Source organism: Vigna unguiculata, chromosome 5, assembly GCF_004118075.2.
Source record: "Vigna unguiculata cultivar IT97K-499-35 chromosome 5, ASM411807v1, whole genome shotgun sequence".
In the NCBI taxonomy this organism is placed as follows: domain Eukaryota; kingdom Viridiplantae; phylum Streptophyta; class Magnoliopsida; order Fabales; family Fabaceae; genus Vigna; species Vigna unguiculata.
The window spans coordinates 35339224-35406139 of NC_040283.1; the positions used below are offsets into that span (position 1 = coordinate 35339224).

The 66916-nt window shown below is 33.4% G+C and overlaps 2 protein-coding genes and 1 non-coding gene across 3 annotated transcripts; 1 reads left to right on the forward strand and 2 right to left on the reverse strand.

Moving 5' to 3' along the window:
• Positions 1-30731: 30731 nt before the first annotated feature.
• On the forward strand, positions 30732-34351 carry LOC114185344 (ras-related protein RABA1b). Its single transcript, XM_028073012.1, has 2 exons — positions 30732-31066; positions 33625-34351. Exons 1-2 carry the CDS (start codon positions 30846-30848, stop codon positions 34055-34057), a joined length of 654 nt encoding a protein of 217 aa, XP_027928813.1. The 5' UTR covers positions 30732-30845; the 3' UTR covers positions 34058-34351.
• Positions 34352-35744: 1393 nt separating this feature from the next.
• TRNAE-CUC lies at positions 35745-35817 on the reverse strand. Its single transcript has one exon. It is a non-coding gene; the product is annotated as a tRNA-Glu (tRNA).
• Positions 35818-37058: 1241 nt separating this feature from the next.
• Positions 37059-39222, reverse strand: LOC114183844 (pathogen-related protein). Its single transcript, XM_028070998.1, has 4 exons — positions 39025-39222; positions 38806-38938; positions 38207-38505; positions 37059-37405 (listed from the first exon to the last, which is right to left on the reverse strand). The coding sequence occupies exons 1-4, from the start codon at positions 39142-39144 to the stop codon at positions 37253-37255; spliced, it is 705 nt and encodes a 234-aa protein (XP_027926799.1). The 5' UTR covers positions 39145-39222; the 3' UTR covers positions 37059-37252.
• Positions 39223-66916: the final 27694 nt, after the last annotated feature.

A 66916-nucleotide genomic window follows, 5' to 3' on the forward strand; every position in this document is an offset into this window, starting at 1 on the left:
TAAGGTGAGATATTTGGGCGAAACTTGAAGTGTCATAGCAGGATAGAAACAAAATGAACATAATTCACTTATAAGTGTAAAAAACTGTTCGACTCAAAAACTAAAATGGTTTAAAAAATACGATTATATATATATATATATATATATATATATAAAGAAAGAAAATATAGAAAATCAAACCCAATGTTTATTATTTCTATTATTTATTTTATATGTTATTAAGTGCAAGATAATAATTAATATTATATTAATATAATTTATTTCGATCTAATATTTTAGATATATATTATTAAATTGATTATATATATATTTGACTAAAATTATACTAATTAATTGGAATATTAGTTTATTGAATTATTTTGTCTTCTTGTTAAAAGTCATAGGCTAGTTTATTTTGCTTTCGGCCATACATATTTTTTTAAATGTTTTAATTTTATGAAACATCTTCACTTTTTAACTCGATTGTTAGTAACCTAAACCTGAGTTTGAACCAAAAAAATTTGAACAATATATGTTTTTGAATTGCAAACACACGTCATATCATAGTAATCTCATTTTTTTTCATCCACAGAGCATTCTTTTTACTAAGACAAACTTTAACCAAATCACATATACTTATGAATTTGTTTCGATGTGTTCATGCTACCATCAGACAACATAAAAACAGATATGTGACCTTTAATAAAGACGGATTCTTAAGCCTGCTACAGAAAAAGGATACCTTGATTGAGATGCAGAGAAGACGAAGCTTTCTGCATAATATTAACCATGCACTATGTAACAATATTAATGAGAACACTGTTATATTATTTTCATTACACAGGAAAATGCAAGATATATGGAGAAGAAGAGCAACACGATAAGACTTTTTTCTTTTATGGACTATTTGATCCGGTTAAGGAGTAGACTTTAAATTTAATTCAACCTTATGATAAGAATTACATCCACTTATATATTATAATTTTTTTTTGTCTCTATTAGACATTTTGTCTTATCTCTACTCGACGGAGATATGGATGCAGGATCCAGTATTGGAGTTGCATAGTGATGGGGTATGAACAAGACTAAGATATCATGAATTCAGTTGATGATCGAGTTAGTGTCCTTCACCAGGGCTGGGATTAGAAACCACTTCTTCATTGGAAAAATGATGAAGTACCTTTGTTGCAGCACTCTTAACATAACTAGTGGCCTTAGTTGAAGGAGGGGTACCCTTGAAAGAGAGAAGTTGTGGTGTGTGAATTTTGAGAATGTTTCGCGCATCTAAGAGTGGTGAATGAGATAGCAAAAGTAGAAGAGTGATGAGTATAAGAGGGTTGAAGCGAGCCATTTGGAGCACTGATATGATATGATATGTAAGGAAATGTTTATACCAAAGTGTTTGTGACTTTGTGGCTTTGTGTTTTGTTGTTGAAAGAATGGCATGTGCATGCTATTTATATGGTTTGGATCTTCCTACTATCATCTTTTGTGCATGCCAGAAGGGAAAGACACGAAAACAACTTTGACAATTGTAGTCATGTGTGTGTGGTTTCATTCAACTTTGTTTTTGTTAAATTATCCTTTGACATATCACATCAATAAGTTGATTTTTAAGAGAAATATATTTATTAAAAAGATGAAAGTTTGTACTTGTACAGGAAATAAAAGATGAATATAAACTATGTGGAACTTCACCCAAAATTTATTCAAAGGAATGTTTCTATATTTCCTTAACCTGAAAAGCAACATGATGAGAGGAAAAAAGCTTGATGTGACACTAATTAATTCTTATTTTGTGGTTTAAATATTTGAAAAGGAGAATGAGTGAGACGTGAGGGGTACGCCAGGAGTTGAGAATGACATGAGTGTGGAACATTTTGTTGATTTCTAAAATATACAAAAATAATGTGTGGAAATAATGTATTGCAAAAAAAAAAATGGATTGAATTTATTTATTTATTCATTTGGAAAATGGGTGGATCAGCTTATTGTTTGGTTTGTTCAAATCGCACAATCCGTTTAAAGTTAATTAAGTCCAGAAATATAATTTCGATTTTTTAAAAATATAAAATGATAATGTAAAGCATTTGTTTTCTCTTTTTTATTCTAAATTTAAGCATGTCATAATTAAGAAAAAAAAAATTATTGTCAAAAATAAGATATAATTGATTTGATTTTTATGCTTTATCCTTAGTACCTAATATTGTTTGATTATAATACTATACTATTTCTAATGGTATTCAATGCATTATTCAATTAATACGGATTTAACTACTCAACCTTATATTAATATTTTTTATTGTCCTAATGACTTCAAAAATTTATACAATATAGTCAAAGAAAAGTACATTTTAGTACTTTATATACGACATATTATGAGTTAAAATTGATTGAAGACTAAAGTGTCTTAAAACTTGTTCATTAGATGAATAGTGAGATCCATAAATTATTAACATTTTCGACAAATTTAAGGTTTAATGTGATATATTAATTTCTGTATGACTAAATAAATAAATAGTAGTTAAATGATAGTAAATATTAATGGGACACGTGATAATGGTAGAAAAGAATGATAAACGTTGTAAAGTTTCCTTGTAGAAGAATGATATTGAGACATCCATTTTTGTTGCTTGTTTGCTCCAAACACATTGGTGAGTTGCTTGTGAAGTTCAAATATCTTCTTCTCCACAAGGCATTGTGATTTTGATCCAAAATAAATAAGAGTGCACTCTTTCACACTTCATTGGCTAAAACCTCATATTATGGCAGCCACTTTGACATTCCATTGTGCTCTTATTCTCAAGCACCCATCAATAACATTAATTCCGTGCATGAATTATGTGTGTCAACGTTTTTTGACTCGAAACAATGGATATGGCTAAATTAGTAGTTCCACCATATATAAATACTGTGCAAACTGGTAGAAATTATTGTCACCCTTTTACTATAAATGTTCTTCTGCTTCATTCTCGTCAAATGCTCAATAATAAGTTCACAAGACTAGGTTTACCAAACATTTTCAAGATTTTGGACAATGTTTATCTACTTCCAAAGCTTCTGTAACCATACATAATTGTATTAGGCTTAATTATTAATTTGTTCTCTATATTTCAGTTTTTAAAAAAGAAAATCAATTGAGTCTTTGTTTTTGTAAAAAAGACCTAATGTGTAACCATTTCCATTAAATTTGCATTAACGATGTTTGGAAGTGTCATGTGTTAAAATCTAGATTTGTTACATGTTAAAATTTGGATTATCTTCTATTTGAAAGTGTCACATGTTAAAATAAATGGAGTTTCAAGATAGAAGATGATTCAGATTTTGATACATTATAAGATCTAGATTTTGACACGTGACACTTTTAAATAATATTAACTCCAACTTAATAGAAAGAGTCACATTGAATCTTTTTACAAATATAAAGGTTCAAATGAGTTGAAAACAAATATATAACGAAACAAATCAAAAACCTAAATGTAGATACCAAATTACTAATTAAGTCTTATCTTAATTTATAAGTATTAGGATTTTAAGTGTGAGTTTGACCCCACATTAAGTGTAAATTAGTCTGAAGAACAATATATAACAAAGAAAATTCACATCAATATTGTTTTAAAGTTTTAGATCGGAGATAATATCTTAACTCTTTTATATATAAATAATGTTTGTATAGTTCATTAATGTCTAATTTATCAAATATTTTTCTCAAATGAAAAACCTAAGATTGTGAGTATGTATTCTTACAAGGTAGGGGTCAGAACACATTAAAAATGGGGAAGTGGCTAAAGTCAGCGACAGTTGTGAAGTGGGAATGAAACATTATTGGTGAGTTGTGTGATGAAATTCCTTGTTGAATGATTGTGAAGGAGAAGACGAGAAAAAAAAAAAAAGTTAAGACTTTTGTAACATGATGCATTGTGGAAGTTGTGGAAGTTTACTTGCATCTGAGAAAAGTGAATGAAGAAAAAGAAAAGTACATGACAGTGAGACATATATCTTGTTGTTAATGGGGTACATGTACCTAACCTATCAAAACACACAAAAATGGTAATGTGACTTGTGACAATTGAGATTTAGTTCATTAAGTAACCAAATAGAAAGCCTCACGTTTTTAGCCCCTACCTGCTCGTCAACATGAGCTTTTCGATATTTAATATTTTATCAATTAAACACCTTTTTCTTTCAACAAAATCAATACATAAATTAATTAAATGCCCCACCTGGTGGACAACCCTTACCTTAAAATTCTGACTAGAAATTCAAAAAATAACACCAACCCATATTCCTGAATGTATAACAATTGCTAACCACTAAAAAGGTTGTGTATAATATAAACATTAAAATTTTATATGTATTCAATATATTTTTTTTATAACTTTTAATATTTTATGTATCGGTTTATGTGATTTAATTATTAAAAAATATACTATGACTCTATTTGTTGATTTTCATCATTTATTTTCTGACGTGATTTAATGTGGATTATTAATTAATGTACTACTATTTTTTTTTTTAAAGAATTAATGACACATACTAAATCACACCAAGTAAAAGATGAGAGGAAAAAAAAAAAGCGAGTCAATGTTATTTTTTCTTTAATTATTAACCTAGTAGTTTAACCAGTGATTCAAAAATGTAATATCTTCAAATTTAATAACCGATTGGACTTTTAAAATTATTGACTTTCTTGTTTAGAAAATGATTCAACAAATCCTTACAATTTCAATAACCTATTCGGTTTTTGAAAATCTGATAAATAAAAGTGAGTGAAATTTTCAAAATTTGATTATGTTGTTCCAACTGATTTCTCTTAATTTGGAGCTACTCAATCTTTAATGGCTGCGTATGGATGTTTCTTTCTCTTTCCACATTTGTCAACCAGATCTTGTGGAATTGGATTATCCACTATATTTTGCATAACGTAGTAGCAGAGTTGTTTTCAAAATATATCACAAATGGAGGATCATGTCCTTTTATAAATATGTAATACATTTCTATCGCTGCAAAAAGAATGAGTTAAGAAGTCTATTAAAAAACTGGGAAATATCAATTCAAATTAATTTTGTGATACGTAATCAATTCTTATTGGTATTTTTATAAAAAAGAAGTTCGGATTCATATTATGTAAACATGAGTTAATATCATAGACAAAATGTGTTCTTGAACCATCAAATAAGTTCCTTAAAAGAGTATTGCTATCATTTCTTTTAATCACATATATTATGTCTCTTAACTTATTATTATTTAGTGTATTGTGTTTGAGGTATAGTTGTCAAAATGAGTTGGAACCTGCGAGTTAACCCGGTTCACCACGGGTTTGGGTCAGGTTGGTTTGAAAATTTTTCATAAATTTCAATACGGGTTGATTTTTTACCCGGCTCGGCTCACCCTGGTTGAACCCGTGGTGAGCCGGATTGACTCACCAACCCGCAAATAAAGGGTCACACAAATATTTTTTGTTAAGTTGGGCTTTGTATTTGGGCCAACGCATAGATAATTTGTATTTTTTGTGATTTTAGTTTGTATTTGGATTATATTGAAGTTTATTAAGATTTTAATTAAAATTATAATTTAGTTCTGATTGAAAAAAAACTAAGAAACTTGTATTTTTTTTTTTAATTAAACGAGCCCGTGAGCCAACCCGTTTAACCCACCAACCCATGTTGGACCGGGCCGGGTTCGAATTTTTTTGGCTCGTTAATAAGTGAGCCGGGTTGAGTTAATTCACTAAGTAATCAACCTGTGGTGGGTCAAGTCGGGTCGGACTGGGATGACCCGTTTTGACAACTCTAGTATGAGGTTTGAATGTTCAACAATGGATTGTCTTAATTAAAGGTAAATATATTTAATCTTCATGATTATATTTCTTCACAAATTTTATTTTGTCCATCAATGGGATCTTAAAAAAAGATTTTGATGTAGTGAAAATAGATATATAAAAATTTTGAAAATATAAAATATAAAAGATCTTTTAAACTTAAAAATATTAATTTATATATATTATTTATATAATTGAACAAGTCCAAATTCTCCTAAGAACTAAAAAAGTTATACCACTACTCCTCACATGTCCAAATAAAGTAAATATCATGGTTTTGTATTTAATTCGTTTTGGTCCTATAATTGTTTCTTTATTGAACTGAGTCTCTAATTTTTTTTTAAAAGAATTCAATTAAGTACTTATTTTTATATACATATAACAAAAGAGTCAATATAACTATATTATTAAATTGGCCTTAGTATTAAATAGAAGTGTCATATATCAAAATTTGGATTTGTCACGTGTCAAAATTTAGATCATATTTTACTTTGAAAATGTCACGTGTCAAGGTTAGAGACGCTAAGATGGCTTGGATTTTGACCCATAGTAAATTTAAATTTTGACACGTAATAGACTTAGATTTTAACATGTGACACTTTCAAATAGTGTTAACGTCAATTTAACGAAAAATACCATATTGAGTCCTTTTATAAAAACTAGAACTCAATTGAATGCAAAATAAGTATAAAAACCAAAAGAAATCAAATGTCTAAATATATGAATCAAATTACTAATTAAACCTAAATATCATAGAGATGCTTTTAAGTCAAACACTAACTCAAAACTTATTAGACCCAAAACTCACTACCTTCACCTCAATTTTATTTTCCTTTTTCTTATATAAAAATAATTAAATTATAATATATATATATATATATATATAAATAAGTAAATGCAAATTTTACCTTATAAATATTTTTGAAAAATTCAATCAAATTTAAAATATATCTTCAAAGATGATATATATTAAAATTTATGCTAATAAAATTTATTAACCTATCATTTCACATTTTATCATATCCCTTTCAATTTTGCATATTTAAGTTCGATCTAAATATAAAAAAGTATGCTAGGAATCCGGTTATGAATTATCAAATTATTACCATAAATCATTGTTGACAAAAAAAATATAAATAAAATTATTTTATATTCTTATATTTTTTTGTAAAAAAATTCTTTTCTAGACAAGACTCTCATAAAAAATGTAAAAGTTAGACTAATTTTTATATGGCTAAATTACTGTTTTAGTCCTCTAATTTGTTAGCTATTTTCAAAAATGGTCCTTCAATTATTTAGTGTCTCAATTTAATCCTCAAGTTTTCAAAAGTTACTCAATTTAGTCATCAAAGTTAACAGCGTTAAAATCAGTAACGAAACAGTGACATGGCTCTTTAACTCTGTCTCACTTGGAATTACGTGGCACATAACAATGCACTTATGTGGAAGATGAATTGGTTGAAATCGAATTAGGGTTATTGAGGGTGGAATTGGGATCAGGTGCAAAAACAATTCTCGAGGCATTGCGTTCGTTGGTGTGATTAATTGGGAGCAGCACGCATTTCATTCGTGTGGTTGTCGTCTGTAATCGAACTCGTTAAGCATTCCAGGTGAGTTTTGCTTCGAATTTTATAGCTTTGCGTTTTAGGGTTTTATGGATGTTATGTTTAATTACTGAAATTGGGGGGTTTTGGGTATAGGGTTTTGATTCGAACGCTTGAGCGTCGTTTTCAGTTTAATATTTGTTTAGTTTTTTCGATGCTTATGTGTTGTCCCACCATTTTCACATTCGTGTGTAGTTTGTGGTCCCCCTTTAATGGGGTTAGTGTATCTTGTCGGTTTGTCGGTGATATTGGTTGTAATAAAAGTATATTGTTGTGGGTATGTGGTCATTTCATAGGTTTACAACCAGTACTCACCATATTTGATGGAAGATAACAAGTTTGAAGTGGTTATTCACCATGGAAGACATTTCGTGAATGAGGGGGAATTAAGTATGTTGATGGCCAAAGAAGTTAGTTGTCGTGTGATCAAGACAAATGGTCTTACTTCGAGGTGCTATCTATATTGAGAGAAATGGGTTATATTAATGTGAATGACCTTTGCTATTCAGTAGGATGTTGTCTAGTGTTGGAGGAAAGGTTGCAGCATTTCGTTGATGATGTTGGTGCACTGCATATGGTCCAAATTGCGAAGCAACATGGTGAAGTCAATATGTATGTCATTCACTCAATTTGTGTAGTAGAGGAGGTATATATGTTGGAATATTATCAAGCTGAGGATAATGGTGAAGAAAATACTAGTGTAGAGAATGAAACTGAGGTTGAAGTTGAAGAGGAGTTAGGAAATGAGGTTGAGGTGGAGAGTGAGGCAAATGTGTGAAGAAATGAGGTTAAGGTGCAGGGTGAGGCAGAAGAGTTAGAACAGGTGCAGTATAATGGTGCAGAACAGGTCCTGCTCGAAAGTGGTTAGGTTGAGGTGCATTGTGAGACAAAAGAGTTAGAACAGGTGCAGTGTAATGTTGCAGAACAGGTCTAGCCCGAAAGTGGTGAGGTTGAGGTGCAGTGTGAGGCAGAACAGTTAGTAAATGAGGCTCATGTGCACTATGAGGCAGAAGTGTTAGAACAGGTGCAGTTTAATGGTGCAGAACAGGTCCAGCCTGAAACTGTTGAGGTTAAGGTTGAGGTTGAGGTTCAGAATGTGGGTGAATCACAAGTACAGCCTGATGCATAGAATAAGGTGGGTAAAGACCAAAATGTTGAAGAGGTTCAGATTGAGGATGGTTACTCCATTGATTCCATAATGAAGAAAGTGGTGGTTTATTTGATGTGGATATAGATTGTGACCCTGGGATGGGTGGGTCAGGTTGGACTTCCTCTGGAAAGAGGAAAAAATTAATGAGACTGAGAATAATGTACAAATCAACAAACATGCCAAGGGAATTTCTGATTATGAATGGGAATATGATGAATTGTTGAGTTTGGTAGGCATTGATTCTAATAGTGATGAGGAAGACACATGTGGAAAGTTTCCCACATTTTCTATGCCCAAAAGTATGGCTGACTATGAATGGGAAGTTGGGACATATTTCGTAAGTAAAGAAGAATTTATAGAAGCCATTAGAACATAAGGGTTGCAAAACGAGAGGAACTTGAAAATTGTTAAGAATGACAAAAAAAGAGTAAAGGTGGCATGTTTGGGTTCAAAAGGAAAATGTGGTTGGATTGCATATTGTGCATATGTACCTATTATGCAAACTTGGCAATTAAAAAAGATAGTTGATAAACATTCCTGCTGTAGAGAGTTTAACAATAGGCTAATGAATGCAAAGTGGTTAAGTGGAAGAATAGAAAACATAGTGAGAGAAAATCTTACTGTGAAAGTCATGCACATTCGTGAAAAAGGCTTAAGAAAGTGGAACATTTCTATATCTCGCGCAATGTCTTTTCGAGCAAGATCAATGGCTACAAACAAGATTGATGGCTCCTTTACAGAGCAATGCAAACGTATATATAATTATGCTCATGAGCTACGTAGATCAAACCCGAGTTCAACAATAAAAATAAAGTTTGAAGATCATGATGGTGCAAAGATATTCCAAAGATTTTATGTTTTTTTAAAAGCATGCAAGGACAGCTTTGTATCATGTAGGTCTATGATAGGATTAGATGGATGTTTCTTAAAGGGGAGGTTTGGTGGTGAGTTATTGACAGTTGTGGCACGAGATGCAAATGATCAGATGTTGCCATTAGCATACGCAGTTGTGGAGGTAGAAAATAAGGACACGTGGTCTTGGTTCTTAGACCTTTTAACTGATGATCTTGGTGGGGTTGAATGTTATGCCTCATGCACCTTTGTATCAGACTAGCAAAAGGTAAACTTTTTTATTAGGTTCTTTGAAATGTGTGTAATTTAGTTAACTTTTTACAACAACATTTAATATAATTTTTTTGTTAGTGTCTCCTATCAGCTTTGAATGAACTCATTCCAAAAGTTGATCAAAGGTTTTGTATGCACCACCTGTATGAGAATTTCAAGAAGAAATTTTCAGGGAAAATTTGGAAACGCTTAATGTGGAGGGCTGCTTACTGAACATATCCACGAGCATGGGAAAAGGTTATGTTAGAGATTAAAGAAGTTAACGAGGATGCATTCAAACATTTAATAGTTATTCCTCCAAGGCAAGTTCCTCCACTTATTCCTTAGCTTTTTATATATTGTAATAGCTATTAATATCAATATGCTTATATGCTGCAAAGTGAATAGGTATTGGTCAAGATCAAGGTTCAATACCAATGTCAAGTGTGATACACTAGTTAACAACATGTCAGAGGCCTTCAACAGCGTGTTTGTGGATGCAAGGAGTAAGCCAATAATTACCATGCTTGAAGACATAAGGTTATACATGATGAATAGATCAAGTAATATGTTGAAGGTAAGTTCCTTTGAAGGTTCAATATGCCCTAGGATTCGTGACAGACTAGATAAAGAGTTGCAGTTAACAAAATATTGGGTTCCTAGGTACTGCTCACCCTTCATTGTATTGTTTTATATATTCAATTTGTGACTGGTTTAATAATTTGTGTCCTTTTTTAATGAATATAGTTGGTCAGCGGGCAAGCTTTTTGAGGTCAGACATGTATCTACTATTGGTGAAAAGTTTGTGATGAATGTGGATAGCATGGAATGCACCTACAGGAAATGGGGTATTACTGGCATCCCATGCTCGCACTCCATGGCTACAATGAAATTCTTAAATATGAATGTAGATCAATATGTAGCACACTGGTTTACCAAGTCCTCATATGAAGAAATATATTTCTCAATAATATATCATGTAAACGGCCAACATGTGTGGGAGATCACTCCCTTCCCTGATGTGCTGCCTCCACTAAAGCGTATATTGTCTGGAAGACCTAAAAAGAAAAGAAGACTACAAGCATCTGAGATGAAGAAAGATGACACCCAGGTTAAAAGATGGGGGATAAGGAAGAAATGTGCAATATGTAAGCAACTTGGACACAATAGAACCACTTGCCCACAAGCTCCACCATCTCCACAATCATCAGCTACTTCTGATCAAGCCCAAAATCAGCCACATGAACAACTTGTGCCTCCAACCCAGGCACCAACTTTTGATGAAGGGCAAAATCTGTCAACTCAACAATTTGTACCTCCAACCCATCCGTCAACTTCTAATTAATCTGTGTCTCCAACCCAACAATCCAATTCTGATGTAGGTTCAAATGTGCCAACAATCTTGATTTGTGCACAAGCTTCAACTTCAACTGAACCAAGGACTACCCAAGAGTCAATTCCACTAGTGCTAGCACATCCCACTACAACACCAATTCCACCATTACGTCCCCCATCACATGGCAGACCCAATATAAGGCCAAAACTTCAACATAGGTGGGGTCGTGTTTGGAAACCATGAAAATTTGATTTTTTTGTATTTTGTTAGTGGACAAGAGATAATCTGAATCTGAAAATTCTGATGTATTTGGTTTATATAGAACTTATTGTGGTTGTATTTTTGGATTGATGTAGTATTTTAGAGCAAAACTTATTGTGGTATTCTGATGTTCTATTTTGTAGTATTTTGGGAGCAAAACTTATTATGGTTGATATAAATATATATCACAAGTTTCCTTGTTTAGTTACAATCCTTTTCTGTGTGATTCATGTGCATTATGTAATAGCCAAAATCATATAAATGAACTAGCTTATATAAAAAAAAGCAAATACATAGTTCACTAATTTTGGAACTTTATATATCATATGAAAACCAAATACAACTTTGGTGCAGTATACCAGATCACACCGTACTAGAATAGAACATACTACAAACAACCCCTTCACAACAATTTAGGGGCTTTTGATCACTACTGAAACTAAGAATACTTTGACTACAACAAGAACACAAACAATTTCTATTAACCTCTTTACCCATTTCTCATACAACTTTTTACTTTTCTCTAAACTAACAATCTTCCTCCTCTTTCTGATGATAACACCATCTATGTCATCAAACAATACTTTAATTATTTATTAACAATTTTTTACTTTTCAATCTTTTATTAATGACCTTCAATGATGATTCAGTTTGGAGTGACTTTTAAAAATTTGGATTATTTAAACAAACTTCATACTCTATCTAAAAGAAAAAAAAAACTCTTTCACACTTAAGCATCATTCTCCTTCCCTTAGTGTTTTTAAAGTACAAATCAAGAAGATTTGGAAAATATATATTTAGATTTAGCACTCTTTTTCTAGTACTCAATATGATTTTGTTGGTTTTATAAAGATCACCCTTCCTCTTAACTCCATTAAAGTGTAATATTAGACACTCATTGAGTATGTTTAGCCAAACTATTGTAAGCCCATGTATACTTCACTCTCCACAAAGTTGTTGATATAATGCACTCGTTGAGGTTTGGTGATAATCTTTCGGTCCCAATTTGGTTTATTCAATTTTGGCTCTCCTTTATCGCTTAGAAGAAGATTTGACCTTCAAATAAGAAAATTTTCTCCTACCTTCTTTGACGTGCAACACTTCACTACTACCCTTAAGAGTCAAACCACTCAAGCTTTTTTTTAAAGAAAACTATTTGAAAATTATGGATTATAAACCGATGAGTCTATTGAGAGACATAATTTATTGGAGAGACATAACAATAATGAGTTATTAAGCTCGGACATGCCACATAAATGGTGTGTCTCCATGTTTGACACGTACCCGACATTGACATACGTATCACACTCGTACAACACGTATCAATGAAGTGTTCAATTAGAAAGACATTTTTTTGTCTCTGACATGGCTCCAACACAATTTTAATAAAGCTAAGTATAATGATTTTCTAAAAATCCATAAATTTCTGTTATGATTATAGAAATAAAGAACAAATTTTAATATCACTTCATTTTACCTTTTGGATAACAGATAGATGGATTAGATTCATTTTTATATTGGATGATAATATGTTTAGATTATTATATTTGTATGACCTTGTTTATGGATGATTTTGAGTATATAAATATTGGTTGGCAAATTAAATAATTCATAATTATGTAATATATAGACTCGTGTCCATGTGTCCTACATTTTGAAGACTACATGTGTCGAAGTGTTCATGTATGTGCCGTGTCTAATGTCCGTGTCAATATTAGTGCTACATAGTTGATTAGACTTGAATTCAATCCACATAAATTATTGACACCACTTCCAACATATAACCTTAAGGAAATAGGTTTATGGGTTTTGTACGAGAGGCTAAGGATGAATAGACTTCAACCTAAGTATAGGACACAACGAGATGACCTCAATCGTCCATGTTGGCAATAATTTCCTAACAAATATAATAATGGATAACTAATAGAGGATTAAGAAGACTAATCATAGATAAGGAAACCCTAAGACAAGAAACACTTGTGAATTATATGCCCATAAAATACAAAAGTCCATCTAGTTATTATAATACCCATTATTCACGGCTATGACATCTATTTAATTATTACAACATTTATTGTTTGGGACGTATTGCTAACTTCAGCATCAAGATCATAACTTGTAGAAGTACTTAGACACACACATATGAAGACACCTTGGTCTAAAAGGAGGTGAACGTACAAGGCAGTGGACACGTAAAGAGTACAAGTATATCTTGGTCCTATGTGAACAAGTTTTGATTCTTATATTATGCTCAACTTTCTTATTTCTACCTAATATGAGACTTAATCTCACACTTAAATTCTCAACATAAAGATTCCATGAAGACTTAACTCTATTCTCAAACCCTACCATTTAAGATATAACATGATTTAACATTTGTTTGTAGATTACTTCTCATTTGTTTATGTATATTTTAGAAATTAAATCATGAGAAAATACTTTAATTATTAAAATAGTTGAATTACAGGAAAAGTTTTTCACGTTTTTGTATTATTATGGGAATAATAGTGTAACTGTAGGGAGCTCAGGTTTGAGTGAACTAGTATAAAAATCTTGTGCTCCAATCTTTCCTCTAACTCTTTTCTCTTGGATTATCAATTAAAATTTAAAGAATTTTGATTTAAACCATCTTTTCATATTCTTGAGTGTTTTGGTGGCATCTGCAGCATTGAGCATGTTTGTATAATCAATTAGAACCTATCTTGATTGATCTTTTTCATTGTTCTTGCTCTAAATCGCAAATCTGCATTGTTGTATTTTTCCTAGTATTTTAGTCGACTGTTTTTCTAATTCAATCGATTGGTTATACCAGTACAATATCTATCTAGTAAAATCAATCGACTAACTTTGTTTTTGATCGGTTGAAAGTATATTGTCCATAGGTTTTTGCATCCAAACTTGGTGATCAAATTGATTCAATTTAAAACAGTTTTAAACCTTCAGAAGACATCCTATTTTTAACTAGCCAATTCAACCCCCCCCCCCGTCTTAGCATTTCAACCATTTGAAAACTTACAATATTCTATGAAACTACTCATGAAGTTTGAGAAGATCTTCAAAATCGTTTCTCTCAAAGTCATGCACCATGGATTTTTCAGATTGAGAGAGACATTGCTTGCTTGACTTAAGATCAAATGACAGTCACAACCTATTACATGAAGTTAAAGAAATTATGGGATGAGTTAGGCTCCTATAGTAATACAACCTATAGTTGTGGAGCAGACAATAAAAGGCGCAAATTCATGCAGTTTCTTATAGGGTTCAATGACTCTTATAGTGTTATTCGTGGTCAGCTTCTCTTAATGAATTCATTGTCTGATGTTACATAGGCTAATTCTCCCATCATTCAAGAAGAAAAACAACGACATTTGGACACCACACGTGACACAATAGAAGCTTCAACCATGGTTGTTCAAAAGAATGAACCAAAAGCCCTTGCTGTTCGCCACAAACAAGATCCTCCTTCTCATTTTAATTCATCTAATCAAAATTCGTTGCATTATTCTCATTGTGATAGAGATCACCATACAAAAGAAACATGTTGGAAGCTACACGGTTATCCTCCTAAACACCCAAGGCATGGAGTCACCCAGAATGCTTTTTCTGAGCCCAATGGGAATTGTCAATTTTCATCAAATAATGTCACCTCGAATCTAGTGATGCAACAGTTGCAGTCCACAATGAATGGATTAACTAAACTACAACTTTAATAAATGTTGTCTATTATGCAGGGTAATGCATCATCTTCGTAAGCTAATCCTAAGGTCAATAACACCAATGTTCCTTCAGGTTTGTCACCACCCAAACTTATAATTGATAGTGAGGTCACTGATCACATTATTTCTTCACCAACCTTGCTTGTCAATAGTAAAGAAAACAATTATTTACCACCAGCTGTTATGTCAAATGGTAATCAGGCCCTTATTATCTTTATTGGAACTTTACCTTTAAGTCTAATTGTTTCTTTAACAAATGTGCTTGGGGTACCATCTTGCAAAGTAGTTTTCATGTTAGTAAGTTGGGTCACAAGAGATTTAAATTGTTTAGTAACTTTTTTTTCCTTTTGGGTGTATTTTACAAGAATTGATGACAAGGATGACAATTGGTTTGGGTAAACAACAAGGTAGACTCTATTACTTGGTTGCAATGACATCAAATAAGTCAAACACTCCCATTCCATCACTCGCAGCCCATGTCACCAACTCGTCTCCTCCTTCAAACACTTCTACTACTTTGTGGCATCGACGACTAGGACATCCATCTCCATACGGATTATATTTCATGGCTAAAACTTTTTTAAACTTCTCTTTAAAGTCAAATAAAATTTGTGATGTTTGTTCTCTTGCAAAACAGACACACCTTCCTTTTCCAAATAGCTCAATTTCTTCCATTAAACCTTTTGAATTACTTCATTGTGATATTTGGGGACCAAATAAAGTTCCTTCTCTTTCAGGTGCATGGTATTCTTTTACTGTTGTGGATGATTTTTCTCACTTCACTTAGATTTTTTTCATGCATCATAAAAGTGAAACCCAACATCTCCTTACTAATTTCTTCTCTTTTTGTCAAAATCCATTTTAATACCAATATAGCCAATATTGGGATTAACAATGGGAAGGAATTTTTTTTATGCAAGATTTTTTTACACAACAAGGAACAATTTACCAACATTCTTGCACTTACACACCATAACAAAATGGAGTTGTCGAGTGTAAGCATAGAATACCCTTGAGTCAGGACGCACTCTTCATTTTCAAGCTCATCTTCCCTTAAACTTTTGGGCAGAATGTGTTTCAACTACTGTTCATATTATTAACAGGTTGCCTATGTCTCTTCTATCATGTCAAACACCTTTTGAGTGCCTATATGGTAAACTCCCTTCTTATTCACACATTCGAGTTTTTGGATGTCTTGCTTATGCTACTAATGTTCATGTTTCTCATAAGTTTGCTCCTCGTGACCAAAAATGTGCTTTTCTTGGTTATCCTCTTCGTCAAAAGGCTTACAAGTTATATGATCTTGAAACTCATCAAGTCTTCACTAGTTGTGATGTTGTCTTCCATGAGGATATTTTTCTGTATGAATCCATTGACACTTATTTCACCACCGTAGACCATGTCATACCTAATGTTGCTCCAGATAATTCTCCGTCTACGGCTCTTTCATACACTCCACCACCTACAGAAAATACAATTGTGCCTTCCATTAATTCCCCACCTATGGTTCCCTTGCGTCGTTCTCAACGATCTCATGGTCCTCTCGCAACTTTACCAGATTATATTTGAAATCAGATAGTGTCCCCTGGCCTTTGTCATCCTTCTCATCTTTTCTAAATAAAGGTACACGATATCCTCTCTACAATTTTATCTCTTATGATCGTTATACCCCTCAACATCGGTCCTTTATTGCTACTATTACTAATGATGTTGAACCTACATGTTATGAACAAGTTGTTTCTCACACTCATTGTCAAGAGGCAATGCAATTTGAATTGGCTACTTTGGAAGCCAATAATACTTGGTTTATTACAACTCTTCCTCCTGGAAAGAAGGCTATTGGTTGTTATTGGGTCCATAAAATCAAGCACAAATCTGATGGTTCTTTTGAATAGTATAAGGCATGTCTTGTTGCAAAGGGATATACACAACTAGAAGGTATTGATTATCATGAAACTTTTTCACCTACTGCTAAAATGGTCATAGTCCGTTGTTTATTAGCTTTGGTTGCTGCTCAACATTGGTCTCTTAATCAACTTGATGTCCATAATTCTTTTCTTCATGGTGATCTTTCCGAAGAAATCTATATGTCCCTTCCTCCAAGTTTTCAGCGACAGGGGGAGAATTTTGTGTGTCGCCTCAACAAGTTGTTGTATCGATTAAAACAAGTTTCTCGTCAATGGTTTGCCAAATTTTCTCCAGCTATTTAGGTTGTTGGTTTTATTCAATCTAAAGCAGATTACTCATTGTTTACATGTACAAAAGGCAAGTCATTTACAATTTTGTTGATTTATGTCGATGATATTCTCATAATTGGTAATGACACTATTGCAATATCTAGTCTTAAACAATTCGTACACAATCATTTTCTGATAAAAAAGATTTGGGTGATCTTAAGTTTTTCCTGGGTATTGTGGTCTCTCTTTCTAAAACGTTATTTTCATATCACAAAGAAAATACACTTTGAAAATTATCAAAGATGGTAGGTATCTTGGAGTTAAGCTTTTGGATTTTTCCATGGAACAAAATACAAAACTTTCCGATGAAGGGAAATTATTAAAGGACCCGTCAATGTATAGGCGAGTTATTGGTCGCTTAATTTATTTGACAATTACTCGTCCTGATATCACCTATGCAATACACATACTAAGCATATTGATGCACGCTCCATGCAAGCCTCATATCAAAGTTGCAATGTGTGTGCTACGATGTTTAAAGAATAATTCAGGTCAAGGTCTATTTTTTCCTTCATAAAATGATTTATCTTTGCGCGCTTTTTGTGATTCAGATTAGGGAGGTTTCCCTGTGTCCCAAAAATCAACTACAGGTTAGTGTGTTTTTTTGGGATTCTCCCTCATCTCTTGGCGAACAAAGAGGCAGTAGACAGCTTCTCTATCCTAAGTAGAAGTTGAATATAAAGCATTGATGGGTACTTGTTGTGAGTTGACTTGGTTACGATCATTGTTGAAAGATTTACGGATATTGCATCATAAACCATCATTGTTGTATTGTGACAATAAAGTCGCCTTACACATTGTGGCTAACTCAGTATTTCATGAAAGAACTAGACACATAGAGATGGATTGTCACTTCATTTGTGATAAGATTCAAGATGGTTCATTTGCAATAAAATATGTACCTTTCGCTGATCAACTTGCTGATGTATTCACTAAACCACTGAAAAAAAAGTTTTCTCTACCATAAAGCGCAAGTTGAAAGTTCTTGATATTCACTCTCCAACTTGAGGGAGAGTGTTAGAATTTAAATCATGAGAAAATATTTTAATTATTAAAATAGCTGAATTAGAAGAATAGTATTGCAAGCCTTTATATTATTACAAGAATAATAGTATAACTGTAGGGATTATATATATTAATTATAAATACTCTCTTATATATTTCAGTTATTTCTTTCAATCAAATACAACACAAAATTCCTTCTTTTATTGATTTCATTTCGTTTACATGGTTAAAAGCTAAGTATAACTTAAATTTGTATGTGTTTTTTTTTCTTTAGCAATTTTTTTTTAAGTTATATTATATTATATTTTATATATATATATATATATATATATATATATATATATATAAAAGTATATATAAACGCTGAAGGAATTGCGCATAGCTTCAACAATTGATTTTATTTTTATTTCCATTAAAGATTTTAATATTTTTATATATTATTATTATTATTATTATTTTTTGAGACCATGTTTATTGATAACGTTCAATCACAACAATCATTCAACGTCTTTTTCTACCATTCCAACTTTTTATTAAAGGTAAAACCTTCTAGATATTTTTTTTCATTTATTTTATCTTTCTTCTATCATATGTTTGAAGAAATTTTGAAGGCACGGAATGAGAACTACAATATGAAAATTCCAAAATGTTGAAATACTGAAATTTCATATGCTTATTTGGGTTGGACATATATTGGTATTATATGCAAATTAAGAACTAATAGAAACCTTTTACATACGGTACACAGATGACATCCTATATAAAAAATAAGAAATATATTTAAACAAATTTTTACCATTAAAAGAAATGATGACTTGCACAACCTCCTCTTCTATGAACCAAAACTTATGACTCACAAAACTTTCCACATCATTCTCTTCTATTACTCACCCAAACTCTAAAAAACCTTCTCTTCTTTCTACCGAAACATCACAACACCTGTAGCACAATCACAAAACCTTCTCTTCTCTAAACCCAAATAGATGAGTGACAAAACTTTTTACAATCTTATCTTCTACTACTTTTCCAAACTCTCAAAACCCTTCTCTTTTGTCAATCGAAACAGATGATCACAACATATATTGCACAAGATTTCCTCTTTTTTGTTCTTATTTTTGTATTGTTCTTCTTTCATTTGTTCTTTGACATTTGGAGTTGTACACAAGTTTCAATTGTATAATTTTGTTCTAACTATTTTCCTCTATTTGCATGAACTGAATCAACTTCTTATTTTTTTTATTGTTTAACCCTTTATACATGATCATGTTGTCTGAAGAATTAATTTTTATGCAAAAAGGAACTCTTGATGTTTAATTTTTTATTTTATAAAAATAAAGTTTGGATTTTTCGGTTCATGCATTCCACTAATTAATGACGGGAGGGATAGCCAATGACGACGGAACTTATGTTGGGACATAGGCGCCATGACTCCCAAAAACTTTTTATATATAAAAATTAATATATAAATAAAATATTTTTCTTAAATTTTAATATATTTTATATATTTTTATACATTTATCATTACAAAAAGTCTCTCAACAACTAATTTTAGTGACGGAAGATCGTTAATCACAATAGTGAACAATTTAGATAGTAATTTACAAAGTAAAAAATTGTTGGTTATCAAAATAATCATTATTATAAATAAAACAGATTATAATTAGTCTCCAAAATTTAGATATCAAGGTTTTGGCTACCAAAAAAATTAGTTTATAAATTGATCACTAAATATTAGCTACCAAGGTTTTGGCTACCAATTATAATTTTTTATTCATAATAATGATTATTTTAGTAATCGATAATTTTTTATTTTGTAAATTGGTATTTAAATTGATCACTATAGTGGCTATTACTAAAATTTATTATTATTTAAGAGTTTTCTTATAGTGTATGTAAATATTTTGGCACCCCTCAAAATATTTGTTGAAGATTCGTCACTTATGATAGCTTCATCCGAAAACGATTGTAGTGATGGTTCAAAATGACTACGACGAATAAAAGAAATTACATGTCCTTAACATTTATTTTAAAACTGCAAACTGCTTAATTAAAAGGAAAAAAAAAACAAAATTCACCACATCCTCTCATCACATCCACCTAAAATACTTAAATATAGTAATCACAACCAAGATTTGGTTTTTCGCCACCTTTTACCCCACCACTGTTAGGAATCCAAGTGTGAGTCTAAGTCCCACATTGGCTAGAAATGAGAAAGTGGAGCACTATATAAAGATAAAGACCCATAAACCCATTGTCTTAAGGTTTTGGGTTGAGAGTGGTGTCAATTCTTGATGTTCTTGGGCTCAAGTCTCATTGGTGTTTGTTCTTCCTAGTGAAACCCCCTATGTAAACCTAACAAGTGGTATCAGAGCTGATGGTTAAAACCGACTCAGATGAGCACAGTACTCAAACCAATCCTTTTCAACTGCTTCACACAAGCAAAGAGAACCCTTTTTCACTACTTCACACAAGCAAAAGAGTCATCACTAGGTCTCTAGGTACGAAAAATCTCACACAACACTTAACTCCTCCAAGAGTCTTCAAGCAAGTCAAACACTCCCAACATGCAACACATCAGAGTTACAGATTATCAACACATGAAAAGGAGTGCAGCAGAGATGCAGTCAACCATGGCCTCTACGAGCTATTTTTTGTGTTATTGAATTTTTGTATACTTGTGTTCAAAATCTTTGTTAATGTTACTCTTCTTCTTCATGTTATTCGTCTTCCTCAACTTTTTTTTTTCTCTTTTATCTGGATAACCCATTATCCATCCGAATGTAACCATACTCGAATGACCCAAATCCAATTAATCTGAATCATTAAACAGTCGGATGTAGTTTTAAAATTTTCAATTCGAATTGGATCGTATTGGAATTATTGGACCCGAATCGACCCTTGCTCACCCCTGATAAATTGCACACCAAACCTTGATATGCTCTGCACATCAAAATCTTTCTATTAATACACAAATATTTTATTTTATTATAATTTTAATATATAATTACATAATTATTTTAAACTCTTCGTCCAGATCATGTTTTTATGATTTTTAAGTGAAATATCATTTCTTAAACATCGTTTAAATATATCTTTTTGAATTTTATTTAACTTTTTAGTGGTCTGATTTTTTTATAAATTATATTTGTTTTCAATATCATTTAAGTTAATTATTTTTTTTTATATTTAACATAGTTTTCTTAACTCATAAGATATTTGGACTCTATCAGGTTAAAACAGTACGAATTGCATCTCCGCAAAAAGTAATCAGTAAAATGTATACTGACTTCATACTTATTATTACCGATATTTTCTTCTTTTCAGTAAACAAATCTTGTTTTTGTTTTAGGGTAACATCTGATCTTCAATGTCATTTCTTTTATCGTTATGAAACCACAAATTATAACATTTCTAACACTTTCATAGAACCACCATGCTTTTCACTCGAGTATTTGCAGTTTTGCCAAATCGATGTTACTACGAATGTTTACTAGGTCAATTATTGTTATATTTAGAATTTATCAGGACCTAAAAAGGTAAAAATTGCAACGCTGCACAAAGAGAGTTTATGTGTATGTGTAATCATAAAAAATAATTGTTTTAGGGTTTATTTTTCACCATTACTATTTAAAAAAAAAATCAATTTCTTTCTCCATTTGTTAAAAATATGATGTTTTGGTTTCATGTGTTTTATTCACCATTACCACTTATAGCCATTTGTTGATCTTAGCTGTTATTAATTTTGTGGCTACAAAACCCCAAACACTAACCTTTCTAACACTTTCATAGCACCACCATAATGACTTTTTACCTAAGTATTTGTAGCTTTTCCTAATTGGTGTTACTACAAATGCTTAAGTGATAGGTCAACGTTTGCCATATTTAGACTTTATCAATACCCAAAAAGGTGAAAACTGCATCTCTATACAAAGAGAGTGTATATGTATGTGTAATTATACAATATATCATTTTAGGATTCATTTTCACCATTAAAGTTTTAAAAAAATCAATTTCTTTCTCCTTTTTTCTAAAACATGATGTTTTAGGTTCTAGGGTTTTATTCAGTTTTACTGTTTTTAATCATTTTTAAATTTCTTCCTAATTTTTTGTAACATCTGATTTTAATTATCATTACTTTTATAGCTACGAAACCATAAACGGTAACCTTTCTGACACTTTCATAGCACCACCATAAAATATATATATATGTGTGTGTTTGTGTGCGCGTGTGTGTCATATTTACACATGTCTTAATTTATTTATTGATTTATTATTCATTTATTTATATTTATTTCTTTACACATGTTTAATTCATTTGTTCTCTTCTTCAATTTCATATACGATTATTGTGAGTTCAATATGTCTCTTGTGTCAAATCCAAAAGAAAATCCACAACATAACCCAAGTTATTCCAGAGAGGAAGAACTAGTGTAACGTCCCATTTAATTTATAAACGCAATTAAAGGAAACGCCACACATAAGGTAGTATAACCACGCAGTCCTGGGGTTTCCAACATCACCCCTACAAAACTAGGCACACCACGATGCCAACAAAAGCAGGATAGCTGTTTAACTAAAAGTTTACAATCTAATGACCACGAGTACAGGGGCCATAGCCCTAAAGAAACATGACAGAAAAAAGTATAAGGTACAGCCCAGATGACTAGGTAGCGGAATCGCCGTTCCCTTGTTGACCATGAGAACCTCGCCCATCTGCTCCCATCAACCAAGTTGATGATCATTGCAAGGAAGAACAGCCACATACAACACAACCATGCAACAAAACGGGTAAGCTAGAGCCAACACATATTCATCATACAGTTAAAGATATTTTCATCATCTCATATCCATATAACAACCAAACATGTTATGACTCTTCATTCAATACACTACGACTCGACTCGACTCATCCGGATACGTATAACTTAGTCGGATTCAGCGGATGCTTGCACTTGTAGTGGATACCTCTGCTCGAACCTGAGCTGCTCATCCCCGAGCTATGTGTTACAAATGTTACGATGAATCAAATCTCCCTCACCACAAGGTTAGCCCTTAATGAATTTCGGGCCTCCTGCTACTCTCACCACAGGAGTCAGTCCGCTCTAAGTGAGACTAACTGGCCCCTTAGAGTGTCAGGATACAGTCCTTACCTTGAATCCTTACTTGGTTATACAGATGGGGCACCACCATGGACACCCACTAACAGGGGCCATGGGATTACGTCCCGACCACTGAAGCGTAACCCCGGAGGTCTCACCTAGAGAACCCAAGGATTTACACGCTGACACGGACCAACATTCATAAAACAGCAGTAGGAGAGCATTAAAGATCATGTTTGCAATTCCATACCCTTCCCTGAGATTTATTCCTCATACACATTACATTTCGAATCCATACCTCTGATCATCACCACCCCATGAATCTAGGGCCTCATCTCATATTAAACACGTGCCCCTTTAGTTCCAAACCACTCATTCATTTCACATGCCAATATCATACCCAACCCGTCATACGCAATTTATGAATCATGCCAAACATACCTCATATTCCATTATATACATATCACTCATCATACAATCATACTCAACCAAAACAGATCATTCAGGAACAAACAGACATCCAATCGCAGCACTGTCTCGCCCAGCACCTCGCTCAGGCTGAGGGGTCTCGCTCAAGCGAGCCACCCCCTCCGCCTAGGCGAGGGCACAAGAATAAGAGCATGAGCAACGCGGGATCTCGCTTAAGCGAGATCCCTCTCGCCTGAGCGAGTTGCTTGCTCGCTCAAAAGTCACTGCGGGTCGCCTGGGCGACCATTCGTGGAAAAAGGCTTAGGCGAGCCTCTGTTAATCTCGCCTGGGCGAGACTAGCTCGCTTGGGCGAGTTTATCAGTGCCCGCCACTGTTTTCACCTGCAACAGACGCAAAGACATACCACAAGCAACAATCCCACCGTATCATACATCCAAATCAACAGGTAAACGCAAAAGAGAATCACCAAGCACACAAAACAGCATACTCGCACTAAACGAACGGAGGATTCTAACTTCCCGTACTTGGAATAAGCTAGCAAACGACCCAACACTCCCTCGACACCGAACGCACGAGCACAACAGCTCAAGGAGCGAATGGAAGAAATGGAGTAGGAGACAACTTCGAACTAGCTCGACAACGGCAAGTGCCTAACCCTAGCAGAACGTACTTTTGGCGCACTAAGGAAGGTGACGGCTACGATTCTGAAAGAGTGAAAGTGAGTGTGGGATTAGGGCAACATAGTAGGATCTTATATGCTGGGCCAGCCCCTAGGCCCACTTACAAGGGCAGCCCACTAACTTTAGGGCAGAAATAAAAAGGGGCCTTACATTCTCCCCAACAAGAAAATTTTCGACCTCGAAAATAAAGACTCACCAAACAAACAGATGTGGATGTGATTTTCTCATATTCTCCTCTAACTCCCACGTCGAGTCACCCGTCCTCCGATCCCAGATAACTTTAACAAGGCTAACGGTCTTCCCACGCCGTTCCTCAACCTTGCTATCCTCAAGAGCTATAGGTGGTACTTCCACTGTGAGGTCCTCCTTGATCTGTATATCCTCAACCTCCAACACGTGGACCGGATCAAATACATACTTCCTCAGTTGCGAGACATGAAACATTGGATGTAGGTTTGCCAACTGCGGGGGTAAAGCTATCTCATAAGCTACTGGCCCAATCCTCCTCGTGATCTGATACGGGCCAAGGAACTTGGGCGAAAGCTTCCTTGAGCGGAGAGCCCTTCCCACGCCCGTGGTTCGGGTCACCCTCAAGAATACATGACCTCCTGCTGTAAACTCCAAAGGTCTCCTCCTACGATCAGCATAGGCCTTCTGCCTACTCTGAGAAGCCAGCATCCTATCTCTCACCATCCTCACCTTCTCGGTGGTCTGCTCTAACAACTCTGGTCCAACTAATACTGCCTCCTCATCCTGATACCAGCAGAGAGGAGTCCTACACCTCCTGCCATAAAGAGCCTCGTATGGCGCCATGCCAATGCTCACATGAAAACTGTTGTTGTAGGTGAACTCAATCAAAGGCAATACTTCATCCCAAGCTCCCAGGTGGTCCAATATGCATGTCCTCAACAAGTCTTCTAATGACTGGATCGTCCTCTCAGACTGACCATCGGTCTGAGGGTGGTAAGCTGAACTCATGGTGAGCTTGCTACCCATAGCACTCTGTAACGTCTGCCAAAACCGGGACGTGAACCGTGGGTCTTTGTCGGAAACTATGCTCGAGGGCACCCCATGAAGTCTTACTATCTCTCTAATGTACAGCTGAGCCAACTTGGCCATGGACATCCTCAAGTTCATCGCCAAGAAATGAGCACTCTTGGTCAACCGATCCACTATCACCCAGATGGTGTCATGTCCCCTGAAAGTCCGTGGAAGATGAGTCACAAAGTCCATGGAGATGCAGTCCCATTTCCACATCGGTACCTCCAACGACTGTAGAACGTCACCGGGTATCTGATGCTCCACCTTCACCTTCTGACACGTCAGACCGGCGGATACAAACTGAGCCACATCCTTCTTCATCCCCTGCCACCAGAAAGTTTCCTTGAGGTCCTGGTACATCTTAGTCATGCCAGGATGCAAGCTAAGACGACTCTTGTGTCCTTCCTCAAGGATCAACTTTCTCACCTCAGCATCATCAGGTATACATACTCTGCCTCGAAACCTCAGTATGCCATCATCACTCACGGCAAAGTCTCTAGCTTCCTCTGATCCAAGTTGTTCCCTAACTCTGTTCAGACTAGCATCCAACAATTGCCTCTCTCTGATCGAGCCCAAGAAGTCACTAGATATAGTAAGAGTACTACACCTAATGGACTCGGACCCCAACTCCACCTGTATCCTCATGTCTCTGAACTTCTCTAGTAGCTCTACCTCTTTCATCATGAGATGTGTCGTATGTATCGTCTTTCTGCTCAGAGCATCTGCCACCACATTTGCCTTCCCCGGATGATATAGAAGTTCGAAGTCATAGTCCTTCAGGAATTCCATCCACCTCTTCTGCCTCATGTTCAACTCCTTCTGATCAAACAAGTACTTTAAACTTTTGTGGTCGCTGAACACCCGAAACTGAGCACCATACAAATAGTGCCTCCAGATCTTCAAGGCAAAAACTATAGCCGCCAATTCCAAGTCATGAGTGGGATAGTTACGCTCATGTATCTTAAGCTGCCTCGAAGCATACGCCACCGCCTTCTTTTCTTGCATCAAAACACAACCAAGTCCAAGATGAGACGCGTCGTAGTAGACTTCAAACGGTTTCCCCACATCCGAAATTACCAATATAGGAGCACTCGTCAATCTCCTCTTTAACTCTTGAAAGCTCTCCTCACACTTGTCCGTCCAAATGAAGGGTTGGTCTTTCCGGGTAAGCAAAGTCAGAGGCGCCACTATCTTGTAGAATCCCTCTATGAATCTCCTATAGTAGCCCGCTAACCCCACAAAGCTCCTGATCTCTGTGGCTGATTTAGGACTTTCCCACTTTACTACTGCCTCGACCTTTGTCGGGTCCACTGCAATCCCATGGGCTGATATCACATGTCCTAAGAACTGAACTTCATCCATCCAGAACTCGCACTTGGATAACTTGGCATACAGCTGTTTCTCTCTCAAAACACCAAGCACCAACCTCAGGTGTTCTGCATGCTCTTCTTGAGTCCTGGAGTAGATAAGGATGTCGTCTATGAAGACCACTACAAACTTATCTAGGAAGGGTCGGAAGATCCTGTTCATGTAGTCCATGAACACTGTCGGGGCGTTGGTCACACCGAACGGCATAACCACATACTCATAGTGGCCATACCTCGACCTGAAGGCTGTCTTCTGTACATCATCAGCCTTTACCAAAATCTGATGATAACCCGATCGCAGATCTATCTTCGAGAACACTGATGACCCATGCAACTGATCCATCAAGTCATCAATTCTCGGGAGCGGATACTTATTCTTGATCGTCATCTTGTTCAGCTGCCTGTAGTCCACACATAGACGCAAACTCCCGTCCTTCTTCTTTACCAACAACACTGGTGCTCCCCAAGGCGAAGTACTGGGCCGTATGAACTGTTTCTCCATTAGATCTTCTATCTGTTTCTTGAGCTCTACCAACTCTGCCGGAGCCATGCGATACGGGGCCATGGACACCGGGCCCGTCCCTGGTATTAGATCTATAGAGAACTCCACTTCTCTACTGGGAGGTAATCCTGGAACCTCCTCCGGGAATACATCCCCAAAATCCTGGACGACTGGTATCACAGACATCAGCTCTCCTCTCTCCACCTCCATATGTGTGAAGATCATGTAGCACTGCGCACCGTCCTGTAGTTCCCTCATAACACCTTGGGAGGACACCAACTCATGCTCCTCTGAGTCGGGAAACAACAACTTCTTCTCCCGACAATCTATTAGAATGCGATTGGCAGAGAGCCAATCCATCCCTAAGATCACCTCCAACTCCTGTAGAGGTAGGCAGATTAAGTTCACCCTGTACCTGCGCCCCTCTATCTCCACTGGAAGCCTAGCACACAAGGACGACGTCCTGACCAAATCCGACGCCGGAGTAGACACCGCAAGCTCACACTGCAGCTCGCGCACCAGCAAACCCAACCGTTCCACACAAGCAAAAGACACAAAAGAGTGTGTCGCTCCAGAATCATACAACACACAACACCTCATCCCAGAAATCACACAATAACCCATAACAAGGTTACCTGAACCTGCAGCCTCAGCTCCGGTCATGGCATAGACTCTGCCCGTCGCCTGAGGCCTGTTGCCTTTGTCCCTCCCCTGATGCTGCTGGGGTGCCTGAACTAGAGGGCGTGTCGCTGCCCTAGAAAGGTTGGGGCAATCTCTCCCAAAGTGGCCTTCCTTGCCACAATTGTTGCACCTGCGGTAACCCTCCCTACGTGGACAAGCATACCTCGGGTGGGGTCCTCCACATGTGTAACACTGCACTCGACCCTGCTGAGGAGGAAGACCCCTAGACCCCTGAGGCTGATGGTGTGGTCTATCATACGGTCTCCTCCTCTCCTCATGTCTGGGCCTGGACCCAGATGGTCCACCTATCCTCTGCGACGGTTGTGGCTGCTGTGGGCGCTGACCTTCCACCTCACGCTTCATCTTCTCCATCACTCTGGCCTTCTCTACCAGAGCAGCAAAGTCCTTGATGGACAAGGGTGTCATCATCAAGCGAATATCTCCTCTAAGGCCGTTCTCAAACTTACGGCATCTCCACTCCTCATCCAGTGGCAGTGTATAGAAGCGGCTGAGATGCTTGAACCTCTCAGCGTACTCAGTCACGGTCTTCCCTCCCTGGGTCAACTGGAGGAATTCCACCTCCTTGGCGTACCGGATGCTGTCAGGAAAGTACTCTGATAGGAATCTCTCCCTGAAAGTCTCCCATGACACGGGCTCATCCCTCTCCTCCAGGATGGATTTGGTGCTGCTCCACCAATGCTCCGCCTCCCCCGTGAGCATGTACAAAGAGAACGCCAACCTGTTCTCTGCAGGGCACATCTTCGCATCATAGATGCGCTCCAGGTCCTTCAGCCATTGGTCTGCGGCGTCAGGACTAGTCTTCCCGTCAAACTTCGCCGGGTGGTGCTTCAGAAAATCCTTTAGGCTCCACTCCCTGATTGCAGGTCGTGGTTCAGGACCAAACACAGGGGCAGCCGCCCTGTTCTCCTCCAACTGGCGGAGGGCCTCTATGTGCTGCCGATGAGCATCCTCAGCAGCTACTCTCGCAGCCTCCATCTGCTACATCACAGCCTGCTGCTGCTCAAGCGACGCCGCCTGTCGCTGCATGGATGCCTCATGCTGCTGCATCATCGCAGCACTCTGCTGCGCCATCGCTGCTACTATCGCCTCTATGGCTCTGGCGATATCGGGTGCGTCCCCCTGGGATGATTGAGAAGCTCGACGAGGAGGTGCCATAGTCCATTGGCACACAGAAAATCACTTGGTTAGACTTGATAAAGGCAAGAATTTTAACGGAATACTCAGAGACACACAGAGAAAGCTAAGCGGACAACCCAAGTCGACAGACCTAAGGAATGACCGCTCTGATACCATAAATGTAACGTCCCATTTAATTTATAAACGCAATTAAAGGAAACGCCACAAATAAGGTAGTATAACCACGCAGTCCTGGGGTTTCCAACATCACCCCTACAAAACTAGGCACACCACGATGCCAACAAAAGCAGGATAGTTGTTTAACTAAAAGTTTACAATCTAATGACCACGAGTACAGGGGCCATAGCCCTAAAGAAACATGACAGAAAAAAGTATAAGGTACAGCCCATATGACTAGGTAGCGGAATCGCCGTTCCCTTGTTGACCACGAGAACCTCGCCCATATGCTCCCATCAACCAAGTTGATGATCATCGCAAGGAAGAACAGCCACATACAACACAACCATGCAACAAAACGGGTAAGCTAGAGCCAACACATATTCATCATACAGTTAAAGATATTTTCATCATCTCATATCCATATAACAACCAAACATGTTATGACTCTTCATTCAATACACTACGACTCGACTCGACTCATCCGGATACGTATAACTTAGTCGGATTCAGCGGATGCTTGCACTTGTGGTGGATACCTCTGCTCGAACCTGAGCTGCTCATCCCCGAGCTATGTGTTACAAATGTTACGATGAATCAAATCTCCCTCACCACAAGGTTAGCCCTTAATGAATTTCGGGCCTCCTGCTACTCTCACCACAGGAGTCAGTCCGCTCTAAGTGAGACTAACTGGCCCCTTAGAGTGTCAGGATACAGTCCTTACCTTGAATCCTTACTTGGTTAAACAGATGGGGCACCACCATGGACACCCACTAACAGGGGCTATGGGATTACGTCCCGACCACTGAAGCGTAACCCCGGAAGTCTCACCTAGAGACCCCAAGGATTTACACGCTGACACGGACCAACATTCATAAAACAGCAGTAGGAGAGCATCAAAGATCATGTTTGCAATTCCATACCCTTCCCTGAGATTTATTCCTCATACACATTACATTTCGAATCCATACCTCTGATCATCACCACCCCATGAATCTAGGGCCTCATCTCATATTAAACACGTGCCCCTTTAGTTCCAAACCACTCATTCATTTCACATGCCAATATCATACCCAACCCGTCATACGCAATTTATGAATCATGCCAAACATACCTCATATTCCATTATATACATATCACTCATCATACAATCATACTCAACCAAAACAGATCATTCAGGAACAAACAGACATCCAATCGCAGCACTGTCTCGTCCAGCACCTCGCTCAGACTGAGGGGTCTCGCTCAATTATTTAAAGTGTTAACTAAATGATTTTAACAAAAAAAAAATGAAATTAAAATCGAAAGACCAGACTAGTCTCACGTATACGTGCGAATCAAAGACAACAAAAAAAAATTGATTTGATGAGTGAGTGAGTGGCGCTTTTTTAAGCGTTTTCTTTTCACACACTCTGCTTTTTCTTCTTCTATTCTTTTCATTTCTCTCCTCTTTCTTCGCTTCGCTTCGCTTTTTATTTTCCATTCAAAGCACATAACAGAGCACGCAGCAGCACCAACAATGGCGGGTTACAGAGCCGACGACGATTACGACTACCTCTTCAAGGTTGTCCTCATCGGGGACTCCGGCGTCGGCAAGTCCAACCTCCTTTCTCGCTTCACCAAGAACGAGTTCAACTTGGAGTCCAAGTCCACCATTGGGGTCGAGTTCGCTACTCGCACCTTGAACGTCGATTCCAAAGTCATCAAGGCCCAGATCTGGGACACCGCAGGCCAAGAAAGGTTTTGCCCCTTCTATATCTCCTTTCCCAGAAGATCATGCTTAACACACTAATGGGTATACCAGTTTCAAGTCAAAAACCCTACTTTTTCGTGGTCAACAATTACGGGGAAAAAAGTGATTTTTCAAGGGTTGGTTCTAATTTTTTAACGGGTGGATCTAATTTTCCGCATGCTCAACTGGGTTTTTGTTGGGTCGTTTATTTTTACTTAGCTGAGTTTAATGTTGTTGTGTGATCCCGGATGTAGTGGGACCAAGGTGTGTTGTTGTATAATTGGGTGGATCGTGATCTAGTGTGGAAGCTGGCTCTAACTTTAGTAATGTGAATGAGTTGTTAATTGGTGTTAGAAAGGGGTCAGTGAAGTGTGTGTTTGAGGAATCGGCCAATTCGGTTAGTGAGTGTTGTTGCTTGTCTTGTGCTAGATTTGGTTTGTGGAGTCGGTAAGACTTTGTGTTTTTGAGATCGGCGTGGAGATATGGTGTTTAGAAAGTGGAATGAACCGGATGTTGTTGATGTCATTCTTTGATGTGCTGATGTTGTGAAATGAGAATAGATTATTGCTTGATGATGTGTTGCCGTGTTATTTTATAAGTTTGGCATCTTGTGTGTGAGTGTTGACATGGTCAAATTTGTTAAATGGGGTTTCAACATTGAATCGTATGATGGTGTGGGATTGAAACTCGTGATTTGTATGGTCTCTAAATAGAAATTATTGTAACACTTGAATTTGAGATGCATTGAATAGGAAGGTCACTGAATTCAGTTGAACTTGACTAATAACTAATTGATATCTGACTGGATAGTAGTTTGTTGTTTGTACTACGTTTCGATCTTGTAATGGCTCATAAACAATCAATGCCTCATTGCATGGTTTTTTCCTTCTTGAGAAAAGGCTATCTACTGTTGTGTATCAGTGATTTCTCTTTTCACTATTTGGTTAAATATCGTATTGTCTTTGTCTGGTAGGTGTTGCTATTGAAAATAAAATATTGATAACTTAAACTATTTATACTCTTTTTGTCTGTAAGTGGATATTCCCAATGTGCAAAATTTAAAATTTCCTCTGATTTTATTTTTAGAATTATTCTCTTCATCATCTGACCTTGGAATTATTGTGCAAATTTCTTCATTTTAGATCTTACTTCTATGGGTAAATATGCTGAACTCTAGCTTTTTCATTTCTACCTTATAGCTTGGGAAGGGTTTGAAATATGTATATATGTGTGAATTTTTTATCATATGTAATCTCAGATGAACTTTGGCCTGGTTTTGCAAATAAAACCAAGCATGCCTTGATTAAGCATATGCCAATAGAAATTGAGTATATAGTTTTCATTTGATACATGTTGTATGATCTGAAAAATCCCTTGAAAAGTTAATTTTTGACTTTTTTCTTGGGCTACTTAAGTAATTAATCATACTCCTTGTTGTCATCATTGCATTTTGTGGAAACTCTGGTGAGGTTATTGAGCCTTATAGAATAAACAAGTTCTGTTTTATACTAAAGGAGAATTGTATCTGTAAGCTTTTAGGCTGACACACCAATGATATTTTAATCACTCATCGTCATCCTTGCTGTACGCCTTACAAACTATTCCAGTTTGAACAACCAACATGATTGTGAAAATTTGGTTGAATTACTGAGTAGGCCCCTTAACCCTGGAAAATTTCAAGCAGGCCCTTAACTAATTTTTTTTAATTAGGTTCCTTGATCATGCATTTTTTTAATTGAGTCCCCAGGGTTTTTAAACTGCCATAAATTGTGATTTTCTAGCAGTTTCAAGCTTCTAAAAACTAACCTAGGGACTTGCTTTTTTTGGTTTAGGGGTCCAATTAAAATAAAAGTTTAGGGACCTATTTGAGATTTTCCAACTAATAGTTTGGCCCATAGTTCTATTTACTGTCAATTATTCCCTTCAACAGTTCAACAAACTGTAGCTCTTCCTTCATCAACATTTCCTTGTAAAAATTCTGCATTTCTTCCCTTCCTCCCAACCAAAACCCTTATATAGCACAAACTATACTGGTAAGAATGAACTGTTGTTGAATTTTTACTGCATGCATCACTGCAGACCTTGTAATTGACATAAAGTGTGTAGTGGAAACTTGATTGTTGCATGTGAAAGGCTGGAATGATATTGCTATGTGAAACCGTGGATAGGTGGAAGAGATCAACAGTACTACTATTAAAAATCCCTTAATCTTTTGATGAGTACTTGTTTGAAATATTATGACATACAAATTAAATTATTAGTAGTGAACATTAAGATATGCTCTTTTCAGTCTTTTTTATATGCATCATTGACTTTGTATTGACCCTCTTATCTAATATGGATTATCCTACTTTCAAGTACTGGATATGGTCTTGCAGTCTTATTCAAGTTCAAAACCAATGTCACAAATGTGTCCTCTTGGTTTCTGTTCTCTTGCCTCATCATCACCTTAATGAACGTGATTCTACATGGTTGCTTAAGAAGCCATTTTTTTGGTTAATCACATGTATCAACTTTCCACAAACTTGCATTGCATCTTGTTGATTCACAGTGTTTGTCTTTGCAGGTATCGTGCAATCACCAGTGCTTACTACCGCGGCGCAGTGGGTGCGCTTCTGGTGTACGATGTGACTCGCCATGCAACATTTGAGAATGTTGACAGATGGCTGAAAGAACTGAGAAACCACACAGATGCGAACATTGTGGTGATGCTTGTTGGAAACAAATCAGACCTTCGGCACCTGGTAGCAGTTACAACAGAAGATGGAAAGTCATATGCTGAGAAAGAATCACTTTACTTCATGGAAACCTCAGCTCTTGAGGCCACCAATGTAGAGAATGCATTTGCTGAAGTTCTGACTCAAATCTACCGCATTGTTAGCAAGAAAGCAGTAGAGGGTGCCGAGAATGGAACTGCATCTGTGCCTGCAAAAGGGGAGAAAATTGACCTCAAAAATGATGTCTCTGCTTTGAAGAGAGTTGGATGCTGCTCAAGCTGAGCTTCTGAGCTTGGAAAACATAGCTCATCCATTGGTTGGTATCGGCTCTGTTGTACGTGTAATATTCTGAGAAATACGAACTAGAAGAAAAGTCAAATTTAATGTCATAGCATGTTAGACTCTTTCTGTAACCTTAAAAAAACTAAGTTTGGTGTTTCAATAGGAGCTGCTGGGGAAGAAGAAGTTGATTGCTAGTCTTGTTGTAGTGGTGCTGTTATTATTATTGTTTTTCAAATATTTTCATATCCAAAGAGGTTCAAGCTTGGAATTAATTGAAGCTATTATTTCATTTAAGGTTTTCTGTAGTAATTATTATGTGGTTATGCTTCAACTATTTAGACTCTAGGTGGAATCACGCACGTCTAATCATGAAAATAAGCTTCAAACACCTTGTTTGTTCGGCCACAAATACAGTGGACATAAACAGGAAAACAAGTATATATAACTTTTTAAACTAATAAATAATATATAATTTTCTGACAGTATTAGACTAAAAAGATATAAGGTATTTAATTTCTGTATTTCATGGAAGTCATTTAAAATATTTTTTCAAACAAATAGCATGTGAAGTCTTTCTCATATAACAAACGGAATTTCACAGTACACCTTAATATAATCTCTACATGTTGTTTATTGATGGTATATTTTGCATGATTTTTATAAAGTATAGAGATAAAATATTTTATAATTTAATTTAAAAAGAGAACAATTTTTTATAGCAAAAAATATATTTAACTCAAGTATTATTATTTTATATAATTTATTTTTGTTTACTCTTTTTCTGCTCATTAAAGAGAGTGAAAACAAGTTCTTTCACTCCATTCTTTTTTTTTATGTATCTAAAAAGTATATATATTTTATTTTTATCATTGTTATATCCGTTCCTTTCTATTATTATTTTTTTCTGTGATCCAAAAGAAATCATTATAAATGAGAAACACGATTATATAGTTCATAAGCTCCACTTTGGTATTAAGAGATTTGGACATCTCAGAAGAACTTTAGAAACATTATTCTACGAAATATTTAGAAAAAAATATGCAGGGTAGAGTCACTTGGAATCATTAGCAAAACATGTGCAAATATTGGAGGATGTCTCTTTCTGTACCCTCATATTTTTCTCATACACCCCCAATTTTTAAAAGTGCTTATCCTCCATTCTATTATTGGCTTTTATTTTGGACATTAAATTGACAAAGTGCATTGTTCGAGGTGAAGAATTTGTAGGTATTGAAGTAAATTAACTTTTTTTGGGTAGAAAAAATTTCATTTCTGTTTTCAAAGGATTTGAACAAATGAGAAGGTGACACTCATTTTCAAATTATTTTAGAATTATATAATCTGTAAATCTTTTAAATTGAACAATCCGGATAATAATTACTGTCAACAATCTAAGATAATAATTTCATATTCAGTAAAATTATGAGTAATATAAAATTTGTAATAATTAAAAGTATTTAAGATTGTATAATCTTCATAATAGATTGATTTTCAGATTGCACTATTTAAAAAACAAAAAAAAAAATGTCTCATTCAAGTAGTTATAAATTATATTTCACTGTAATTTGACCTTTTGCATAACTCATGTAGAAGCATGAAGGAGAACTATCATAGTTTAGTGGTTTATAAAGCAATTTTAGAAAATATATCATTTTTGAGAAATAATTCAATTTAAAAACATAAAAATTTCCGTTGCCGGGACTTGAACCCGGGTCTTTCGGGTGAGAGCCGAATATCCTGACCAACTAGACTACAACGGATTGGTTGATATCAAAACGGAATTAATTTATTTAATATTTAAAATAATAAATCAGATTTCAGAATAGACAGAATTATGGAGGGCAAGACAGGGACCCTTGGGGGAGTTATGACCTTGCATGATCCACATCTTTGTCCTCAAAAATGCTTTTCCTTTTCTTTTTCTTTTTATGTATTTCAATCTTCAAATCATTTTAAGAGGATTGGGAAACTGATAGGTACACAGTGTAATTTATATATTGATTTTCTATGGCTAATGAGGAGTACAATCAATAATTTATGCTTGCATGAAGAGTTCAATTGAATGCAGTTTGTGGTAGAAAAAATCTGTTTAAGTGCAAAACTGCTATAAGAGCTGCTCCTTCACACTATGAGGTATGTGCTAATATTCTCCCAACTTTTCTGTATCTTTAAATTGTTAATTTATATGAATTAGTAAATAGATTTCATGGAGTTTTAGACTACTCCAGTACACACATTTCCATGAATCATTTTTCATCAATAAAATATGGAGCAATAATTTATGATTTGAAATACTGTTCTTGGTTAATAAGGCTCCTTTCTCATATACTTTTCTGCATATTCTGATATTTCTTTCATTGATGAATTGTTCCACTGTTTGAAACAGTTTTCATTTTATGAGAAAAATGCCTACATTGTAACCACAAAGTTGAAGAACTTTTCTGGCTTTTTATGTTTCTCTGTAGAACATAATTTATGTAATCTATGTAGTCAATATCATCCACCAAGACAAAACTTTATTTGCTGTTATTTTACCCATTTATGAGATAATTTTGTTCTGGGACTTGGTCAGAATTAATAAGCGTGTCTTTTTTATAATACGAAGAAAAAATATATTTTACTTTTTTAACATTTTTACATTATCAACTAGTGTCATCAACCGAGTTAAAATTATCATAACAGCAATAAAGAAATAAATTTATGCTCTGAATAGTAGGTATTGTCTAAGCAACTGGTAAATAACTACTGCACTGTACAACAACTTCTAATGCTTTCATTCAACAATAATGCTGACACAGTGGCTCTCCCTTTGTTCTTTTTTTAAATATCATATATTTTTAAAATTCTTTACAATATTAATTACTCTTTCATCATTTGAACTTTTACTCTTTTTTACCTAATTTTTAATTATTTACACATTTACTGTAATGTGAACAACATAAAAATAGTAAAGTGGAAAATATTTTCAAAGTGCAACAGTCATGTCAAACAGACACATTACTTCCCAACATAGCACATGTATTTGCCATAAATATCCATAAAAGGTGGAAAATTTAGTTCACTTTTTTCAATTTTATTCATTGGACCATTATCACAGAAAGTACTAATAGTTTTCTTCAAATCTCAGCTACATTAACTGATATAAGAAACATAGCTGGATCAAAGAACATTATTCACTTAAAAGCATGATTGCAACTAGTTGGAGAAAGGACATTGTGAAGTTGGTGAAGCTTTGTTGCCATCATCCTCTATGGGGTTATTTGGGTTCTTCCCTGATAGAAGGCCTCCGAATAACTCAGCTGGGTCATAGAAAAATTCCACCTCTTCAACTTTCAAAGAGTCATCCACCTGTATAGATTCATGAGTCATGATTGTGATAGAGCCTTAAGTAAAATGTTTTTTATGACCATTACTGAAAAAATCACATCATTAACTGTCAATACTAGGTGGGATATTTTGTTTGTCTCAGAAATTTTGGTCTTCATCACAGATGATGGAACATTTTGATACTTGTTTTAACTTCAAGTTTTGCTCACAGGTACTTACTTCAGAATTCGGTATAGTTCTTCTATCAGAGTTCTGTGTGTATTTTAATATTCATTAGTTTCATTACAAGTTTTGTCCTAAAAGCTAATCTAACTCTAGAAGAATAGTATAAGCCTTTATGAAATGTCAAAAAGTCTTGCATGATGAAAGCTAGCTCATAAAAACTTATTTTTCTCTAAACCGAATTCTGTCAGAACAAGACCTTAACCGAATCATTGAACACAAAAAACATTCTGGTTTTTGTTTTGCTTACATACATTTGATTTTTGATATGAAAATAGAAATATAGTCTTTGATCTTTCGAGACACAGTAGACATGAGTAGGATTAACATTGCCTTTAACCCAAAATTTTAAACAATAAATTTATGGTACATGAACCCATCTCATGTATAAAATATTATCATCATCTCTGACCCAAAATGTTATATAATAAATTTATGAATTTTCATTTTTATATAATGTTTAATTTTTTTATTTTATTCAATATGAAAGTCAGACCCCCCATTCTCAAACTATATTATGTTGAGATAGCACACAGTGGTACAAAAGTGACCTCAAGAATCATCTATTTTGTGAATGTAAAGACATAGTGAAAGTAATACCTTAAGAGTTCCGATGCCATAGAATTGGACCATCTTCCCAGTAGGGGCATGTCCCTTATAAGGGCCTTCAAAGAACCCCCAGTGCCTAAACTTGAAGGAAATTTCAGGAGGTCCACTGTAAACTTTTATCACCTCCCAAGCAAAACCTCTAGGAAAAGCTGATCTGAAGATTTCATGAGATGATTCAAAACTCTCTTTATCAGCTTTGTAAGGCTGCAGATCTTCTGGCAGAGAACTTTGCAACAAAGCATTATAACTTCCCAGCTTCAGAGTTTCCTCTCCAGATAATCCCTCCCTCCCTGCAAATCAAACATCATATGACACTGATTCTGAACACATACAATTAATTTTCACCAACAGAAAAACCAGAACATGGTTGATGTTTGATGTGGTACAACTATCATAATCCCTTCAAAAACTTGTCTCCTACAACAAAATACTTACACAAGGAATGAAAATGTCACAAGATCTGTGGATTCTTATCCATACAAGATGAAAAAAACACAGGAAATTTTGATCATGTGAATAGCAGTTATACAAAAAATAACAGTGGAAAAAAGTTGGAGAGGAAATAAATATGAGAAACATTAAGTGCATACCATTGACAAATAGCTTGAACTTCTGAGGGTTTATTGTCTTGAAATCCAGCAAACGGGTCTTGTGTGAGAGCTCCATCTCATATGATTTGATAGCATTTTGCACTGTCTCTTCCAATGATCCTTCTGGCCATTCCTGCAAACATGCAAACACAGATTGAAGATTCAATCTTTAGAGAGAGAAGGAAAAAGGGTAAGAGGGTATGGTGGTGGTTGTTGCACCTTGGTTCTTCCTTCTTCAAAAAGCTTGTTAACAACATCATAAGTGGGAGGACCACCATGTCTCCACTCTATGTTATCAGGTTCATCATGCAAGAAAGATCTGTACCTGTCTTTGGCCATCACAAATTAATATGATAGCACATATACACAAGCATAGTTATTATATATGAGAGGGCTTGGTCCCAATTTCTTTTTTTTTTCACATATAAATATAAAAATATTTTCTTTAATTTTTGTATATTTTATATATTTATCCCTTTCGCCAATAGCAAAATTTTAGCATCCCAAAATATTTTCAGACCACTCTGCACCTACAGTTGTAGCAGCTATGCTTGTATCACAGGTTGACGGTGATCATGGTGAACATAGTGAGTTGTTACATAGCTTTTCATTGGCCTCTTTTGTATCATCAAGATAAGGTTTTTGTTTCCTTTTATTTTTCTCTGCCAACTTTTAAGATGTAACTGAACAATTCAATTTCGGAAGTAAAGATATATTTGACTTTTAATGTTGGATAATTAATTGCTTTCGCATATTTCCGTGACTAATTAATGAATTTTAGAACATTAGAGCAAATTAGTTTAATTTTTATACAAGTTATTAATGAAAACAATTAATGCAGTTTAACTACTGACAATAACGTATGTTATTGATTGCATGATTAAAGAGATGAATCAGGATTCACTAAAAATAAGTTCGTGATATACAATTAGGATTTATCATTATGTAGGACAACAAATGCCTTGTTAAAAGAAAATTAAGAATTCAAAATGAATCTTCCTTATCTATATCTATTACTAAAAGAAAATTGATTTTTCAACAGTCTTTCAATTATTTTTTTATAACTTATTTTATATATACATTTTATATAGATTACTTTATTATTTTATCATTTAAAATTTATATTTTTAATTTAATTAAATATCTATAATAAAGTTATAAAATTATTTATTTTATATCCCACTTTTTAAATAATTATAATAAGCCTTATTTCTTTTTATTTTTAATACAATAAAATAAAGAATGTATACATGTGCTAAACACGTGCAATAATAAATTATTTGTGTTTATTTTTATCTATAAATACATTTATATTTGTCAATGTCTGTTGATTATATGAATATTCTAAATAAAATTTATATATAAATTCTAATGGTATATAATCCAAGTATATTTTAAAGGATTAAATATGTTTTTTATTTCTTAATTTTCAGTAAAAATTGGAATTAGTTATTTTTTGAAATTTTAATCTAATTTAGTCAAGTTCAAAATGTGTCATTTTAATAAAATTTTGTTAAGTTTATTTGACATTTTGAATGTAACGTTCCATTTAATTAATGAGCGTAATTAAAAGAAGCGTCACACAATTATAATATAACAGCACAGTCCTAGATTTTAATCACAATGCCTTACAACCCAAGGCACACCACGATGCCACAAAAAATAAAGGAAACATGTTAAACAATTTACTAGAATCATAGAGAAATATAAAGACGAACAAGTACATGGGTCGTAGCCCTAAAGATAGCCCAAGAAGACTAAGCAGTGGAATCGTCTCTCCCATGTTGACCACGGTTACCTCTCGTATATGCTCTCATCAATAAATTGATGATCATCGCAAAGGTAGAAGAACAACATACAAAGCAACCAACAAGAAAAGGGTAAACTAGAGCCAACAATATTTTTATCATGCAATCAAATGTACCTTCATAGTTCAATATACATATACAATATACATCTACCACCCAAGCATGTTATGACCTTTCAAGCAATACACTAAGACTCGACTCATCCGGATACATATAGCCTGGTCGGATTCAGCGGATGCTTGCACTTGTGATGGATACCTCTGCTCACCCCTGAGCTAAGTATTACAAGTGTTACAATGAATCAATTTCCCTCACACACAAGGTTAGCCCTTAATGAGTTTCAGGCCTCCTGCTACTCTCACCACAGGAGTCAGTCCGCTCTAAGTGAGACTAACTGACTCCTTAGAGCGTCAGGATGCAACCTTACCTTGAATTCTTACCAGACCATATAGATGGGGCACCACCATGGACACCCACTAACAGGGGCCATGGGATTACGTCCCGACCACTGAAGCGCGACCCTGAAAGTCCCACCTAGAGACTCCAAGAAATTACGCACTGACACAGACCAATCATTCTTAATCAATCAAACGCATTTAGCATGCATACACACATATATACATATACATCACATACAAGTTTCTCATAATTCACCTCTTTCCCAGCCAAACCATACCAACTCATTATTCTCGAACCACGAATATGGAACTCCATCTCATATCATTACCATGCCACATTGATACCAACACTTTCATGTCTCATGTCGAACTCATACCAAACTCATCATTACAATTCCATGAATCATCTCATACAAACATCATACTCACATCATGTTAAAACTCATGAATCACAACTCATACACCATCCCATTCATAAAGGTCATTCAGTTCATATTTTTAAAGATAATACTCATACAAACATATTGTCAACATTTGAGATCAAGGAAAACATCAGGGCCAGCCACATTCTCGTCCAGCTTCTCGCTCAGGCAGAAAGGTCTCGCTCAGGCGAGACGGACTCTCGCTCAGGCGAGCTCCCTTCGCCTAGGCGAGAGCTCAACTTCCAGTACAGTGGCCTTGCACGTATTCTTGCTTAGGCGAGACTCTCCTCGCCTAAGCGAGACGTTCGCTCACTCAAAAACGTAGTGGGTCGCCTGGGTGACCATTCGTGGAAAATAACTTAGGTGAGCCCCTGTTAATCTCACCTAGGCGAGACATGCTCGCTTGGGCGAGTTTATCAATTCTCGCCACTGTTTTCACCTGCAGCAGACATATTGGCATACCCAAACAATGATCCAACCATTTCATACATCCATAACAGCATGCAAAACTCAATCAATCGCGAGACCAACCCAAATAACCACAATCACCCCAAACAATTAGGAGGGTTCTAGCTTCCCTTACCTGGAAAGGTTTAGTAGAAGACTCCTAGACCAAACTGATTTAGCACACAGCTCTGATGCTAGCTCGGGGAAGACTTAAGGAGTTGGAAAAGGGAAAGGCAGCAGAGACATAAGCTACTCAGATTAATAGTAGCAAAAAAATAACAAGCACAGTGGGGGGAAAGATACTTACGTGAAGAGGAAATACTTGTTCGACTCGCTTGACCAAGGTGACACCAAACCCTAACTGAGCGGGAGACAGCTGTGGCTCAAGGTTCTCTGAAGTGAGGGGAAAAATGAGAGTTAGGGAAGACTTAGGTTGGTTTTATCTGTTAGGCCAACCCTTAGGCCCACTCACAAGGGACATCCCTTTAATTTAGGACAAGAAGGAATAAAACAATTTTAATGGGCCTTACATTGAACACGTTTCATCATGATATTTGAGTTATTTACACAGTTTAATACATTTTTATTTCAATGTTAGTTGAAAAATATGTTTGAAGTGTCGAATAAATTTAACCAATTTTGATTAAAAGAACTAAATTCATCCCTTCCTAAAATTCGGAAACTAAATTGATAAAAATAAACTAATTCCAATTTAAAAAAATGTTAAGGAAAAAAAATATTTAATCCTAATTTAAAAGCAAGAGATCCAGCTAGATCTTAAAAGATAAAAAGAAAGATATATAATTGACATCAAATTTAATGTAAAATATTAAAAATATTCTAAAATATTAAAAAAAATATAAACATCAATCATCAATTTTATATATTATCAACAAATGTAATAATTATGCTTTTTGGTAAAGTAAATATAAATCCATAACAATTTGTTATATGTACTTTAATTATCTTCTTTAAAATTTATTGTTACGTATAGTGTACTTGAATATATGATGACACTAGAATCTCCTACAAAATGTCTAAATAAACCAATACTAAAATAAAAGAGAATAAACAAATTATGTTTGAAATTTTAAGTTATCAATATTTATTTTAGTTAAGGGGAAAACATCATGAAAAATAAAACTGTTTGAAATCGAAGAAAATAAGTGATTTATTTATTTATATGCAGTTTCCTTAACTCAAACAATTTAATTTTCCACTTTTCCTTTCTTTTATTTACTTTTTCAGTACCAGATTCATTATAAAGAATTCTCTCATAGTTTTAAAACAAAATTTTTATAATTTAAATAAATAAATAAATAAATAAATATATATATATATATATATATATATATATATATATATATAATTTAAGAAACTTGTTCACCAATAAAATAATTCTTAAACGTTTTATTCTTTGATCTACGAAGTTTTCTGTATACATAAGGATGTTTTCAACGATTCTGATTCATTCTAGATTTTACATAAAGATGTTGTATTAACATAAAAGTGTTTTACATCTCTCTCCATGTAATACTCACTAAGATCCATATTTATGCTTTCTTAATAACTATTATTATTGAGAAAATCTACTAAGACTAGAATTTCTATTCCAGTTAATCAAATTGATCCAACAAATAAGTTCTAAACTAGTCTCTTAAAACTTAAAACTTAGATAGTTCTCTTTCATTTCCCATCAACTTAAGGGTAAGGTAAATAAAGTTACTCACTTTAGGCATCCAGTAAAAGAAGGTCTAAAAAAACTGAAAGGTACCTAATTGAAACAAAAGTTGGAATGCAACTGACATTTTTATAAAAGCATAAAAGGGGACACCAGATTGACACACACCTCTACTAAAGTGGGTACCATCCGAATAATTAAACCTTCTTTTTTTTTATCTTTCTCTCATTGTGACTTCGTTTGTCTCTCCTTACTTTCTCCTTTTTAAGAGTCATTTTCTAGGCTCTTGGCAGATTACATTTCTTCAATCTCATATTGATCGTTTGTACCAAGTTTTCATCCTCATTTCTGGTTAGTATGTTTTTTTTCTTTTTATTTGTGTTATTGTAGTTTTTATTATGTTTTGGACTTGTACTAAAATTAGAAATGTGTTTCTTTTGTCTAATTTTTTATTTTTAGTACTTTTCGATTTACGAGTTTCAAGAGTTTTTTTTTGCATATATTTTAATGAGGAACTGAATTTTTTTTACAAAACTATTAATTAAACTAGAAGTTAGTCTTTTGGTGGATAATAGATTAATTAGAGCATAATTCAAAGTTGAGTTTTCTATATAAAGATAATTCAAGTTTAGGGAAAAAAACTTACAATCGAGTTGAGAAGAACCCAGTGGCGGATCTTGAACCAAAATTTTGGGGGTGCCAAAATATTGATTAAATTACTCTTTTGGTTCATTTTTTTTAAATGTCAAATTGGTCCTCTGTTTTTTTTAGTCTCAATTTGGTCCCGAATTTTTAAAAATTGATGTAATTTGATAATTTCGTTAAATTTCGTAAAGTGGAGTAAAGATTTTTCATCAAAATTGACATTATGATTATGTCAATTACACCAACAAAACAAACCATCTTTAGTTTTGATGAAAAAATCTTGATTTGATTCAAAAAATTTGACGAAAAAAGAATCAAATTGCATCATTTTTTCAAAATTCACGACCAAATTCAAATAAAAAAAAACTCGTGACAACCTTGATATTTTTTAATGAAAATATGAACTAAAAAAGTAATTCCAAAAATTTTATATAAACTAGTAAAAAATTGTATTTAATTTTTTTTATGATAATAAAAAATAATAAAATTATAATAATAATTATTATTACAATTATAAAATTAAATACAAATATTTTTTATAATTTTACTATAATTAATTTTTATCAATAATGATTAAGTTTAAAAAAAAACAATCAAATACAGACAATAGTTAAAATGAACAAATAATCACTTAAAAGATAATATTAATAAAATAATTATTTTATTTTAAAAATATGTAAAATGTTAGATTGAAAAGTATATATATATATATATATATATATATATATATATATATATATATATATATATATATATATATATATATATATATATATATATATATATCAAATGTCAAATTATATTAAATATTAAATTTTTAAAAAATATATTTAAATTACATAAAATATAAAAAAAGTTTGGTCATGTGTCCCATAAAAGGTTCGCCGTTGGAATAACCTAAGTTATGTGAAAAACGTATTAGACGCAAAAATAAATAATTTGATGAAAGTAGTGAGAATGAAATTGTAAAATCTCTTCAAGAATGTTTAGAATTGATTCCTTTTTGTAAATTATAGATAAAGAAATTACCACACTCCAGAGTAGATTTGGACAATTTAAAATATATGAAGATATTTTTTATTTTTTATGTAGTGTTAAAAAATTAAAGTTACTAGATTGTACATTTTTTTAAAAAAAAAACTTTAACCTTGAAAAATCTTTAAAACATATTAATTTGTTGCATAATGATGGATTTGATTTATTTTCATAATTAAATATCTTAAAAGAAATTATAGGTTTTGAAAATGATAAACTAATTGACATTCTTAATTATATAAAAATATTAGGTTCTTTTCCAAATACATATGTAACTTATAGAATAATATTAGCAATTTCAGTAGTGCCAACCATGTCTAAAAAAATATTAAATAAATTAGCCTTATTATTTATCAAAGAAGAAATTTTAAATTAAATTAATTATGACAGTTTAATAAATAATTTTGCATCAAAAAAAGATCAAAAATAAAATTTAAATAAAAGATATCATTTTTAAAGATTGCTTCAGGCCTCTCAAACTCTTAAACCGTCCTTATCCATGTATGATAGACTATATTAAATCCCATTCTTCTTCATAGTGAGGAGTGATGAAAATATTATCTCAACATAAATATCTAGCTATATTAACTTAATTCCTACCATATGACATTCCACCTTTGATTTCTGTCATTATATATGATTATGACTTCTAAATGAAATGATATCAATTATCAATGTCAATACCAAAATTAAATACACACTGTGAACAAACACTTAGGGATGGCAACGGGGCGGGGACGGGTTTCGCTATCCCATACCCATCCTCGCAGAAAAAATTCATCCTCATTCCCATCCCCATCCCCATACCCAAACCCAACGGGTATCAAACTTTTGTCTCATCCTCATCCCCATCGGGTAACGGGTATAATCTCGTACCCATACCCGTACTCGTGTTCTAATTACTTCAATATTATTTTTTATAAAAGAAAAAAAAATTACGGTAAAAAACATAATATTATCAACTATTCAATATTAGGAGGATGAGCTGTCAAAATGGGTAACCCGATGCGACCCGGTTCGACCCACCACGGGTTGATGATTTAGTGAGCCAACCCAACTCGGCTCACTTTTTAGCGAGCCAAAAGTGTTAGTAATTTTGGGTCATGCATATATATGATACATAATTAAATGTGTTAGGGCCATTATTTATAAAGCCAAATAATAAAGTGATCTGACTAAATTAAAGATTTGGCTAAAGGCATATGTCATGAAAATAAATACTGTGTAGAGACTATAAGACCCGAAAAATTTAAATAATTAATTAAATAATTATTTAATAAATGCGGGTAGAAGAAGCCTTTAAGACATTTAATGCGGAGTGCTATGACGTGGAAAAGTAGTAGCTCAAGTGGTTGAGAGTACTCGGTTTGTGTGAGAGGACTTAGGTTCAAGTCTTATGTATGCCAATTGTGTGTTATTTTAATCTGTGCATTATTTTGTTAATATATTTGAGGGTGAGACGTGATAATATAATCCTAAAATTTTAGGAATTATCATGAAACATGATTTGGTTGATTTGGTTGATTTGGTTATACATTGGTGTTGTAATTGGAAGGTTGTGGGTTCAATCCTTGCTTCTTGTTGAGAACTAATTAACTCTCTTTTTCATTAACTTCCATTAGTGATAAATTCGTTTTTCTATTTAAATACATGAAATTAAGCTAGGAAAGGTTTGGTTAGAAGGATCCTGGAATTATCATTGTGAGGAAGGCTCTTGGACATCATCAAAAAAGGGTTATGGGGAGTTGTATTGTTTGATTGCATGAATTATATGATTATTGGGTGTTAATAATCTGTCCATATTGTATGAAAATTCATGTTTCTGGGATTTTTCCAGAAACCGCCTGGCGGGTGAAGAAATGCCGCCAGGCGACTCATCTGCTGTAAGCTCCCGACTGCCAGGCGACGCATGGCTTTGTACCAAGTTTTTGGGTTTTCTAGATGAAGCGCCTGGCGGTGTTGATTGACCTGCCAGGCGACGCAAGCCTTTTGATTCGATTTTGATGTTCTTTGCGTTCTGGGAGGTTTCTGATCGGGGAGAAATCGCGTTCTAATCTTTAAGAATGATTAAACATCGTATTTCATTAAAAATTCGTGGAATTGGGGTTTAATTGAGAAGAAAATTGCATGAAGGTTATCTTAGGGTTGATGAATTGGGGATTTCAAAAACGACACTAATCTAAATGGAAAATGTTAATAAATTCGTGAATGGGAAGCGTTAGGGATGAACCATAATCCCAATAACTAGGATGTATCCTATGGAGTCAGAAATTGATGGAAATCAGAGTTGTTGTAAAGGGGGTAAGGTTCGCAGGTGCAGGAACCGCCTGGCGGCACCCCTTTGGCCGCCAGGCTCCATACAAGTGATGCGTGGTGTTCTGATTCACGAAAAACGCTGTTTTTTGTATTTTTGCGGAACAGGAACCGCCCGGCGGTAGTTTTGTACCGCCAGGCGCTGGGCTACTGATTCTGGCGCTAGGCGCCACCAATTTTCCTGGTCTACGCAGTTTTCGTAAAACTGCATTTCCCGATTCGTTAACCGTCCGATTTAGGTGAAATTTTGGAAGGTTTTTCACAACATGTTGTTCTTCACTTTGAACGGTGGAGATTTGAATTGGATGCCTGCAGAGGGAGATATACGTCATTCATGATTGGGTGTTTGAATTCCCTAATAGTATGATTACTAATAGGTGATTAAGTGTGCTCAAGTGCTGATATGGCCTTGATTGGTGAATGTATATATATAAACATATAGATGTGTGATTGATGAGTATGTTTATGGTAGTGCTTGTTGAAACATGTTGAATATATGAACCTATATATGTTAGCTCGAATGTATGATGTTATAAGTGTGTGAATAAAGCCACTATTGATGATATCACTATGATCGAGTGGTGCATGATCATGACGGGTTTTGGGAAAGTATGGGAACATTATAATCATACTTTAAAAGTAGTGGAATGGCAAGGAGTCATGTTTATATGTGTTGTTTGTACTGTTACTTGTTATTTCCTAAAGTATAGGAATTATGTGCATGTGTTTGTGGTGTTGGCTTGAAGGACTAAGTCAAATAGGGGTCTGGGATTGCTTGATGGTGGGACGCATGATGGGCATGGAACTGTGTAGTTCCCGTCGGTTGCTAAGTGGTGAGGAATCCTTAGTGTGGTGATTACATGCGTCGGACGCACGATGGGCAAGGAACTGTTATGTTCATGTCGGCTGCTATTGGACGAGGAGTCCATAGTATGGTGATTGCATGCGTGCCAGGGTCTGAACGAGGAAGGCTTGGATGTTTTACTACAGACGAGGAGTCTGTAGGGCAGGACTATGAGCAGGATAGGCTCATAGGGTTAGACCACGAATGGGTTAGTTTCGTGGAAGCACAGTGAAGTCCCAAGACCTAGTTCATGCATATGACTCACGAAGGACTTTGAGATTAGGGATGGGTAATTTAAAAATAATGAAATATTTTAGTGGTGTTATTTTCATTGGGATGGGGGCATATTTATTTTATGTTTATATGTCTATCTGTGCATAGCTCACCCTATCTGTGTGTGTGGCGATGATCGGGTAATTTATTATCCGGGAACAGATGATGTTTCAGGTGAGCCAGGAGCTGTATAGAAGCGGAGAGTGGGAACAGAGATCTTGGGATTGTTTATAAAGCATTTTTAAATAACTTTTTGTAATTTCATTATGGTTTTGAACAATAAATTTGTAATAGGAGGATTTGAGTATATTATTAATACTTTATTTATTTATGTTGGAAATTAAATTTAAAGGATTTGAATTTTCCCGTGTTTTTTGGGAAATGCTTTATTTAATAAATTATGTATCTATTTCTGCCTGTTTATTTTATTTTATTTTTATTTTATTTTAAGTAATATCCTACCGGGATGTTACAGAGACCAGTTAGTAATTTCTAATATGATGAGGGGCCAAATTAGAAATACTAAAACTTAAGTAATTCAGTTTATAAATGGTCGTGGTCCCCTTCTGAGAGCACACACAGAGTCATAACGTACTCTTCCTGTTCCTTTCTCCCTATCCCTATCAAGAGAGAAAACCAAAGGAAAATAAAGGTGCTCTACAGGAGGAAGATCACTGTATCATTAGTGCTCTCTAATATTATCGTTATGGCCAATTCAGGTACGCTTCTGTTTACTTTTTACAACATGGTTATCAGTATGGGGTATTGTTTATGATTGATTGTTAGAATCAATAATAGGATCATATTCTATGTTTATGCTTACATGTGGAATCAGAGCCACCCATACTTGATTCATATTTGTCTTTGGTTAATTTAATTAATTTCTATTTAGAACCCTAAATCCCTAATTCTGAAACCCTTAATCCCAATTTTGTTTTTGGGAGAAAAACCCCAAATTGAGAATCCTAGGGTTTCTTAAAACCCTAATTGAAGTAAATTATTTTAATTAATTTTGAATTTTGGGTTCAAGACATTTGAACATAAGGATTTATATTTTAGAATATAAATAATTTTATATATTTTTTTGGTTGTTTAATATATAAAATAAATATATTTGGTTTTGGAATAAATATATAATCAAATTTTGGTTTTGTTTAATATTTTAAATGAATTAATTGAATCAAGAAGTCACCAAAGTGACCTCTCTTGAGTAGATAGTTCGTGAAAAAATGTTAAATATTGGTGTTTATGTATGTTCATGCGAGTATTGATCAGCCCAAAGGAAGATTAATATTTGGCTGGATTGCATACACACTTGTGATGATAAACATGTGATAATTATAAGGATTTGCTTTGTCGATGATAAATTAATCCAAAGATTAGTTTGTTGTTGGACGTGTTTTACTATCAATGTTTGATCATTACAACCAGATACCTCTAGCAGTTAGTATTACTGTCCAAAGACTTGATATTAATGGTGCATTGGGTGTTTTGGGATGGGTTAAACCATTATTTGAATATATATTTATAATGATTTATTTTATTATGTGAGCATAATTAGTTAATTACTCTTTTTTTATATACAACTACAATTGCTTCTGTATTTGCTAATATGAATTCTGTTCCGATCCTTAATGGAACAATTTTTAAGGACTGGAAAAGGAACATGGAAATTGTTCTCAACTGCATAAGTCTAAAGCATAGTCTTGCTTTGGTTTGTTCTGAGGTCAATTTAGCGTCAGTACCTAGTAACACTTGGTGGTTAGACTCAGGTACAACTACTAACATCAGTGTTTCTATGAGGGGTTGCCTAAACTACCGGAAGCCAATTGATTCTGAAAGATGGATATATGTTGGAGATGGCAAATCGGTGGAGGTGGAGGCTATTGGCGATTTTAGATTATTATTATGTACTGGGTTTTATTTGGATTTGAAAGACACTTTTGTTGTGCCGTCTAAATGACGGAATTTAATTTTAGTTTCTTATTTGGACAAATCCGGTTATTCTTGTTCATTTGGAAATAATGAATTTAGTTTGTCGTTTAATTCAAATATTGTTGGAACTGGTTCACTTTTGGCTTATGATAATCTATATTTGCTTGATACTGTGACCACCTATAATGAAACCCTTAATACAGAATCTCATGGTACTAAACATAAAATTGACAATACTCAATCAGGAGCATTATGGCACAAGCGCTTAGGTCACATCTCTAAAAATAGAGTTGAACGACTTGTGTCAAATGGAATCTTAGAGTCCATTGACTTCACAAACTTTGATGTTTGTGTTGAATGCATTAAGGGCAAACAGACCAAAGCGAAGAGGAGGTGCATATAGAGCCTCAGACGTCTTAGAGTTGATTCATACGGACATTTGTGGGCCATTCCCTACACCTTCTTGGAATGGTCAACAATACTTTATATCATTCATAGACGATTACTCAAGATATGCATACTTATTTCTTATACATGAAAAGTCACAATCTTTGGATGTGTTCAAATCTTTTAAAGCTGAAGTTGAAAATCAACTCAACAAAAGAATTAAGTCTGTTAGATCTGACCGTGGTGGTGAGTACTATGACAGATATGATGGATCAGGTGAACAGCGTCCAAGACCTTTTGCCAGGTACCTAGAGGAGTGTGGAATTGTCCCACAGTACACCATGCCAAGATCACCCAATATGAATGGTGTAGCTGAGAGACGAAACCGGACTCTTAAGGATATGGTAAGGAGTATGATTTGTCATTCTACCTTACCAGAGTCACTCTGGGGAGAGGCACTAAAGACGGCAGCTTATATTCTAAACAGAGTACCAACTAAAGCAGCTACTAAAACACCTTATGAGCTTTGGATTGGGCAAAAGCCTAGTCTAAAGAATTTCCATGTGTGGGGTTGTCCAGCTGAGGCAAGGCCTTATAAGCCAAATGAAAAGAAATTGGACTCCCGAACAGTAAGTAGTTACTTTATTGGTTATTCTGAGAGATCCAAGGGATATAAATTTTATGATCTCATATTAAAGACAATTTTTGAGACAGGGACTGCTACATTCTTTGAGGATATTGAGTTTGGGGGGAAGAATTAAATTAGGAAATTTGTTTTGGAGCAAGAATCGGTAATAATTCCAAAACCGATTCAAACAATTACTTTTGATGAAGTAAGTTCGGAACCTCCACAAAATATTGCTGATGAACCCCATACTTAAGATGATTTGGTTGTTCGTGAAGAACAAACTCAAGATCCTCAACAACCTATGCTTCATGAGCCAGCACCTTTGCGGAGATCCATGAGAGAAAGGAGAAGTGCAATTTCAGATGATTATGTTGTATTTTTCCAAGAAAATGAAGATCCTAACAATGGTGTGATGGAAGATGATCCAATCACCATCCGTCAAGCCATACAGGATCCTAATTCAGGAAAATGGATTGAAGCAATGATGGAAGAGTATAAATCCATGCAAGACAATAAGGTTTGGGAACTTGTCCCATTACCAGAAGGTGTGAAACCCATTGGTTGTAAATGGTTATTTAAGACCAAACGGGATTCTAACGGTAATATGGAGAGGTATAAGGCTCGTCTTGTATCTAAGGGATTTACTCAAAAAGAAGGGATTGACTTTAAAGAGACTTTTTCTTCAGTTTCATCAAAAGACTCTTTTAGGACAATTATGGCTCTTGTTGCACATTATGATTTGGAGCTTCATCAAATGGATGTCAAAACGGCGTTTCTCAATGGTGACATTGACGAGACGATTTATATGGTGCAACCAGAAAATTTTGTGTCCAGAGACCCAAAGAATATGGTTTTCAAATTGACTAAATCCATTTATGGACTAAAATGAGCATCCCGTCAATGGTACCATAAATTTCATCAAGTAATTCTCTCATTTGGCTTCGAGATGAATCTTGTTGATGATTGTGTGTATCACAAGTTTAAGGGGAGCAAGTTTATTTTCCTGATCTTGTATGTTGATGACATTCTACTTGCCACTAATGATATAGGCATATTGCATGAAACTAAGAAATTTCTGTCAAAGAATTTTGAAATGAAAGATCTTAGTGACGCCTCCTTTGTATTAGGAATTCAGATACACCAAGATCGATCTCGGGGTATTCTAGGATTATCACAAAGGAGCTATATCGATAAAGTTCTTAAAAGGTTTAACATGCATGAATGTAAATCCGGGGATTCCTTATGCGTCAACTGTAGGGAGTTTGATATATGCCCAAGTATGTACGCGTCCAGACATAGCATACATAGTTGGGGTTCTAGGTAGATACTTAAGCAATCCAGGAATGGACCATTGGAAAGCAGCAAAAAGGGTCATGAGATATTGAAAGAGAATAAGAGGTTATATGCTCACATACAAGAGGTCAGACCAGTTGGAGATCACTGGGTTTTCTGACTCAGATTTTGCAGGATGTCAAGATAGCTTAAAATCTACTTCAGGTTACATTTTTATGTTGGCAGGTGGTGCGGTTTCTTGGCGCAATGTCAAGCAAACCCTTACAGCTACTTCTACCATGGCAGCAGAATTTGTAGCATGCTATGAGGCATCTAATCACGGGATATGGCTGAGAAATTTTGTCACAGGACTGAAAATTGTGGAAAGCATTAAAAGACCACTTAAGTTATATTGTGACAATAAATCCGCTGTATTGTATTCCAACAACAATAGGAGCTCGACTAAGTCGAAGCACATCGACATTAAGTTCCTAGTTGTTAAAGAAAGAGTACAGAGTGGACAGATTTCCATAGAACATTTAGAGACAAACTCCATGATTACAGATCCTCTAACTAAAGGACTTTCACCCAAGGTCTTTCATGAGCATGTTGCTCACATGGGTGTTTTACAGTTTGAGGAATTTGAGGTTTAGTGGAAGATAGTCATTTTTCATATGTTTTATGTTCTATGTTTAATTTCTTGTATGCATACATTGAACTTTCAGACATATTTGGTTATTTATATATGTGGTTTTAATTTTACACTTTGTACATTAAGTTTTTTTTTTATATTGATCTAATTAAGTTAAAGTTTGGACCAGTTGAAAATAGATGTGTATATACAGATCACCTTCACATAATTTTTCATGCTACACGTTTCATGATGAATCCATGTCATTTAGTTGTGTCAAGATTAGTGATCATTGTTGGTTTTAGTTGCGATTGATGCAATGAAAAACTGGTTTGGTTCTACATACTGATATAATCAATGGACGGGACTTTTGGAGTATGCTCGAGTAATATAATGGTAATTTTGAGCTCATAAAGTCTAACACATTTATAAGGTTGTAAGTACATATATATTTGTGACAAGTGGGAGATTGTTAGTAATTTTGGGTCATGCATATATATGATACATAATTAAATGTGTTAGGGCCATTATTTATAAAGCCAAATAATAAAGTGATCTGACTAAATTAAAGATTTGGCTAAAGGCATATGTCATGAAAATAAATATTGTGTAGAGACCAGTTAGTAATTTCTAATATGATGAGGGGCCAAATTAGAAATACTAAAACTTAAGTAATTCAGTTTATAAATGGTCGTGGTCCCCTTCTGAGAGCACACACACAGAGTCATAACGTACTCTTCCTGTTCCTTTCTCCCTATCCCCATCAAGAGAGAAAACCAAAGGGAAATAAAGGTGCTCTACAGGAGGAAGATCATTGTATCATTAGTGCTCTCTAATATTATCGTTATGACCAATTCAGGTACGCTTCTGTTTACTTTTTACAACATGGTTATCAGTATGGGATATTGTTTATGATTGATTATTAGAATTAATAATACGATCATATTCTGCGTTTATGCTTACAAAAAGAATTCGAACCCGGCCCGACCCACCACGGGTTGGCGGGTTAAACGGGTTGGCTCACGGATTCAATTAATTAAAAAAATTATTTTTTTTCAGTCAAAACTAAATTGTAATTCTAATTAAAATCTAAATAAACTTCAATACAATCCAAATACAAACCAAAATAAAAAAAAATACAAATTATTTATTTGTTAGATAAAAAAATAACTTAACATGATCCAAATGTAAAGTCCAACTTAATAAAAATAAATAAAAACACTTGTGTGACCCTTTTATCTGCGGGTTGGCTCACCAACCCGGCTCACCACGGGTTCAACCCGAATGAGCCGGGTTCTAAATTAGTCAGGTCAAAAATGAACCCGTATTGAAATTTGTAAAACAATTTCAACCCAACCCGGCCCGAACTCGTGGTGAGCCGGGTTGGCTCGCAGGTTCTGATCCATTTTGACATCTCTAGATGATTGTTTCTTCCATATCAAATACTTTGAAATAAATTATAATTGTTTACATTTAAGATTAGAATACCAAATAAAATTTCATGAGAACCAAAACATTTATTAAATTTGCAAACTACAAACATTAATGAAATTTAGTTGATAAAATTAAAAAATATTTTTTTAAAAAGAATATAAAAAGAAAACAAATATTCAAATTAAAATATATTTTAAATGTTTGTTTACTTCAATTTTTTAAATTCTAATGAATCTCTTTTTTATACACTAATAAAAGTTATAATACATCACTTAATCAAAGTAACACAAAAAAAATAATAAACATAATAATAAAATTTTAACATAGATTTTGTATCTTCTGAACTCCAATATATGTTGGATAGTGACAAAAAAATATTCATAGCAATTATATTAAATTTTTATATTGTAGTAAATAAATTTTATTTATACAATTAAAGTGAAAAAAATTACAGTATGATTAATAATGAGTTAGAAAATAAAAAATAATTCGATAGAATATATCGAAATATTATTCTACATGATGAAAATAAACAATAAATATAAATATTAACAAATTAACAAATGTGTGTCTGGGAAATAATTTGAGACACTATTGAAAGAAATCGCATAAAGGAAATCAAATGTATAATTAAGGGTATGATAAGATGAAAAATACCTTAGAGATCTAAGAAAACTTTTCAAATATCAACATATATACTCAATGGTTGAAAAATAACGAAAATTATTTTAACGAAACATAAGAGTTCTTCAAATTAAACAAAAAATAATAATAATACGTAAATAATTTTTTTTATATTACCTTAAATTGAGAGTATGAACATTCTCATGTGAAAGGAAAATATACAATAAATAAAAATATTAAAAAATAATAGAAATATTCAAATGTGAGGCATACAAAATTTTTAATCAACATACATCATTTTAACATATTTACATAAAGATTATAATAAGATAAAAAATATATTGGAGATGCGAATGCATTTTATGACAAACCAAATAATTATAAGAAATAAAAAATAGAATATATATATATATATATATATATATATATATATATGTATGTATAGTTACTTAATTAATTATGAATATTTTAATTAATAATTTAGACGGGATGGAAGATATGGCGAGGACGGATATTATGGCGGAGATATGTACATCCCCATACCCATCCTCATACCCAATTGAAAAAGCCGGGGATTCCCAATACCCATACTCATATTCAGTCAACGCAGGGATTCCCCGTCAAAACGGAAACGGGTTCGAACAATACTCACGGAGACATATTTATTTGTCATCTCTACAAGCACTTGACTTTTTAAAATAATGGTTAAAAGATCTTCATTGTTTCCTATTATTATTATTATTATTATTATTATTATTATTATTATTATTATTATTATTATTATTATTATTATTATTGTTGTTGTTGTTATATAATGGTATTATTATTATAATAATTATATTATCATTATTATTATTATTATTGTTATTATTATCGAGGAACAAAATTTAAATAAATATGGTTTTGTGATATATTATATGTAAATTTTTTAAATGAATTAATTATATAAAAGAAATAAATATAAATATAAATAGAGATATTTTTTGTTTGTTAAATTAAACCGTGTATATTGTAAAATATTTCAAGTTATTATTGAGAATATTAATAAATTATTTCAGGTTATTAATGATAATATCAATAAATTTTATTTTTCTAATTTTAAATAATAATTTTATTTTTATTTTAATATTATTTCTCCTATTTAAATTGAAAGGTAAAATGGTAATCATACAATTTATTCTATTAAAGATAAAAATTTATTAAATTTTACCAATCACATGATACACAACATTTCACAAACTTTTTCTTCGTATCCACTCAAATTATAATGTCTTTCTCTTGATCCAAATAACCTCATCTTCACCTACAAATCAACTTAAATCAACCTAGTCTCACTCTTCCAACTTCATTCCACAACCCAAACACAACATTAATGTTGGATAATTAAATGCTTTCCCAACTTCACATGACTAATTAAAGAATTTGAGAACATTAGAACAAATTAGTTTTTATATATACATTTTATATAGATTATAAAATTTACATCTTTTTAATTTAATTAAATATCTATAATAAAGTTATAAAATTATTTATTTTACATCCCACTTTTATAATAATTAAAATAATTTCTTTTTTATTTTAATACAATAAAATAAAAAATGGATACAAGTGCTAAACACATATGGTTTTCCTAATAATTTATAATATTAATCTCTTACAGCAATAATAAATTATTTGTATTTTTTTATCTATAAATACATTTTTATTTGTCACCGCTGATTATATGAATATTCTAAATAAAATTTATATATAAATTCTAATAGGTGTATAATTCAAGTATTTTTTAAATGTTTAAATATGTTTTTTTGCCAAGTTCAGACATATGTGAAATTACAAGAAAATATCTCATTAACTAATTTTAATTTTAGTGATCAAAAGTTGTTAGTCACTATAATAATAAATTTAGATACCAGTTTACAAAGTAAAAATGTATTAGTTAATAGAGTAGTCATTATTATGAATACAAAATTATAATTGATCGTTAAATTGAACACTAATTAATTAGAGACCAATATATAAATCAATATTCTTTAGTAGCAAAGATCTTAGTAGATAATGTTTAGTAACTAATTTTCTTTGGTGACTAATAAATTTTAGAAATCAATTTAGAGATTAATTATAATATTTTATTCATTATTAAAAGGTTACTAGGTTATTGATTACTAAAATAATAACGAATAAAATATTATAAGTGGTCTCTAGATTGGTTTCTAAAATTTAGCTATCAAAAGAAATCGATTACTAAACATTATCTATCAAGGTTTTTGCTACCAAAGGATATTGGTTTCTAAATTGGTCTCTAATTAATTAGTGATCAATTTAACAATCAATTATAATTTTGTATTCATAATAGTGACTACTTTAGTAACCAATAGTTTTTTATTTTGTAAATTGGTAGCTAAATTGGTTACTATAATGACTAACAACTTTTGGTCACTACAATTAGTTATTAATGAGATATTTTCTTGTAGTGTGAGTTTATTCATTTTAACCAAATTTTGCTAAGTTTCGTTGACATTTCAAACGCGTTTATCATAGCATTTGAGTTATTTACACAGTTTGACACATTTTCGTTTCAATATTAACTGAAAACGTGTTTGAAACATCAAATAAACTTAACAAAATTTGGTTAAAAGGATTAAATACATCAATTTCTAAAAATGGAAGACTAAATTCGTCAAAAATTTCGAAAACGAACTAATTCTAATTTTCAATAAAAAGTTAAAGAACAAAAAAAAATGTTTAACCCTAATTTAAAAACAAGAGATTCAACTAAGGATGGCAAAATGGGCCGGGCCCGACGGGCCGGCCCGCTAGCCCGTCAGTAAATACATGGGCCGGGTCCAGAAATTCAGCCCGTCAACCCATGACAGCCCGGCCCGTCAAGCCCGCTGGCCCGTCGGGCCAACCCGCGGGCCAAAACGGGCGGCCCGCGGGCCGTATCACTTAATAAAAAAAACAGCACGTGCACATTTTTTCAGTATCCCTCCCTCACACACACTCTGCGCCGAGACACCTCACACACTCTGTGATTGCGTCTCTTCTTCTCAACTCTTCTCTGCGCTCACTTCTCCTCCACCCACGGCGTTCTGGTTCCATTTCAACTTCGTAGCGTTCTGGTTCCATTGCAGGGCTGTTTGTGTTGTGATAATTTTCTTGTTTAATAGATCATTGTTGTTGTATTCTTAATTGCAGGAGAATTTCTTTTGGTAATATAAAATTGGGACATTATTCAGTCAACTAAATTTGAAATGAAAAAAATTAAAATCTGATTGGGCTACAAATTATACAAATGAGAAAAAACTGGCAGGCCGACCCGCCAACCCGTCAGCCCGCCAGCCCGCGGGCCGGGCTCAGAAACGCAACCCGTTTTACCATGTCGGGCCAGCCCGGCCCAGCCCGTTTAATATGGGCCAAAAAAGGGCCGGGCCAAAACGGGCCGGGCTGGCCCGTTTTGACACCCCTAGATTCAACTAGTCTTAAAAGATAGAGAGAAAGATAGAGGAACTGACATCAAATTTAATATAAAATATTTATAATATTCTAAAATATTAAAAAGATATAAATATCAATCATCAATTTTATATATTATAAGAAATTTAATAATTATGTTTTTTATAAAGTAAATCAAAATTCATAACAATTTGTGATATGTACTTTAATTATCTTCTTTAAAATTTATTGTTACATATAGTGTACTTGAATATAGGATGACACTAGAATCTCCTACAAAATGTCTAAATAAACCAATACTAAAATAAAAGAGAATAAACAAATTATGTTTGAATTTTAAGTTATCAATATTTATTTTTAGTTAAGGAAAAAAAATAACGAACTAGAAATAACGAAAAAATAAATTAGGAAACACTAAAGAATTAGTCAGAATGAAAGAGTATAAATGAAAAGAAACATCACGAAAAATTAAACTGTTTGAAAGCGAAGAAAATAAATGATTTATTTATTTATATGCAGTTTCCTTAACTCAAACAATTTAATTTTCCACTTTTCCTTTCTTTTATTTACTTTTTCAGTACCAGTTTCATTATAAAGAATTCTCTCATAGTTTTAAAACATGATTTTTATAATTTAATATATATATATATATATATATATATATTAAATAATATTTCTTAAAATAATAATAAATTTATTAATTCACCGGTTTAATTATAAAATATTCCTTTATATTTTTCAAAATAAAAAGAATATTATTAAAATAAAAGCAATCTCAAATATTTTGTTTAAAAAAGGAAAAAAAAACACAAGTATATGCGTAATGAAAAGTATAAAAAGAAAATGAAATTATTGTTTAAAAAGGAAAAAGAAATATTATTTTTTAAATAAAAATTATAATGCGTACATATTATTATATCCCCAATTTAGAAAAAAAATGGCGAGGGACGAATTTAAACTCCAACCAATGATAAAGAAAAGTAAAAGTTCCTGCCAGTATTAGATAAAATAATATTTAAAATATAAAGTAAATCCCAAAATTTGAAGTGTTCTAAAAGGACGAATGAAAATATTTAACCATTTTAACGCTCATTTAACATCCCTAAGAAAGTGATTATGAAAATGGCAGGCATTACGAGTTCAGTTTTTATGTGGAATCTTTTTTTTTCTTTAAAATATACTATTTTTTATATATTAAAAAAATTAATATATTTTTAAATACTAAAATCAGGAGAGATCAGTGTATTTTAAAAATATAATAGAAGATTATATAAAAAACATCAGTAAAAATCTAAATTCGAATCATTACTTTTAATTAGGTGAAATTAATTTAAAAGTGATAAGTAAGTGTAATGTAGGTTTAAGTTTGAATTATTTAGTTATCTATAACAACATATAAAAGAAATTTCCCTTTTTGTGTTCACATCTCAAAATACCAATTTTACCCTTTAAAACAATATATAAGAGGATTTCCTTTTTTGTGTCCACATTTCAAAATACCAATTTTACCCTTTAAATATAACAATTTATTACATTTTTAAAATTCACTATTACTTTTACCAACTTTTTATAAAATCGACTATCTTTCCTTCTTCTCTTCTTCTTTATTTATCAATAGTTATTCTTTCATCTGTTCTGATATATTTCACTTTATTTTTAATAAATATAATTTTAGTTTATATATTTACTTAATAACATTGCAATATTATTACCTACTACTATAATATCATACATATTTAAAAAATGCATACACACAGGCGCTATCGCACATGTGTTTATGTTAGTATATTTAAAATAAATACGTGATGTATGTGGTTGACTTTAAATTTAGGTATAATTATTGATTTGGTATCCCAAATTTTTTTGGTTAAGTTCAATTTGGTTCTCATACCATTGGTTTGTTCAATTTAGTACTCAAATTATCTAAAAAGAATAAATTTGGTCATCTCCGTTAGGTTAGAGTTAACACCGTGTTCGTACAGGACACGAGTCAAGCCGTGAAATTTTTAATTTTTTTTAATTTTTTAATTTTTTTTCAAAAAATGTAAAAGCTGTCACGTGTCAGTTTACCATCGTGCCACATGGCAACTTACAATCATGACACGTGACAGTGGTAATAGTTGTTTTCAATTTAGTCCTCTATTTAAATTTTGTATTCAATTTAGTACCCCAATTTTTTAAAATGATCTAATTTCGTCTTCTCCAATTTGAGACCAAATTAGTAAATAAGCTTAATTACAACTTATATATACATGTTACAATAACTTTTTATAATATACACATCAAATCATTTCACCTAAATACTTAAATTATTTTATTTTTTTACATTTTTTACCTTTGTAATTTTTTACACATGAAATTTTTTACACTTGTAAAAAATAAAATAATTTGAATATTTAGGTGTAGTGATTTGATGTATAAATTCAAAACAATTATTTTAACATGTATATATAAGTTATAATTAAATTTAGTTACTAATTTGGTCTCAAATTGGAAAGAACGAAATTGAAAACAACTATTTCAAAATGCCCAGATTCACATATATTTAACTGTACTAATGGTAAATTTAAAGCGAAAATAATAAAAACATGCTTCAAATAAGCAATTTTAATAGTCTGGTTCACACTATCTAATTTGAAGCCAAATTAGGAATAGTTAACAATATGTCTTGGGTTATGTGTATGCTTCTGTTCATGATAACTTATGTGCATGGGAAGATTTTAAATGATAGCTTAACAAAGGCCATACAAGAAAAGTGATACTATGTTTTAGTTTTGGTGTTTTTGCTAACCAATGCATATTGCCACCAATTAAGGAATTAAAAAACAAAAGTTTTCATTGGATATCATGAGAGCCCGTTAGCAAAAAATGGGATGAGAACACACTATTATTCCATTTTTTTTAATTCTTTAACTACTAATTAGAATTTCCTTTAGTTACTAGTTCCTACTGTTAAACGAACTAGATATTCCTAGAGAGTTGAATAGGGTAAACTTAGGTGTAAAATAATAAGGATAATGCTAGAATAATGAAATATCTATTGGATTATCGTTGAAGATTTACATCAATGAACCATTCATCACTATTTGCTTGACCAAATTGATTTTGGGTTTGTCATTATGAAGTTGGTTTACAAAAGGTACTTTTTGATAAAGCATAGTTGGTTTGTTGAACAATGATGTTGGTTTATATAAAATGTTGAGCATTTTTCTTGGTTTTTCATATAGAATAGTAGACCACAATATTGCAGATATTTCCTTGTGATTCATACCACCGCTACAAGGTACTTTCTTTCTTATAATTTTGAACTTAGAAATCTAGTTTTAGAGGAATTTCCTTAGCTTTTTGAGATTTTATTTCATCTAGATTGATGATTTTTCTTTTTTGAAAGTAATTTTTTCCAGGGGATGGGGCAATGATGAAGGATATTGGATTCAATGCCTATAATTTCTCCATCTTTTGGTCAAGAATACTACCTGTGAGAAACTATAATCATCTTTTTATTGTTTTGGTATAGCAAGTGTAAATTTATTTAAAGAACCAAATGAAAGACATGACCCTGCTAAAGAATTCTCAAGAAAGTGTCATTTCAGTGGACATTGAATGCTTCAAAGAAGCCCCTTTCCAAAGCAGAAATTACATATGAGAAAGTGGTGCTCCGTTACCGAATGATGGAAGAGGATCAAGCGAGGAAGACAATATTAGTTAGGAAGATAACTATAGGAAAATATATTATAATAGCGTATGATTTTTTTGTCTTTTTGTTTTCATCGTGTAATCCTTTGGATGGTGCTGGATAATGTGAATTATGTTTTATATGAATTATGAATGAAAATATTTGTGATGAAAATTTATATATTTAATAATTTTCTTTTACTTTATCTAATTTTATAAAAGGCAACTTAATTAAATAATATGAAAGTAATGATGCTTTTAGCTGTTATATTTTGCATTAGATTTTTTTTTCAAAATAAAAAAATTATCACAGTTTTAACTGCCATTATTTGCGTTGAGAATACAGCGGTTTTAACTGCCATTATTTGCATAGTGCATTAAATGGCGAGTGTGGCGGCGTTTCGCATAAGACAACCATATTATACTTTGTGGTGACAGAATATATAGCGGTATGTGGACCCGCCAGACATGCAAAATATGGTGGTCATAAGCATCATTTTATACAACATTTAACTATCATATTTAACACAATTGTTTGTAGTGTAGAGTTTCCAGTTTCCTAAAATTTCACAGAATTATTCACTACATTGATTTGCCATTCATTCCTCGGGAAAACAATCACAATGTCGGCGAAGAAGGGATCAGACATGTTGGGAGCAACCATCTATGATAAGGTTATAAAATTTTGTTTTTCACACACAATTATAAAATAGGAAAGTGAGATAAATATCACATAAAAAAATATACAACATATCATAATAAGATAAAATGAAATGAAAATTCTTCCAAATCCATAAAACTGGATTTTATCATACTTTATAAAGATATTGATTAAGTTTGTAGTGACTAGTAAGGATAAATGAACTCATAGCCAACAAAGTAACTCAAAAACATCTCATCTTAAGTAATATTAACTCGTTTAAATCCCCAAGGTCATACCTCCAACTACAATAATCAAATATTTATTTATCATAAATTTTATTTCAATATTAAACCATATAATTAAATAAATAAATAAATAAATAGGATCAATGAATAATTAAAATAAATATAAATAAATAAAAAGGATCAGTCCGTTACTGGAGATAAATATAAATAAGTAAATGAGAGTAATATAAATTGAATAAATATGACTAGTGCACAACTGGAGATGAATATAAATAAATAAATAGGAACGAGAACTAAATATAAATTAGAATGAGGTTAGGGACACCTCACTTAAGGTAAATATAGAGATAAAAATAATTAAAGTAAGGCTTAAATAATGGTTTGGTCCTAGTTTTCGTTCAATTTTTTCAATATGGTCCTACTTTTGTTTTCTTTTTCAATTTGGTCCTAATATTCGTCAATTTTAGTCAATTTGGTCTTTTTTGTTAACACCATTAAAATAGTTAACAAAAGAAGAATAGTAACTGCCACATGTCATTTTGTAATTTTTGTAATTATTTTGTAATTATTTTTATTTTAAAAAATGTACACTTGTCAAGCTCATATCATGCCACTAGTCTTCAAGACTATGTTCCTTACCTTTTTCTCACTTGACTCAAGCTCATTAAGCCTTTGCATCTCAATCTCATGTTCCCTAAGCTTACCAAACAATGCAGTTGTAGTCAAAGTGGATAGATCTCTTATTTCTAAGATAGTCGTGACCTTTGGTTGCTAAGATCTATCAAGACACTTCAGCACCTTGATGTTTAACTTTTCTTTGTCGAATTCCTTACCCAAACCTATGAGATGGTTAACTATGTGAGTGAATCTCTTTAGTACATCTGCTATAGATTCTCATTGTTTCATCTTGAATAGCTCATACTCTTGAATCAAGGCATGCTTCCTTGCTCTCTTAACATAATTGGTTCCTTCATGAGTCACTTCAAGAACCTCCCACATTTCCTTGGCACTCTTGCATTGTGAAACATGAAAAAACTCATCCATGTTGAGAGATGAAGTGAGGATATTCTTTGCATTGCAATCATATTGAGCCACGTGTCATTTTGTAATTTTTTTAATTTTTTTAACTTTTTTTTAATTATATTGAGCACTCCTCCTTTCTTCCTTAGTCCATTTAGTCCATGGCTTATCAACCTGCACATTTTCAACAGTATGCTTAGGAGTATATGGTCTATTTATGATTGCATCTCATATCCCTTGATCTATTGACTCAATAAAGATTTTCATCCTTATTTTCCAAAATTGGTAATTAACGCCACTAAACATAGGGGGTCTATGAAAGGATAACTTGTTTTTAGCCATTTCAAGTAGTTCAAAAATAGATTTAGGACCTTACTTGAGCAAATTTCAAGTACCTAGCTCTAGATACCAATTGTTAGTTTTGACATGGTTGAAATGCCAAGAAAGGGGGTTGAATTGGCTAGTTAAAAATTTAAGCTATCTTTGAAAGCTAAATACCACCTTTAAATGAATCAATTAGATCACCAAGTTAGGATACAATACTACTTAACTGTATACTTTCAATCGGTCAAACACAAAGTTAATCGATTGATTTTACTAAAACAGATTCTGTTCTAGTATAATCAACCGATTGAAACAGAAAAACAGTTGACTGAAATACTGGGAAAAATGCAGACATGCAATTTTGAGTTTTAAACCAGGAACAATGCATAAGAATGATCAAGACAGGTTCTAAATGATTATGCAAACATGCTCAATGCTGCAAATGTCATGAAAACATGCAAGAACACGAAAAGATGATTGAAACACAAGTTCTTTAAACTTTAAATGATTATGCAAGAGAGAAGGGTTAGAGAAAAGATGAGATCACAAGATTTTTATACTGGTTCAGTCAAACCTGAGCTACATCCAGTTTGTCAAGACAACTTGAGCTTGACTTTGCACTATTTAAAAAGATTTACAAAGTATCCACCCTTACACTTTCAAAATATACAAAAACCACACAAAAGACTCTTGAATCACACAAGAATCACACCAGCACAGCAAGAACCCTCTTGCAGACCTGGAAAACCACCAGGCACACACACAAAGCTTGAGAAAGATCAAACCTCAGTGGTAGCATAACCCATTCTACCACAAACCACTTTCTCTAAGCTTTAAACCAAGTCAAAAGCTCCAACAATTGATCCAAGATCAATGTTCAACTGCTGCAAACTGTATGATCAAGAAACAGAGAGTTTCCACAAGTTTTTAGAACAATTTCGCGCTAAAAAATGTCAGAATACCTGTCTTTCAAAAATCACAGCCTTTATAGCCAAACTGTTACGAAATTCAACAAGTTGATTTCCAAATCAATCGGTTGATTTCACTTGACTTAAGTGAAATCAGTCGATTAAAAAATAAATCAACTGATTGAATTTGTTGCAGTTTAAGACTACTGCAGCTAACCTTTTAACCTGTTGAAAAACCATTCAACAGATTAAAAGACACACCAAAGACCAAATACATCTAATTAATGCTACAAGGTCTACAATATGAATTACAAACTTCAAATACACTTTCTTAATGTGTAACCATGTGGAGAGCACACGTTCCAGCCTTGATCAACATGGATATCATCAAATCTCCTTTCCTTCATCAATGTAGGCTTCATTCCTATGGTAATGGCTTCAAGATAGTTCAAAAAGGCTTCATTAAATCTTCATCAAATCTTCAAGAAGCATACCACATTGACTTTTCATGTCAACACAACTTAGTAGAAACTAGGGGTGCATAATAGATTTTTGTGTGGCCCATCTAGAAAGAGGGGAGTGTATATGTAATTTAGGGGGTGTAGAAGTGATTTTTCCAGAACTTGCTAATTTCAGCCTTATTTAAAGGTGGTTTGTAACTTTAATCAATTTATTTTTACACCTTAAATGAGCTTAATCATAATTTCAGCTACATCAACACACGTTAAAATATTCAAAAATAATTTATGCAACTAAAATCACTTTTTAAGGTATTTTTATCACACAAGTTCAAATAGCCTATTTATCATAACTATTAATTAAATCACTCTTTAAGCACACAAATTCAATTAAAAACCCAGAATTAAACATTAAATGAGGGCAAAAATACACACTCATCAAGCGGCAATGAGTCTTCTTGTTCTCTTCATCGATGATTACGACAACGATAATGACAAAGCGTTTCCCTCCCCAGGTAGCTAGCGACATGCACATTTTCACTTTCTTTTCATCAATGATGAAACACTCTTCTCCCTAAGCAACCAACGGTCTGCATATCTCTTCCCCA

What these genes read in the sequence shown, in the direction of transcription:
- LOC114185344 (XM_028073012.1), top strand. Translation starts at nt 30,846, where the DNA reads ATGGCGGGTTACAGAGCCGACGACGATTACGACTACCTCTTCAAGGTT. An exon ending in GACACCGCAGGCCAAGAAAG is followed by an intron (nt 31,067 to 33,624) that starts GTTTTGCCCCTT and finishes TTGTCTTTGCAG; the next exon opens with GTATCGTGCAATCACCAGTG.
- LOC114183844 (XM_028070998.1), bottom strand. Translation starts at nt 39,144, where the DNA reads ATGGCCAAAGACAGGTACAGATCTTTCTTGCATGATGAACCTGATAAC. An exon ending in TTGAAGAAGGAAGAACCAAG is followed by an intron (nt 38,939 to 39,024) that starts GTGCAACAACCA and finishes GCATGTTTGCAG; the next exon opens with GAATGGCCAGAAGGATCATT. An exon ending in GTTCAAGCTATTTGTCAATG is followed by an intron (nt 38,506 to 38,805) that starts GTATGCACTTAA and finishes TTTGATTTGCAG; the next exon opens with GGAGGGAGGGATTATCTGGA.